This window comes from Erythrolamprus reginae, chromosome 5 (assembly GCF_031021105.1).
Source record: "Erythrolamprus reginae isolate rEryReg1 chromosome 5, rEryReg1.hap1, whole genome shotgun sequence".
Classification (NCBI taxonomy): domain Eukaryota; kingdom Metazoa; phylum Chordata; class Lepidosauria; order Squamata; family Dipsadidae; genus Erythrolamprus; species Erythrolamprus reginae.
Window position 1 is genome coordinate 58405803 of NC_091954.1, and position 72089 is coordinate 58477891.

At 37.6% G+C, this 72089-nt stretch overlaps 1 long non-coding RNA gene across 1 annotated transcript; it reads left to right on the plus strand.

Moving 5' to 3' along the window:
• Nucleotides 1-23345: 23345 nt before the first annotated feature.
• LOC139168431 (uncharacterized) lies at nt 23346-54831 on the plus strand. Its single transcript, XR_011559291.1, has 3 exons — nt 23346-23398; nt 50964-51002; nt 54619-54831. It is a non-coding gene; the product is annotated as an uncharacterized lncRNA (long non-coding RNA).
• The last annotated feature ends 17258 nt before the right edge of the window (nt 54832-72089 follow it).

Here is a 72089-nt window from a genome sequence, read left to right on the forward strand (position 1 = left end):
CTCTAATGACCATCTGGCTATTCATTAAATGTACTGAGAAAGAGAGTTCTCCTGTTGCTTTGGCTTTCAACTGACTTGTATCCTGTCCAAAGGCTAACAGCCTTGGTCAGTGTTAGTAAAGGCAGGATCAACTCACAGCAATCTGTAACGTTTATTTATTTATTTATTTTGTTCAATACACAATAAGGGTTTTAGTGGGTGTATATATATATATATATACATACACATAGTAAAATACATGATGAAGGTTATAGAGTAGATACTCATAGTAAAATATATCTAAGAAAGAATAGAAAAGAAGATATAGTAATAGAACATATCAATGAAAGAATAGAAGAAGAGATATAGGAATAGAAGAAAGGTATAGGAGATATAGGAGAGCAATAGGACAGGGGACGGAAGGCACTCTAGTGCACTTGTACTCACCCCTTACTGACCTCTTAGGAATCTGGATAGGTCAACCGTAGATAATCTAAGGGTAAAGTGTTGGGGGTTTGGGGATGACACTATGGAGTCCGGTAATGAGTTCCACGCTTCAACAATTCAGTTATTGAAGTCATATTTTTTACAGTCAAGTTTGGAGCGCTTAATATTAAGTTTAAATCTGTTGTGTGCTCTTATGTTGTTGTGGTTGAAGCTGAAGCAGTCGCCGACCGGCAGGATGTTGCAGCATATGATATTGTGAGCAATACTTAGATCTAGTTTAAGGTGTCTTAATTCTAAGTTTTCTAAGCCCAGGATTGAAAGTTTAGTCTCGTAGGGTATTCTATTTCGAGTGGAGGTGTGAAGGGCTCTTCTGGTGAAGTATCTTTGGACATTTTCAAGGGTGTTAATGTCTGAGATGTGATATGGGTTCCAAACAGATGAGCAGTATTCGTGGATGGGTCTGGCGAAAGTTTTGTAAGCTCTGGTAAGTAGTGTGAGATTGCCAGAGCAGAAGCTACATAGGATTAGGTTTACAACTCTTGAAGCCTTCTTGGCTATGTTGTTGCAGTGGACTTTGGCACTTAAATCTTTTGTTATTAGTATACCGAGGTCTTTAACTGAGTGGGGAATATCTGTGATAATTAGATTGTTCAGTGTTCTGTCTGGGTGCCCCCAGACTTCAACACCAACTGGAAAAAACAGCAGACACGCTGGTAAAAGCAAAGGCACTTTATAGTTTGAAAAATAAACACAGAGAAAAACCTGTTCTTCCCAACAGGCAGGCTATGAGGCTTCACAGCAGAGTCCTGACGGCCAGACAATACAGCAGACTTCTTGCTGGCACACACACCACTGTAGAGAATAACACCCACGCCTTTCCCCCCAAGGTTTCAGCATTCAAGGCCACAAGCCAGAATCAGAGACGCCAAAGATCACAGCCAGGTCCCAGGACTCCCAAAGATAATACTCCACAATACAGAAAGGGTGGGTCTGCCTTTTCAGCCTTTCTGGGGAGAACCACACCCAAACCCAGCTGTTGCCTATTTAGGGCTGGAAATACCTGGCTAATTGTGCCCTTCGTTGTGCTGCTCTTCTCTGCCTGAGATAGATGATCGCTTGTGCATTTTCATCTAAGGACTCCAGGCTGCTTGCTGGGGAGAGCTCCACCCCGGGGGACTCAGGCTGTTCTCCCTTTCCCTCGGCCTGATATTCCTCCTCCCCGTCTGCCTGGGCTTCCTCCTCCTCCTCCTGTTCCTCATCCTCCCCCTCTGAGCATGGAGCCGGCAGAGGGTCAGCCGTTCCCTGAGGAGCCTCAGACGGAATCACAACAATTCAGTTCGTATTTAAAGTTCAGATTCTTCTTCCCAATGTGTAGGACAGAGTATTTGCTAGCTGAGATTTGGAGTTGGCATGTGTTAGACCACTCAGAAACAGAGTTCAGGTCTTTTTGGAGAGTACTTGAGTTATCGGTGGTGTTGAAGAGTTTTACATCATCGGCGAAGAGGACATAGTTGTTGGGCAGCATAGAAGTCAGACAAACCAACCAACCAACAAACAAACAGTGAAGCAAACAAACAAACAACCAGTCTAGAATCTGTTGTGGTTAGCTCTGGCCCTGCTTCTGCCCCAAGGACTGTGGATGTGGGGGAGACATCCACATGCTGCAGGCCTGTTTTGCCCCCCGGTGGAATCTGCTGATGAAGGCTCCTTTGACCAAGAAGACATGAATGACAGGCAGGAGGAGAGTGTGGCAGACAGCTCAGAAGGAAATCAATTATCTAGCTCCTCCTTGGATTCAGAACAAGAGTGAATGATAGAGCAACGCATGGGGAGAGCGATGCATAGACAACAACTGAGAGATTATTATCAATGAAAATGAGGCCACCTGTGGTTGGGTGAGGCTGTGGTAATTAGTGAGGCTGCTATAAATAGCAGCCTGTAGGTTTGGCCATTGTGGAGGATTATCTGATCGTTGTGTTTCGTGACTGCTTTACTGACTTTGACTTTTTGTGTGCTGATTTTCCCCCGCTTTGAAACTAAACCAGAGCAAAGTGTGTTTCGCTTTGTGAAAGAAGAAGGACTGTGAATTGCCTCATAGCTGCAAGCTAAGTATCACAGAACTGATAAGGGGCTTGTACAAATTACCAGTTTGTTTGGAGATGAGTGCTCTTGGCTATACCAAAAGAGGGCTTGGTTTAAGTGAATTTTCATTATAAAGAACATTGTTTTGAATTTTCAAACGTGTGTGTGTCTGAAATTTGTACCTGTGAATTTTTGGGAGGATTCTACCAGACAGAATCAAACTCAAAAAATTAATCATTCAGACACAGGAGCTGGAGACAGTTGCTAGACAGCCAGAAAATCAGCTATCTGTTCAGACAATAATATAGAGAGCCCTTTAAATAGTATGGTTGAAATATAATATAAAAATACTAAGGCCAAAGAGTCAAGATAGGACCACAGAAACTGGCATGGCATAGATATTCCAAAAGTAAAAAAGCAAACCAAAAGTTTGTGCTTATTTTCTGTTTCTGATTTTCTACAAAGAAACAGCAAGGCTTGTGAGTATCCAGGAAAATTCAATATTTTTCCTCTAGCTCTGACAAAGGCCAAATTCTTTCCTTTTTAACAACTATCACATACATACCTTCTGTAACTTAGAATCAAGGGGATGAGGTATTTCTTGGAATAGGGCATTTCCCAGTGCTGCCTATCTTTGAGCTGTACTGAATCCTGTCTACAAGGAGGTTCCTAGGATCCATACATGGACAATTGTTGTTTCTTGCACTTGCAAGAAAGATAGGTTAGTATCTGTTGTATTTGGGCCTGGGCCAGCCGTTGCTCCCACAGATGGGAGAGACCCGGCACAAAGTGAATGTGAAAGCCTGGCTGACAGCCAGGAAGAAGTGGCAGACAGCCATGAGGATGAGGCCATTGGTTCAGAGGAGTTGGCAGACAGCACGCAGGACCCAGCAGACAGCCCAGGGGATTTGGCAGGCAGTCCCTCAGACAGTCTATCTTCCTTGGATTCCTCTGCAGACCAGTTCATAGACATGCGTAGCCGAAGAGCCATGCAAAGGAGGGCTCAATTGAAGGATTATTATCGGTGAACAGAGTAGCACCTGGGCTGGGTGTGGTTCTTATACTGAGGGTTGGGTGTGATTCCCTTAATGAGGGCTAAAGGTATAAAAGGGAACAGAGACCCAAGGCAAACTGTGGCTGTTTATCTGTGTTCTTTTGTGGTTCCTGCTCTGAAATTTCTGTTCCGTGCCGTTGGAGTTTTCAACCCAGCTTTTTCAGACAAGTGGGAGGTGAAAACTCTGGGGATTGCTGTTTGCTCCAAAGATTCAAAAGGACTCCTGAAACGTCTTTGCTCATTCCAGGTTGTCTTCATTTGTTTTTCCCTGTGTTTTTGTATGCGGCTGAAGTAAGCCTTGAACTATCATTGTTTTCGGACACTAAGAACTGTTTTCAGTAACCCTTTTTTGTTTATTTAATACAAGTTTGCTGATTAGCAGAGCACATGTGTGTTTGATTTCTTTTCCTTGGACTATTATGCATTGCCTGAGCCAGTCAGGCAGAACAGTATCTAAGCAGGAAACCTGCCTGAATCTTTCTTAATACTTAAAGAAACAATCAGGTCTTTAACACCGTAAAGGTAAAGATTACCCTCGCACATACTGTATGTGCTAGTCATTCCTGACTCTGTTTCAAAGCTGAACAGCCAGCACTGTCTGAAAGATGTTGCCATGGTCATGTGGCTGGCATGACTAAATGCCAAAAGGACATGGAATGCTGTTACCTTCCCACCAATGGTGGTCCCTATTTTTCTACTAGCATTTTTATGTGCTTTCAAACTGCTAGGTTGGCAGAAGCTGGTTGAGAGATCATCCCATTACACAGCACTAGGGATTCGAACTGCTGAACTACCAACCTTCCAGTCTACAAGTGCAGTGTCTTAGTTACTGAGCCACTACATCTCATTTTTAACATCTTACATGTTTAACACCTTACATTAATACATTTTCTAACCTGGATCAGGACTAACCTCTCAATTCTGTGGTGGAATCATATACTGTCATACAGTATACAGTAGCATTACTTAGTGTTACTACCTAGTCTCTTAATGTCAATTTGATATTAAGAGATATAAATAGTAGTAATGATAGTAATAGTAATTGCAGAGAGTAAGAGGCAGTTATTAAATAAATAAGATAAAAATATTAACAAATCAAATAATTATCTTATCTTGCACTCTATCTGAATTCTTATATTTATTTTTATGCATTCTGCTGGACACTGTTTCTAATTATATTAATTGGCAGTTGCTGTATCACCATGTAGGAATCTTTTAAAACTCTCTTTTTAGTGAATATTAAAGGCTAAAATAATTTTTCCTCGAAGTTGTTTTATTTTTATTTATTTTTCAAATTTCTGAAACATCTATCTTTCTCAAAGAGGGACTTTGTTAAGTGTACAATAACACATCAAAATAAAAATGATATATTGTAAACAGCAAAATGTAAATTGTTAGAGATAAAAAAATTAAAAAATATTTTTTTAAAAAATTAAAAAATTCTAAGGAAGTAAGAATAATTTAATCTTATTAAAAATTAGTTGACAAAGACAAAGAATGGGCTCCTATAGTACCAACCTACTTCATAATTGTGTGTCACAATTATTTAAAAATAATCCCATTGTTGTTGTTGTTAGTCGCAAAGTTGTGTTTGACCCAATGCGACCCCATGGACAAAGTTCCTCCAGGCCTTCTTGTCCTCTACCATTCATCCCAGAATCCATTTAAGCTCACACTGACTGCTTCAGTGACTCCATCCAGGAACCGCATTCTCTGTCGTCCCCTTCTTCTTTTGCCCTCAATCATTCCCAGCATTAAGCTCTTTTCCAACGAGTCCTTCCTTCTCATTCAAAGTATTTGAATAATCCCATAAGATTTATGTTAATACTCCAAATAAATGTCTACCATACAATAAGGACACCTTAATCCATTTATTTCGCCTGAATACTGTCCCTTCCTTCTCCATTCTTTCAAAAGGAATTTCCTTCTCTCTTTTCCATCATTATCTCTCTTTTCCATCCATTTTGTCAGCTAAATCATGAGTTCAGCTGACAAAATGCTTTTCTCCTTCCTACATAAGTAAAGTAACCCTTCTTTGATGATTGAAGGGAGAAGTTTCTATGTCTCTTCTTCCTGATCACTGATTATGAACATCTGGCAATAATAACAGAAAATATTTATGTTAACAGTTTTCCCCGAAAGCCATCACTAAACAAATAATTCCCTCAACTCTGTCAGACTTTTGACTAAATCTGCACTTCTATTTTACTAGTTTTTCTCATCATCCTTATCCTTTTCCTCCCACTTATGACTGTATGACTGTAACTTGTTGCTTGTACCCTTCAGAGAGGGGCGGCATACAAATCTAATAAATAATAATGTATCTACTACGTGCTCTTGTGTTGTTGTTGTTAAAGGTGAAGTAGTCACTGACAGGGAGTACATTATGATGTATGATTTTATGAACAACAGTTCATAATGTGGAACTAGACAAGCTCTTGTGTTGTTGTTGTTAAAGGTGAAGTAGTCACTGACAGGGAGTACATTATGATGTATGATTTTATGAACAACAGTTCATAATGTGGAACTAGACAAGCTGGAACAGCAGGGAGTGATCCAACCCATGGTCTGTAGCAATTGTGGGTCTCCCATAGTAACTCCAGTTAAGCCTAATGGGGACATTTGCATATGTGCAGACTACAAGTGCAACATAAGCAAGGCACAACAGCAAAACCAATGGTAAGCCACATCCTGAATCTTTACAAAGCTAGACCTCTCCCAGGCCTACCAACAGTTACTGGTAGATGATGCTACTTCAGAAGCGCAAACAATAGTCACACACAGGGATGTATTCTGAGTGCGCCACTTGCAGTTTGGGGTAAGCGTAGCACCAGGGATGTTCCAAGTATTATGGAACAAACACTGAAGAACATTCCTGGAGTCTGCCTGTACTTTCATGATGTCCTGATCATGGGTAAATCAATGGCAGTCCTGGCAGAACATCTCTGCACAGTGCTCCAATGTTTCCATGATGCAGGGCTAAAACTCAAGAAGGAAAAGTGCCAGATCAGTGTGGAACCCACAGACTTCCTGGCTTTCCCATCAACACTGTGGGAATCCACCCATCTGAAGCAAATCTAAGGGCAATCCAGAAGTACTCACAACAAAATCCAAGGGAGAGCTTCAAGCATTCCTGGGCTTGCTAAATTTTTACCATTCCTTCTTACCACATAAGGCTGCCCTAGCAGAACTGCTATACCACATACTGGACAGAAAAGCACCCTGAATCTGGTCAAATACTCAAGACAAAGAGTACAAGGCAGTAAAATCATTGCTATCCTCGAACTCCGTTTCATTTCAATGAAACCCTAACAGCAGGACTAGCCTGTGATACTTCTCCATACAGCATTGGGGCAGTACCAAGCCACAGGATGCCAGATAGTAGAGAAGCCCCCATCGCATATTATTCTAGAATGTTATCATTGTCTGAAAGGCCCAAATACATAAGGAAGCCATAGCCATAGCGGCTGGCATTAAGAAGTTCCATGACTTCTTATATGGATGAACTTTTATCATCTTTACATGTCACAAACCTCTGCTTGGTCTCTTCTCACTGACAAACAAACACTGCAGATCCTGTAACCCTGAATGCTATGAGGGTCGATTTTCATGACTGCATACTTGTACCAGCTAGTCCATAAGCAGGGCAAGGAAGTGGGCTCTCATCTAACTGCCTCTACTGCAGATTGAGTTGGATCCAGCCCAAGCTTGCTGTATTATGGTGATCCAGGACTTTCCTGAAGCACTCCTATATACAGGGGACATTGCAGATGAAACCACAATGGACAGAATGCTTAGCTGTATTCTCAACTGCATGCTAAGGGAATGGCCAGAGCCCCAGCCCGGCCCTGAGTTCCACCACTACTCTTTTACAAAAATGAACTGTTGGTCCACAAGGAGTCTGTGCTGTGGGGAAGCAGGATCATTATTTCACCCAGTCTTCACTCCAAAGTTCTGGATTCCCTACATTAGGGTCACCCGGGAATTGTTCAGGTGAAGGCTCTGGCCAGGAGATACTTGTGGTGTCCAGGACTGGACAAAGACATTGAGAATCAAGTAAGGAGTTGCCAGGCATATCAAGAAACCCGACCAGAGATGCTACAAATACCAGTTCCCTGCTGAGAGACCACATAAACCCCATGGCCTCATGTGCACATTGACTGTGCTCCCAGTACAGCAACTCCCAGTACAGCAACAGGTTGCAGTCCAATGGAGCTAAGGTGCTGCCCCTGGCTCACAACAAAGCTTTACCAACTTCACCCAGAGTAGCAGTGAAGACGGCTCAGCCACACACACCTAGGAACTTACAATTGAAATTCCTGGGTGTGTGTGATTGATTTTGGCCAGCAACTATGGGAGTGGGGCACCTTGGGTGGCAGCTAGAATAACTAAGGTAATGGGCCCTGTCCAGTGAAGGGCTACCAAAATTTTTGCTACCACACTGTGAGCATGACTTATGCAGAACACCCTGCATTTTCTTTCAACATCTTTCAGTGCAAATTGGATGTTCTGGGTTGGAGCTCTATTTTTGCTACCCCATTGCTTTCCCCACCCCCACCCGGTTTGGGCAGTAGCCCAACCCTGGCCGTGTCATACCAGCAGGAAATGATCATACAATAGATGCCACATTGATCAGTTATGGCATCAGCAGGCTGGGCCAGATCTGGATGAGGATCCTAAGGATAGAATTTACATACAAGAAAATAATGTTTATTGGCAGAAATATTAATTGCAGTTTCTATTCAGAGAGCAACATTCCTCCTCAGAGGAAAATAAGAGACTACAGTTACATTTGAGATTCCTGCATTGTTGGCATCTCTTAACCAGCTGCACTTAGATTGGATAATATTCTTTATATCACATTACAACAGAATTATCTTCATGATGGTAGCACTTTGCCACAAATGCACCAACAAGGTTTGCCTTTTATGTGAATGTATCTGAGTCCTTCTAATCTTTTTAGCATCATTCACTGAAGATTTTATTTGCAATTGATTTTTAAATTTACCTGTAATTGCAATTTCAGTATAGCAACCTTCTTACAACAGTGACAATTAAGCACTGATTAAAAATGATAGAAGTAGTTACTATTTTTCCAATTTAAAGGTTCAGGATATATAGAGAATTGATCATAATCCCAAAGCAAGGGATATCCTTTAAATATGGAACAAATAAAATGGTAAATACTATAATACTTACAATTACAGGAAAGGGGCGGCATATAAATCCAATGAATGAATGAATGAATGAGCATTTCCTAGCACTTGGAGGATATTACTTAGGATTTTGGATATATTGCTTTCTTTCTTTATTCCTTTTCAATACATAAAGTTAAAATTTTATAACAAGGAGTGCATCACCACATGCAGTGATTAAATATTGATTTTTTTCCCTGGCAATGTAGCTCTACCAAAACTGACACATCAAGAAGACACTTCCATAATGTATATGTTTGAATTGAAGCACCAGTAGCAAAAAAAGAAGAAAAAAGAAAAGAAAAGGTCTAAACTAAAATTAGCCTGTGACAGTTCATTTTATGGTTAGCTCTGGCCCTGCTCCTGCCCCAAGGACTGTGGATGTGGGGGAGACATCCACATGCTGCAGGTCTGTTTTGCCCCCGGTGGAATCTGATGATGAAGGCTCCTCTGACCAAGAAGACATGAGTGACAGGGAGGAGGAGAGTGTGGCAGACAGCTCAGAAGGAGATCAATTATCTATCTCCTCCTTGGATTCAGAACAAGAGTTAATGATACAGCCACGCATGCGGAGAGCGATGCATAGGTAACAACAACTGAGAGATTATTATCAAAGAAAATGAGGCCACCTGTGGTTGGGTGGGGCTTTGGTAATTAGTGAGGCTGCTATAAATAGCAGCCTGTGGGTTTGGCCATTGTGGAGGATTATCTGATCGTTGTGTTTCGTGACTGCTTTACTGACTTTGACTTTTTGTGTGCTGATTTTTCCCCGCTTTGAAACTAAACCAGAGCAAAGTGTGTGTCACTTTGTGAAAGAAGAAGGACTGTGAATTGCCTCACAGCTGCAAGCTAAGTATCACAGAACTGATAAGGGACTTGTACAAATTACCAGTTTATTATTTATTATTTATTATTTATTACTTAGATTTGTATGCCGCCCCTCTCCGAAGACTCGGGGCGGCTCACAACATGTAAAAAACAAATCATAAGCAATCAGACAAATTTAAAATATTTAAATATTTAAAAAACCCCATATGCTAACAGTCACACACACAGACATACCATGCATAAATTAAACGTGCCCGGGGGAGATGTTTCAGTTCCCCCATGCCTGCCGACAAAGGTGGGTTTTAAGGAGTTTACGGAAGGCAGGAAGGGTAGGGGCAGTTCTAATCTCCGGGGGGAGTTGGTTCCAGAGGGCCGGGGCCGCCACAGAGAAGGCTCTTCCCCTGGGGCCCGCCAACCGACATTGTTTAGTTGACGGGACCCGGAGAAGGCCCACTCTGTGGGACCTAATCGGTCGCTGGGATTCGTGCGGCAGGAGGCGGTCTCGGAGATATTCTGGTCCGATGCCATGAAGGGCTTTAAAGGTCATAACCAACACTTTGAATTGTGACCGGAAATTGATCAGCAACCAATGCAGACTGCGGAGTGATGGTGAAACATGGGCATACCTAGGTAGGCCCATGACTGCTCTCGCAGCTGCATTTTGCACGATCTGAAGTTTCCGAACACTTTTCAAAGGTAACACTTTTCAAAGGTAGTTTGTTTGGAGACAGTGCTCTTTGCTATACCAAAAGAGGGCTTGGGTTAAGGGAATTTTCATTATAAAGAACATTGTTTTGAATTTTCAAACGTGTGTGTGTCTGAAATTTGTACCTGTGAATTTTTGGGAGGATTCTACCAGGGAGCCCGACAGAACACTATAGGAAGGTTGTTGTGCTTGGTATCTCTGTATGTTTTCAAAAAATGAAAATGAAACTCTATTTGGAAATGGAAATGATAAAATTTCCTATTAAACACTTGTAGTGTTGTACAAACATATTCTTTTTGCAACCCTACCTAACATTCTTGTTGGCACATTTCCTTTCCATGCCCTTATCTGGCAACTATAAGGAAATAAGCCCAACCCTCTTGTCCTCCTGGAAGTCCATTAAGATCAGCTTCTTCCCCAGAGGTTAGGCATCAGATGTTGAAAAGATGGCAATACTGTACTTGTCTGTCTACAGTGTGAGTTTATTATGTAGTGCTTTGATTTTTTAAAATTTTCTTTTTCTTGTGGAGTGATTAAAGCCATCTAGGATTATGTATATGACAGCCATATACACTTCTTTTCTAAATAAATAAATTAAGAGTAGCATTGTAAAATGAAACATAATATCTTAACTTCAAATATCTTGCCATATTTTATATTTTTCTGTCATCAAACAACATGCACTGTATTTACTTTTTCTACTCTTCCCTTTTCTCCATCCCTGATCACTTCCCTTTCTAAAACATTATCTTTGGAAGGCATGAACAATAAACCTAATGCGGTATTTATTTATTTAGAGGGTGGCATATCGTACATGAGTAGCAATATAAATATTTCAACTAGATTAGTAGAACCCAATAAAAATGCATATTAAAAAGATCTATTCAGAATGCAAGACAAAATCCTTCCTTCCACTTAATTGAACTCATTTTCAAATCCCCTTTCTACAAGCTTAAGGATTTTCTCAGGGGTGGGATGCAACTGATTTAACAATTCAGTTTGTTTAGTTAAACAAATGATTCAGCCTGCACGCTTTGCACCCACACATCTAACACGCTTTCACACAGCAGTTTGAAGCTCAGTGCTTACCTTCTAAGCAGCCTCGTCAGTAGAAAAATGCAGAAATCAGCTGAGCCAGAAAGAAGGGAATACAGTGGTACCTCCACCTATGAACGCCTCTACTTACAAACTTTTCTAGATAAGTACTAGGTGTTCAAGATTTTTTTTGCCTCTTCTCAAGAACCATTCTCCACTTACAAAGCCAAGGCTCCAAACTGTAACCAGAAAAGGAAGGGAGAAACCTCCCTGGGGCCTTTCTAGGAATCTCCTGGGAGATAACAGGGCTGGAAAAGGCGGGGAGAAGCCTCTGTGGGGCCTCTCTAGGAATCTCCTGGGAGGAAACAGGGCTGGAAAAGTCAGGGAGATGCCTCCGTAGGGCCTCCTGGGAAGAAACAGGGCCAGAAAAGGCAAGGAGAAGCCCCCATGGGGCCTCTCTAGGAATCTCCTGTAGGGAGGAAACAGGGCCTCCACCCTCCCTATAGTTTCCCCAATCACACACATTATTTGCTTTTACATTGATTCCTATGGGAAAAATGGTTTCTTCTTACAAACTTTTATAGTTAAGAACCTGGTCACGGAACAAATTAAGTTCATAAGTAGAGATACCACAGTATAGGGAGGGAAGGTGAGCGAGACCAGCTGATCATCGGAATTACTGATTCACTTGAACTGGTCCGAATTGGGAGCAGACCACCACTGGATTTTTCTCTTTTCACTAACAGTATCTATTATGTCAGTTTGAATATAGAACTTAACTTATATGCTGAGAAATAAATAGATGATACCATGATATTTCATTGTCCAGTAACATTAGGAAATTGTATCTGTACCTGCTTCTGTTCTTCTCTGTTATTGTTTAATATAAATATGTTTCCAATGTAAAATGTAATATAAGCATAGACTTTGAACCATGAGCCATATTTTGCTTCCCTTTCTCTTTAGGAAAATATGATACAAATATGAAACAAATATGCTATATTTTGCTTCCCTTTCTCTTTAGGAAAATATGATACAAATATGCTTTAGGAAAATATGATACAAATACTGTATATTTGCTTATATATATATGAAGTTATGCCAGTTTCCTTTGGGTAAAAAGGAACCAGGGCCAAAACCTTCTCTTACGAGCTTTTGATGTTAATTGTAATATTTTGGTAAGCATTTCCTATTTCCTATTTCCTTTTCTTCTCTGTTATTGTTTAATATAAATACATTTCACAAGTAAAATGTAATATGAGCATAGACTTTGACCCATGATCCATATTTTTCTTCCCTTTTTCTTTAGGAAAATATGATACAAATATGATACAAGCATGCTATATTTTGCTTCCCTTTCTCTTTAGGAAAATATGATACAAATATGCTTTAGGAAAATATGATACAAATATATTTGCTTATATATATGAAGTTATGCCAGTTTCCTCTGGGTAAAAAGGAACCAGGGCCAAAAACTTCTCTTACGAGCTTTTGATGTTAATTGTAATATTTTGGTAAGCATTTCCTATTACAGTCTTATTGCCGACTTTTATTGCTCCAATGTTCAAAACTATCCTACTGCATTTGCTCATTCTTTATTGCCTACATGGAATCATCATTTCCCAAGCTATCCTTGAAACATAATGATAGTTTGTCAATGTGGCAAATGATTTTATCTGGCCTGGGCTTTTTGCCTCAGGATATTAACTAACAAATTGATCCTGCCAGAACTCTCTTTTGCGTGCATTGTTTCTTAATTACATGATTTGTAAGATACGTCAGGCTCAATTATTCAATTTGAAAAGAAGCCAGGAAGGGAGGGGGAACCCCATACAACAGAGGAGACCAAAGGGCAAAAAGGAATATATGAGAAAAGATAAAAGTGCTCCGGCTATAACAAAAACAAAGCTAAAAACCATAGGAAATTCCCTTCGCTTGATAATCAAAAAGTAATTTATATTTAACTGAAATATCTCCCCGCTCAAGGCATTGAATTTTTGTTATGCAAAGTTCATCTCACAGCTCTGCAATTTACTGTAATTTAGTGATCCACATTGGCTGTGAACATGTAGAATGAAAAACAGACACATTTTTAAAAACAAAAACAAATCTGAGTTGTTTACTCATTTAAGTTCACGGAATACCAAAGTATTACAATGAAGACACCACAGTTTAGCCAAATGAAACATTTTGTCCTGTCTTAAAATTGTTTACCTGAATCAGTCAGGTAAAGTAGCATTGTATTACCTACAGGCTGCAGAAACTGGTGACTGAGATTTATTACTCATTTCAAGTTTTGTTGTTGATCAAAATGACAACTACACTTGACTTGAGTAATAATCTATGGTATGATTGTATTGAGCTCAAAACTTACAAAATAATGAATGTTCTATTATCATAATACTGCAAATGGGTAGGTAATGTATTCAGTTTTGAGAACTCTTAAGCTATCATTGAGGCAACTTTCATCTATTACTATGAAAGTTAGCATCCTTTAATCCAATAAAAAGATATGTAAACATTGCCTTTAGTTTTTGTTCAATTTATTTTCTCTAGTGTTTGATCTAACTGTTGCCTTTTTACAGTTTTCTTCAGGCATCATTTTACCTAGCAACAGACTAAAAATAAAGGTGATGTAGGAAGTCTTTTATCAGCTTATTTCAAGGCAGACATAAAGAAAAGTATCTACACTAGATGTTCTAGTCCCTCACATACAAAAATTCTCTTCACAAAAGATTCTAAATCAACATTCGCTGATCAAACAACCAAAGTATAAAAACATTAATGCAACATTAACTGATTAATAAGAGGTTTAAAAATTATTAGTATCCTGATACGATTGAGAGTGAACTCAACTATATATCACCTCCTGGGCAATCTTAACTAAACAGGAAGGCCATGGATCTAAAGGAGAGATAGCTGTCTTAACAGTCCCAAAGATAAAGATCCTGCCTACTTTGTCTGTAGTTATGGGTCAACCACCACCCAGGACAAAACAGTAACAATTGGAGACAGGACCAACTCTGAACACAATTGAATGACTTTATCAGATAATTTCCTGGAGTATTCCTCACATCTAATTGAAAGAGTAGCATACAGGTTGGTGAAAGTATAGTTTGTTCTAGATATATTCTACCTTTTAGAAATTATGGGATTAAGTAATTATATCAAGGAATATGTTTTCTTAATTAAATATCTATTACCATTGTAATATTAATTATATTGTGGCCTCTATTTGATGGAATTCAATTGATACATTACTTTGGAAAATATTGCCTCTTTTATCTTTACTTTTCTTCCACCTGCATTTCCACTTCCAAGCCTAGAAAAACTATTATCAGTAGTAATTTGAACTATAAAGTATCAGCTTGTCATGATGGCTACAAAGCTATCTCATAAGGTTCTTGCAGTTGGATTTAGTGGTTTTGTTTGTTTAATACATGAAACAATTGATGCCATAAGTTAACTGGTGACTGAATGATTCAGTGCCAGAAGAGGTCAGCAGCTAATAACAGCTATTGCAAAAGCTTTTCCTTTGTCCTCTGTGGTTCAGAAAAAAAGCACTAGTTAACTTATTACTGCTTTTAGTAAGCATATAAGATAGTAATGCTGTTGAATATGTATGGAGACTTCTCACATAGTATAGATACACCCTGATAGTAAAAGCAATGAAATGTCTTTGTTTTGTCTGTTGTTGGTTAGAAATTATAAGAATTGAAGATTGGAAGGAATCAAATGTTTGAGGGAGAGTACAATGGGCTCTGGTACATATTGCTGCTGATGGAAACATTTCTAGAAGCAGAATTCAAACTGCTTAATTGAAAATCCATCTTTAAATACCAAGTGGCCCTAAACACTCATGAAACCCTTTTGTTTAAAAATAATCCAAGATTATAATCACAAAGTTGGTCAATAATTAAGTTAATTGTTATTTCTCAGGAAGCAAACTGTTCAATGTTTTTTTTTAACTTTCAGCATTTTAATATACAGTATGTTTTCTTTTCTTTTTTACATAATTCACCAAGCTTGGATATAATTCTGAAGTTTAACAGATAGAGAATAGTAGCTGTGATTACTCTGCTATAAGAGTTTGTTTTTGAACTATAGGATTATGTTTCCAGTCCTTTAAACTATTCCATCCTTGCCTAGAGGTAATAAAGTGGCAACTGGACTTTCTTTGTTTTTCCTTGAAGACATTTCACTTCTCTCCAAGAAGCTTCTTCAGTTCCAAACGAAAGTACTCCAGAACTGAGTAAGTTTCTTGGGTGAGAAACAAAAAGTCTTCAAGAAAAAACAAAGAAAATCCAATTGTCTCCTGAAAAAGCACCTTTGGGACAACCATGACCTGGATGACTGAGAATCTCCATACACAATCAAGTAAACTTTAGCCAGACATTCCTTATATGAAAAGTTAATTAGATCAGAATTTTTGTAACTGGCACTAGCAAACTAATCCCAAAATACCGTATTTTAAAGGGTATAAGATGCACTGGAGTATAAGACGCACCTTAGTTTTTAGGGAGGAAAATAGGGGAAAAAATAATCTGCCTACCAGGTATTAATCTGGCTAGTCTTTAGTCTGGTCAGCTTCAGCACATTAGTTTGCTGCTTTTGAGCCCAACAGCCTGCTTTTTATCCCTTGATTGGGGATGAAAAACAATTTCTAAAACACTTCTCTCTCTCTGCAGAGAAAAACAATGAGAAAAATCAGGCAAAGGGATGATTTTTTGCTAGCAAAGCACAGAAGATTACTTCACTGTTAGCACCTCATTAGGACTGAAAAAAGGCTCAGCTGATTGTCAGAAGGAGCAGAAATGAAAGAAGCAGGCAAAGGGAAGTTCGCTTAGCTAGCAAAGGATGGAATATCACTTTAGCACCACATTAGAACTAAAAAATAGCTTCGTAAAAGCTACATTCAGAGTATAAGATATACCCAAATTTTCAATCATTTCTGGGGGGGGAGGTGCATCTTATATTCCAAAAAATATGGTACCTCACCCTCTAATCTAAGTAACACTCAGATGCTTTTAAATCACTTTAATATGTCTACAAATCAGTGATGGGTTGCTCTCAGCTCAGACTGGTTCCGCCCAACCACCTGGGATGCTCTGACCATCTACCAATGATGGTCCACCCAGCTGCGTGGGCCGCTCTGCCCACCCACCAGGGACACTTCTGTGCATATTCAAAAGCATTGTGCCAGTGCATGAGCATGTGCACGAACCAGTTGCAAAATTATTTACCACACCACCACCCACTGCTACAAATATAATAACCCAGTTTTCTTTGGTCTCACTCCCAATTACTTAAGGAATAACCCAAGGAAAGGTTCTGTTATCACTCTTGCAAGCCTGTTGTTATGAATGCAAGCAGAAGGATTATCTGAAGCATCTCCTATAGATCAACACAGGACACTCGTGTCTGCAAGCTGCATGCATTGACCTCAGCCTTCATCAAAGGAAATGTGGCAAAGTGTTAGGAAATTTATACTATGATAACATTTTTATTGTTAAAAAATGTACTTTTTATGGGCCGATAAACACATATAATCTTCTCTTCCCCCACTTTTTTTCAGACTTCACATACTTTTATGATATGAAATGTCTCTTTTATGGTATGAAATGTCTCTAAGTAAGAAGAAAATAAGTAGAAACATTGCTTCCAAATATTAGATTTTTCTAGGCCTAGCACCATATTTTTGCCAAGCTATAGCTTGAGCTATATTGGGTAAATATTTCATTAATTCTTTTTGTCCTAAAGTAGCAATGGAATCATTGCTCTAAGTCACTTATTCACAGCTGTACGTCTGATCTCATCTTCATGTAAAACAAATGGAAACATTTTTTTTAAGCTGGAACAAAAAGCTTTAATAAATTTATAAAATAAAATACCTAACTATATCAATGACTTTCACTGAACGTTTGTGGGTGAAGTCTAAACATACCAGTAGTATAACCAATTCTGTAAAATTATATTGATAAATAATGTAAAGGTTGTCTTGGGAATTTAAGAGACAGCTAATTAGCTAGTGGGAAATGTCTTTATAACAATGACAAAACGAAAGAACATGGGACATAATTTTTAAAACAATTGTGCCACTGAAACAATATCATGTTTCTAAAGAAATATTCTTGTGTTTCCCTTCCAAAACAGCTTCCTTAATATGAGGTTCAGCTCTCCATTTAGGTAGTCCATAGTACATCTGAAACAGTTGGGAAACTAACATTCAATGATTTATATAGTCTGAGAAAGGCAGCAGATTTTGTTTGATCTATTATGTCTAAAATACTTTACCTTAAGGTTAATTTATCTTGATATGGCCTTAATGGTAGACTAACATCATCAGAAAAGCTGTAATATCTCAATTTCTTTTGGATTGCTTTTTCCTAAGAAGATTTAGAGTTCGCTGCCATTGTTAATTACACAAACCCAAGAGGGTTGCGCAACCATTTCAGCCAGTAAGTAAAATATTTATCGAATTATTGGTTTAAAATTTGGCACATTTTACAGACTGTAAGATCCACTGGTATATAGACGAACCAAGATTTTGACGTAGTAAGTAAGGAAAAAAGTTTTTGTCCTCCCCGGCCCTCAGGACCAATCTGCAGGCCTCCCAATCCTCTGTGCACCCTGTTTTTCACAAAAATGAGACTTTTTATGCAAAAAGCAGGGTATGCAGTGTGTTTGTGAGGCCTGCAGAATGCTTCTTCTATGGGGCTGGGGGAAGGCAAAAATGTCCCTGTTTTTCACCCTTTTTTTCCCCAAAAACGGGGGCATTTTTGCCTTCTCCCAGCCCCCAGAAGTACTCTGCAAGCCTCCCAAATCCTCTGTTCGCCTGATTTATGTCAAAAATAGGGCCATATTTTGCAAAAATTGAATATGGGGGGGGGGGCTTCAGAAGGACAAAAATGTCTGTATTCAATGTTTAAAACACACAACATTTCCACCCTCTTTGGGGTGGGGAGAGGTGCATCTTATACTCAGAAAAATAAGGTATTTACTCCTGCTTCCTGCTAATTAGAATATCACACATGGATCCAGTAGTTAACAAAATGTTCTTAATAAACATTAATTTGGACTGTCTAGGGAAGGCATGGTGTTATATGGTCCTAGCTGAGATTCATGTCTTTCATGTCCAAAAAACTTACAGTAACAGATATAAACTGAGTACTTTGAGCAAAATAAGCTGTGGAGGCTAATGCTGATCTCTGTGCATTTTGGGGATAATTCAACTAGAAGCTTGAGAAGCTAGCCTTAAATATTTGAAGATCTGCTCTGGTTTCTTTTCAGATTGTATAAATCTTTCATTCACCTGAAGGAACTATATTGGAGGATTTTACGACAGTATGTAATTACTTATTTAAGATAAAGGGGCAATAATAAATAAATAAATAAATAAATAAACAATAATTAACAAACATTTATTAGAGAAAGATAATAAGATTTACAACTTTGACTTTGTTTGATTTTTTTTACGATGCTCTTAAAGATAGATGGAGCCTAAAGCAGTTTAGAACTTCACGGCCATTGTTTGTAAGTTTTATATTATCTGGATAACATTTCAAGTTTATTGTATCATCATGGACATTCATACGGAGCTAATTCTGTGCAAGATCCAATATGGGTTAGTTACAGGGGCCAGGGGTTTAGTCTTCTGAGCTTTCAGAAGATAATGCTATGACTTATATATTTGCTCCAGGAATTCTAGTCCAAGTACATTTATTTTTAATTTTTATTTATTTATTTTGTCAAGCATGTACAAGAGTTGTTAATCTAATCCTATGTAACTTCTGCTCTGGAAATCTCACACTACTTACCAGAGCTTACAAAACTTTCACCAGACCCATCCTCGAATACAGCTCGTCTGTTTGGAACCCATATCGCATCTCAGATATTAACACCCTTGAAAATATTCAAAGATACTTCACAAGAAGAGCCCTTTATTCCTCCACTCAAAACAGAATACCCTACGAAACTAGACTTACAATCCTGGGTCTTGAAATTAGAACTACGACACCTTAAACATGATCTAAGCATTGCCCATGAGATCACATGCTGCAATGTCCTGCCTGTCAAAGACTACTTCAGCGTCAACCACAACAACACAAGAGCACACAACAGATTCAAGCTTAACATTAACCGCTCCAAACTTGACTGTAAAAAATATGACTTTAGTAATCGGGTTGTTGAAGCGTAGAACTCATTACTGGACTCCGTAGTATCATCCCCTAACACCCAACATTTTACCTTAGACTATCCACGGTTGACCTCTCCAGATTTCTAAGAGGTCAGTAAGGGACATACATAAGCACACTAGAGTGCCTGTCCTATAGTCTCTCCTATATCTCGTATTTCTTCTCTACTATATCCTCTATAACCTTCATTGTGTATTATTGAGTGTTGGAATGAATGAATGAATGAATGAATGAATGAATGAATGAATAAATAAATAAATATCATAGTAGGTATTGGTATAAACATAAACATTAGCAAAGTAGATACATGTAAATTAGGCAATAAGACAGTAGGACAGGGAAGTAGGCACAATGGTACACTTATGCACATCTCTTACAGATCTCTTAGGAATGGGGTGAAGTCAACTGTAGATAATCTAAGATTAAAGTTTTGGGGATTTGGGAAAGAAACCACAGAATCAGGTAGTGCATTCCAGGCATTGATCATTCTGTTGCTGAAGTTGTGGTACATAAAGCAATATTTGTTAATCATGTCATTTTATATTTCACAACTTAGATATCAACATAGTTTTGTGATTTATCTTTGTCTGTTACTAATTTAAGAAAAAACCCAGACTTTTCTTAAAATTAGCAACATATAAATCATAAATCAGTGAACTATAGTGTCACGAAAATGAGCAAATAAGGAATTTTGTCTTTCTAGACAAATTCACCTGTACTAGAGCTATGAAAGCTAAAGAAAAGTTTCAGTTGGACTTATCTACATTGATTATTTTTCTCATGAAGATTCTGTAAGATATTTTTTCTTATGATCAAGATAGAATTCATAACAAATGAAATTTTAACTTGCTTTTTGATCATTGATAAACCAATATGAAATATATAACCCTCATTAGCCAGCCTAAGTCTATAATCATGACATATAACAACAGAATATGTATGCTGACTGTGAATCATTTGGAAGGATTTAGAGTTCATTTGGCTTAGAATATGCTGTAGAGCAGTGTTTCCCAACCTTGGCAACTTGAAGATATCTGGACTTCAACTCCCAGAATTCTGGGAATTGAAGTCCAAATACCTTCAAGTTGCCAAGGTTGGGAAACACTGCTGTAGAGGAACTAGATCTCTTCTCCTTTCCTCTCCTCCATTTGATTCCATTCCATTCCATTCTTAGCCACATTATATATTCTATTATTTTAGATGTTCTCTTTTAGTGGCGTAGAAATGGTAGGTAAATGAATAGTTTTCCCTGGAACAGTAACAAGAAGAAAATGCAATTCCTTGGAAAATACAGTGTTATGCAAATATTTAACAGGGACAAATTTTTATATCAATTATTTGCCAGACAATGTACTTACATTTTCAAGTATTTATAAAAGTCAGAAAACATTATACAGCTGTTGATGGATTGCCACCCACATTATAGTTTATTTCAAAATTAAGGTAATTCAATTATAACGCATGAAAAGGTTAAAACCATCTCCCTATTTAACTTAATACTTAAATGAAAATAATATAATTGTACATAAAACCAGGAGAGAGACAAGCTTCAGTGTGTATAGCCTAGAGCATTTTACTATGAAGTCGTTCTTTAAAAATAGCTATTAAAATAAACATATAAATATGAAGTTAACATATTGGTTTACTTTAAATATTTATAATAATGGTTAGCCATTGTGCTTGCCGATTATTTCTTGTCTATAAAATGCTTTTAGTTTTAAGAGCCTAAACCTACCTACATGTTTGTATCCATATTCTCAATACGGCATGTCCTGGTATTTTATAGTATTTCTTAAAAAGAAGAAATGGCAGATAAGGGAAGTTTGATTTGTAAATAACTAGATAACTTGATTACTAATTTCTTGTAATTACTGTATTCCCTAAATACTTTGAACTTTAGCCAATCACAAATGGTTTGGCTTAACTTTAAATTACCAGTAGGGATATTTTATATAATAGAGAAAGAATTGCTGAAATTTGATAAACCTCTTTTCTAATGGCCAATTTATTTAAGCTTTGCTAGTTGGGTAATGAAATCCCTGCAAGAAATCACTGGTCACTCAATTGATCACTGAGAGTACAGGAAGTGAAAAACATGAGTTCCATCATGCAGATTGAAATTCCATCATCCCAAACATGACTCTTGTTAATCACAGATGGAAATAAAATTAAAAGTTGGACTCAGAGGTGTTCTAGATTTAGAAATAGGACTATTCCAAGACAATTTCACCTCTGTTAGTTGAAATGATTAAAAAATAATAGACTGTTTACATGGACAAAAGCATATATAAATATAGGTATGATATAAGCACTACTTTGCTATAATATAAAATGCTTTCACTTTATATTTATACAGAATTTAAGTTTGTGTAAATGTGAGTAACATATATAGATAGAAAGTGCATACTGCATGTATAAGAGAGTCTGTTTTAAGAAAGGAAAGTGACTGACAGTTTCCTGAAATGAAAATATGGGACGGTAAAGTAAAAAGAGCCGGGGTGGCGCAGCAGGTAGAATGCTTTACTGCAGGCCACTGAAGGTGACTGTAGATCTGAAGGTCAGCGGTTCAAATCTCATCACCGGCTCAAGGTTGACTCAGCCTTCCATCCGTCCGAGGTGGATAAAATGAGGACCCAGATTGTGGGGGCAATATGCTGGCTTTGTTAAAAAGTGCTATTGCTAACATGTTGTAAGCCGCCCTGAGTCTAAGGAGAAAGGCGGCATAAAAATCGAATTAATAAATGAATAAAGAAAGAAAGAAAGTAGCAAGGTGATAGAAGAGAACTTATAGCTGAGGAATGAACTGTTTTTTAAAAGAACATTCTATAAACTGTTTAGAAGGTCAGGAGTTCTTTGTACCTCTGAGCCTGGCTGCAGGCATCTGTTATGTAGGCATGGCTTGGTGGCATGGAGTGGCCTGGTGGGCATGGCAGGAGTAGGATACTTAAAAATCCTCATTCCTACCTCACTCTGGGTCCAGACAGAAGAGATATTTGGGGGGTTCTCGGAACTATTAAAAATTTCCGCTAACAGCTCTACCGAATCTGTCAGAACTTGCTGGAGTTCACCCCTGCTTTTGTTCCTTTTTTGCTCGCCAGTGAATTTAAATAAATGGCCATTTCATCTGTCCTGATCTCACAACCAAATAGGATTTGGGTTAGTGGTTGATAAATAGAAGTTTTGGTACCTGCACTGTAGTTACAATAACATCATTCCAATTGTGTCCACTTCAACAATTATATAAGACATGATGTTCTGCTCTTCATTGGGTGTATTTAAGCAAAGGCCAATTGTCTGGGGTGCTTTAGGAATTTGGATTCCCAGACTAGTGGACTTCATTTCTTAAACTGTCTTGCTTGTAAGATTCTAAGTTTCCTACTTGTCTTATTGAAAATCCAGCAATTGTTGGAAAAGTATATGAGTAACACTCTGACATCCTCCATCACCCACCCCACCCATTCCACAGATAATTTTTTAAAACAAAACAACATATTTTCTTTGTCTTTCAGCCCTATTCATGATGTGATTGTGTATTTCAATCTTCTCCTACCCAGTGTGTTCCAAATAGGCTGAGATAAAATCCCAGTCACCCCATTTAGCTTTTGGGACAGTTCGTTGTGATCCAACATAATTATAAGGAATCTAATTGGGAAAACATGCAGAGCTAAAATTAACCACCTACGCCTTTAAGAAACAGACCCAGCTTGACTTTCTCTATTATGGCTCATTGCAGAGTATTCTGGTAGCTGTAGTTTCTTGTCAACTCAAAACAATCGGTGCATCAGGATATTCAAACTACAATTCCTTGAATGCTAGGCGACCGAGGAGCACTGGCTCCTTGCGGGGCTGCTCTCTCTCGAAAGAAACTTTGCCACAGGTAACAGTTATGCAGCCCAATTATGTGCATCAAAAGTAAAGGCAATTCTTTCCAAAAATCGTGACTTTTAAAAAATGCAGCAGGACGTGGGACAAATAGTTAAAAATTGTGACTGTCCCTCTAAAAGCGGGACATCTGGTCACCCTTACTTAGCTAACTAGTATTAATCTTGATGCTAATATCTACTTATATGGTGTTGATTGATATCATAAGAAGGGAGGGTTGAGTTTTTATTTCCTTTTGGCTTTTTAATTGTCTTTTTTTTAATGATGCACAAGCGTTGTTTATCTCTATGTGCTTGTTGATAGCAGATTTGTCTGAGGGCCAGGCTTCCAGGAATTCTCTAGGGTTTTTAGACCTGATTTGATCTAAATTCTACCAATGTCTGCTATTAATGCCTTTTTGAACTTCACTGGACTATGAATTCAGTGCAGATATGCAAAATTCTCAGTCCAGAACTTATGTAATATCTTCTGTGGATTGAAAACAACAACAAAGAAATAATTTTAGGTAAGCTAGAGGGCCTCAGCATTTCAATGCCACAGTCAGATTATTAATGACTTTTTTACTTACCATTATCAAACCAACCCTATTAACTTCTATCTTTTTACTTCTTGTCTTGAGATCCATGTATCTGCAATTAGTACCAAGATTTCTAAAGTTTCAGTATAAATTATTTCTGAACTCTAATTCCATACTTCAGGTTTGCTATTAAATGAAAGCCTTGCTCTCTAATGAACATAGAAAGATGAGGAAAGTAATTCAATTCAAACTTAATAGATTTAGACTGCCCGTTTTCACTTGGAGTAAGACTGATGATTTTTCTACTCAATTCTTTAGGAAATGATAGACTGTTGAACTAAAGAGAGATGTAAAGATTTTCAGTGATCAAATTCTAACTCACGACACTTTGTTTCTTAATAATTCAGCTGGGTACATTTTCTATTGCCTTGAAATTATCTTTCCCAAACCAGAAATGACTTTCATGTTTATCAAAGGAAGCAAAAGGGAATAATTTCACCTAAGTCTTTTGGACAGAATTACTCTGTTCAGCCTTTATATCTGAGCAGAGAGAAAGTGCAATCAGTTTCTTCACAACAGCTTTTCATCATCTTCATTATAGGGAGTAAGTGAAAGAGAGAGAGAGAGAGAAAGAAAGAAAGAGATAGACATAGAGATGGAGATAGAAAGAGAGTTACAATATATGAGAGTCAAGAATTGGACAGATTGAGAAGGAAATTAAAATGGAAGAAAGTATTGTTGCACATCTATGGGGGTATGTGTATGTGTGTAATTCAGTAATTTATTGAAAATGTAGCTTCATTTTAAATAAAATCTAATTTTCTTTGTTCTGGGTTACCAAGAAGTCTTTTGATGAAGAAAACTGATAATTTTCTTATTATGTTAATTTTTTATGATAACTTTCTCTATATTATACTGATGAAATACATTACATATGGGCAGTAACTTTATTTATTTTATTTATTTATTTATTTTCTCCAATACACGATAATACACAATGAAGGTAATAGAGGATACAGTTGAGGAAATAAAATTAGAGAAAGAATAGAAGGGAGAATATAGGAATAAAATAAATCAATGAGAGAATAGAAGAAATATATAGGGATAGAAGAGAAGATATATGGGATATAGGAGAAACAATAGGACTTATGCACACCCCTTACTGACCTCTTAGGAGAGGTCAACCATGGACAGTCTAAGGGTAAAATGTTGGGGGTTAGTCGATGATACTACGGAGTCTGGTAATGAGTTCCATGCTTCAACAACTCTATTACTAAAGTCGTATTTTTTACAGTCAAGTTTGGAGCGGTTAATATTGAGCTTGAATCTGTTATGTGCTCTTGTGTTGTTGTGGTTGAAACTGAAGTAGTCGTTGACAGATAGGACATTGCAGCATATGATCCTGTAGGCAATACTTAGATCATGTTTAAGGTGATGTAGTTATAAGCTTTATAGGCCCAGGATTGTAAGTCTAGTTTCGTAGGGTATTCTAGTTTCGTACGTAGTTTCGGAGTTTCGTATGGTAAGTCTAGTTTCATATGGAGAAGGAATGCAGGGCTCTTCTGGTGAAGTATCTCTGGACATTTTCAAGGGTGTTAATGTCTGAGATGCAGTATGGGTTTGTTGGGATTGAACTAAAAGTAAGCTCAATTCTTTATTACAGAGTTTCAAATGTATTCAGGCGACCTGTTTTACTTGACCTACCTGTGCCATTCCACCTACAATAGCAATGCATGTTGATGCTTACCCCAACATCTCATTTGTAACTGCCATCAAACTGAGTAGAGGAACAGATAGCTTTGAAATTTTGGAGCTAAATCTACAGCCTGCCCTTTCAAGGCATGATTCTCTTCACGTCACCGATCTGGGATGGGTTTTTTTCAGTATTAAGTACCACATTTGCAACCACAAGCATTTGTGGAATATTTCTAAGATGCATCAGCAATAGTATTTCAGTTTTGCAGAGGATTTTAAATTTGTCTATAGAGGAAAGTCTTCTGTAGGAAGGAGAGGAAAGCACCTAAGGCTGGGCATCTTGAAATTTCCAAAATGGATTGCTGCCACAACTTGTTCCCAATCTTCCAGCAGTTAGCTATCCAAGAAAAGCAGAGAAAAGTTACAATGTATTTGGACACCAACCATGTTCTGTGGGCACAAACTATTAGACGTGTCAGAAGGCATACCTGTTTTGCTCAACCAGTTGGAAGCAGTGTTAGGACATTTTACAATATTACCTTAAATATTTTGTATATTAATCTAAAAGTATTGAACAATATCAGACTGGCTACCTCAAAAATAAAACGTGTGTGTGTGTGTGTTCATACATATATACACAACACAGAGAAAGGATTATATTATTGTTTTCTGAATTTCAAATGAAAATGTTTTATTTTGTAAAACTGCAAGTTTTTATAATTATTTGCTATATAACTTTTAAATTAATTATTAAAATGGAAAATTGTTAATTATTAAAATAAAAATTTATTACTTATTCACTTCTAGTCCCTACCTCATGAAAGCATTAATAAATCATTATTTATTGAGATACCTTCATGTATTATGGGGGGAAGTCAAGGCACTGCAAAAATTTGAGAACTACTGATATACCCTCTTAAATATGCAGCATTAGAATTCTGACATAATCAGACAACCATTTCAATTGAATCAGTTTCTTATTATTATGTAGAGTACTCACATTGGATTTGCACATTGTTAAATAGATTTCTTGACTAATTTATTATTCTTTGCCACATTCAATGAAAGTCATTGATATTTCCTCATCCACCTGAAAATCATCAATATTTCCCTTTCTCAATATTACTTAAATTATTTCCTTCTTTGAAAAAAATAATACCCAAGAACAGATTATATTAATTTTAACATATAACTTTAAAATGTTGTTAGCCATTGCTTGGCATGATTAGGAAGGGAATCAAAATAAGTTGGTAAATGTTGTAATGCCTCTGTACAAATCAAGGGTCACCAAACATCAAGAAGGATATAATGGAATTAGAAAAGGTGCAAAAAAGGGCAACAAGTATGATCAAGGAAATGGAGCACCTCCCTTATGAAACCAAGTTTAAGGGGTGATTTGATCGAAGTGTATAAAATCATGCATGGGATAGAAAAGGTGGATAGAGAAAAATTATTTTCTCTGTCACACAATATTAGGACAAGGGGGCACCTCCTAAAGCTCATAGGTAAGAAAGTGAGGACAAGTAAAGGGAAATATTTCTTCACCCAGAGGGTCATTGGTTTATGGAATTCACTTCCAGAAGAGGTCGTGACAGCTGTCAGCCTTGGTAGCTCCAAGGCAGGATTAGACAGATTCATGGATGCAAGGTATATCCATGAAACAGATGTCCAAGTGCCACCTCTATGTTGTTTGAGGCAGGCAGGATTCCCTTTAGTACCATTTGTTGGGGGTCAAGGGAAAGGGAGGATTTTGCCTTCTCTTTCTTCTCAAGATCCCCATGTACAATAGGTGAGCGACTGTGTGACACAGAATGCTGGACTCAATGGGCTTTGGCCTAATTCAGCATTGCTCTTCTTATGTTCTTATGTTCTTAGCCTTTTTAATACATTTACTTAGAAATTTATTTGAAGCGATAGATAGATGGATTTATCTTCAGAAAGCTTTATCTGCAGATATAACTGCTTTATAAATTATGATAAATTATTAATAGAATTAGTATTAATTCAATTTATAAGGCATAATAAAAATTATTCAAAGCACTGTACAATTTATACAATTTATAAATTTGGATTAAAAATTCCTAAATCACACAGCCAGTGGATTATCTTATTTTTTCCTTGCAGAACACACACAAACATATATATATCTAGAGTAGCTAACAAATTCTTTCCAGTCTTTATTTATGTGTGTTGTATCCTGTAATGGCTACCTTGTAACTCTGTAAATAGTTTGTTCCTCTTTCAGCGCTGTCTGAGCCCAAGCAGGAAGTCGCTCCTGATTGGCTCAGACGCGGCCGGCTCTAGCTTTGGCGGGAACCGCAAATATATAAAAGGAGCGGTTTCTCCAGGCAGAGTCAGTCGGTACTCGCTGAATTGTCACTTTACCTTGCTGAGCTGTCACTTGTTCTCTGAGCTGAATAAAAGTACCGATTGCTCAAAACCCTGTCTCTGGGTCTACTTCACTGGCGACGAACGGACGGAAGAAACTTCGCGTGCAACATGGACAAAATCCAGATCGGCCAGGCTCCGGAACTCTTCGATCCCGAGAAATCGACATGGGACGAGTACATGGCCACCTTCGAGATCTTCCTCGAGGCGGCGGGAATGCAGGACGCCGAAGCCGATCGCAGACGGGCTATTTTCCTTAACTACTGCGGCGCAGAAATCCGCAGACTAGCCCAAACTCTCACCGAACCAGAACAAGCAAGAGCCACAGCGTGGGACGTCCTACAACAAAAACTGGCGAGCCATTTCAAGCCGACCAAACCAGCCATGGTTTTTCGGCATCAATTCCACATGATGGTTCAGAGGGAAACCGAGTCGATCAGCCAGTTTACAACGCGGCTGTGAACGGTACTTGCTCAATGCAAGTTTAAAGACCCGGAAGCTCGCCTCACCGACGCCCTGGTTTTCGGCATGAAAAGCAACACGGTGAGAAATAAACTCCTCATCGAAGAAGAGCCGACTCTACAAACCGTAATTAAACTGGCGCAAACCGCAGAAGCAGCCGACGCAGCGGCGAGAGAATTGAAAGAGCACGGAAGGCGAGAACTCATTGCAAAAATCGACTCCGCATCTCCCAGCGCCGTGGAAACAGACAACAGCCAACAAATTCCCAGCGGAGACAACTGCCTCCTGGTGCAAGACCAGCCGAGACACCTGAGAGCTACTCACCCAGCCCCCTGCGCGGGCTGCCGGGGAAATCACCAGCGCCATCGATGCCCCTTCCGAGACGCTACATGCCGCCGTTGCAACCGGAGAGGCCACATCGCCATCGCATGCAGAGCAACAGCGCCAGAGGAAACATTTGCCACACCGCAATACCAGCGACCTCAAAACCAGACCCCCCAAGCGCGAGAAAGGAGACCATTCCGCAACGCGGGTCAAAGGAACTACTCAACCGCTAACCGCGACTACTATAGAGGTAACTCTCAATTTTCCGTGAATAACACGGCAACCAAAAAAGGGGCTAAAATTGTTATATCACTGTTACTCAATAACCAACCTTGCTCAATGGAGCTGGATACGGGCTCTAGATATACCATCATGCCCTGGGAAAAATTTAAACTGTATATGCCTAATGTATCTAAGGCTGACCTAAATCAAACCCCTTTGGTGATTAGAGACTTTCAGGGGGGAGTAATCTCGGTCTTGGGAACAGCAAACGTACCTATCGCATTCAAGAATGTTAAATGTACCCTTCCCATGCTTATTGTAACAGGGGCCAAGCACTCTCTTCTGGGTTTAGCATGGATGGAACCACTGGGGATCGAGATTTCGGGTGTGTGTAATGTAAACTGTTATGATATGCCTAACTTTGTGAAAGAGTTCCCTGAAGTGTTCAGCCCCACACTGGGATTGTATAAGGGCCCCCCTATATCTTTCTCTATTGACCCCAAGGTCCCACCGATCAGACTAAAACCTCGCAGGGTCCCCCTGCCGCTCCTCCCCAAACTAGACATACAGCTGGACAAACTCATTAGCCAAGGTATTTTGGTCCCTGTGGAGCAGGGGCCATGGGAAACTCCCATAGTTACCCCTCTGAAGCCAGATGGCTCTTTAAGAGTTTGCGCTGATTACAAATCGACCCTAAACAAGGCACTCCAACACCACCCCTACCCCATCCCGGTTGTGCAACAACTGCTACACTCCCTGGGGGAGGGGAAAAGGTTTGCAAAGATCGACCTGGCGCAGGCTTACCAGCAACTTCCGGTCGATGAACAAACAGCAAACGCTCAAACAATTGTAACGCACAGGGGGGCTTTCAAATGCACGAGGTTACAGTTTGGGGTAAGCATAGCCCCAGGAATATTCCAGAGCATTATGGAACGCCTATTGTCAGGGGTAAATGGGGCCATTCCATACTTTGATGACATCTTAATTGCAGGGGAAAACCAGGAACAAGTAAACAAAAGAATAAGGGAAGTACTTAAGAGGTTACAGGACAAAGGTTTAAGAATCAAGCCTGATAAATGTGTCTGGGGAACCAACAGTATAGAATTCCTAGGATATAAAATAGATAAGGAAGGTATCCACCCCACAACAGAGAAGCTGAGAGCAATTAGAGAAGCCCCAGAGCCACGAGATAAGAATGAGTTGCAGGCATTTTTGGGCCTCCTTAATTTTTATTCCGTTTTTTTAAAGCAGAAGGCAACAGTAGCAGAGCCTCTCCATCGTTTACTCCAGAAGGAAGCCCGCTGGACATGGGGGAAAACTGAACGTGAAGCTTTTTCTCAAATAAAAAATTTATTAACTTCTAAAAGTGTAGTAGTCCAATATAGTGCTTCACTACCCATTAGGCTCACGTGCGACGCTTCGCCGTACGGCATAGGAGGAGTCCTAGCTCACGTTCTACCTAATAAGACAGAGGCCCCAATAGCATTTTTTTCAAGAACCATGACCAGCACAGAAAGGAATTATAGCCAGTTAGACAAGGAGGCTCTAGCATTAGTGGCAGGGGTAAAGAAGTTTCACAATTACATTTTTGGAAGAAGCTTTGAGCTAGTCACTGACCACAAACCCCTACTAGGCCTGCTAGCCCCCAACAAGCCCACTCCACCTTTTATGTCTCCAAGACTAATCAGATGGGCTCTTTTCCTCTCAGGGTATCAGTATGAGCTCACCCACAAGGGGGGGAAGGAAATCAATCATGCAGACGGTCTCAGCAGATGCCCCATAACAGACTTAGTGGAAGACCCTGTTCCTTCCACAGATGTGTTAATGATAGAACTCGAGGAAAACCCACTAACCACAGCAAAAGAGGTAGCTGCACACACGCAGCAAGATCAAATCCTTAAACAAGTGGTGAACTGTGTTCTAAAGGGATGGCAAAATGATGTTGTGAAACCTGAATTGTGTGATTTTAAAAACAAGAGACTTGAGTTATCGTATGTAAAAGGTTGTTTGCTGTGGGGGGATAGAGTGATCATCCCCAAAAGCCTAAGGGGAAAGGTACTCAAAATGTTACATGTGGGTCATCCTGGGATCGTCAGGATGAAGAGCCTGGCAAGGGGGCATTTATGGTGGCCAGGGCTGGATGCTGATATTGAGAGTTGGGTTTCAAAGTGTGATCCGTGCCAAGAGTCACGGCCCAGTCCCCCCAAAACAACTCCGGCTGAGTGGGAACAGCCTGCTGGTCCTTGGTCTAGAATCCACATTGATTTTGCTGGCCCAGTGGGGTCTCAGTATTTTTTAATAGTGGTTGATGCTTTCTCCAAATGGTTGGAAATAATAGCAATGAACAACATAACCACAAGTGCCACTATCAAGGTATTGAGCAGACTGTTTGCATCCCATGGTTGCCCAGATCTCTTAGTGTCTGACAATGGGCCACAGCTAACAGCCAGGCAATTCGAATTGTTCCTAGATGGCCTAGGGGTCAGGCATGCCCTCATCTCGCCTTATTCGCCCTGGGCTAACGGATTGGCAGAACGTTACGTACGGGTGGCAAAGGAGGCATTGCGCAGGTCAGGCCCTGGGGATGTGCAACAGAACTTGGACCAATTCTTACTCACCCAACACATTACCCCTAACTCGCACACACATGTAAGCCCTGCAGAGTTATTGATGGGAAGGAAGTTGAGGTCACCACTAGACAGGTTAAACCCAAGGTTCTGTGTTAATAATAACCAAATGTGTACAAAACCTGAAAGAGAAATGTATTTGGGACAAAATGTATATGTAAAAAGTTTTGATGGAAATGTAAACTGGATGAAGGGAATTATTGTTAAGCAAAATGCACCTAAGACCTATGTTGTTAAACTAGAGGATGGTCGTTTGTGGAAACGACACATAGACCACATTCGGAAGCGAACAGAAAATCAATTGCCACAAACCGCTGACATGGACTCTCCCCCTTCAACAGACTTTAGTACATTGCCCGAAATAAGAGACACGCAAAGAGACTTATCGGGCCAGGGGGAACCATCCAGCGACGCCGAACCATCCTCGTCCTCCGAAGCCTTCGTTGGGCCCGCCAGGCCAAGTCCGCCACACCGGGAGAACAGCGGCGAGCCATCCTCCACAGTCGGTGGCGAAGGAGAAATTGAACTGCGCAGGTCAGCGCGAGCTCCTCAGAGGCCCCACCGATTGGACGACTTTGTCACATGGCTTTCTTGATGGATGTGTCCAACTATGAGGGGAGGGGTGTTGTATCCTGTAATGGCTACCTTGTAACTCTGTAAATAGTTTGTTCCTCTTTCAGCGCTGTCTGAGCCCAAGCAGGAAGTCGCTCCTGATTGGCTCAGACGCGGACGGCTCTAGCTTTGGCGGGAACCGCAAATATATAAAAGGAGCGGTTTCTCCAGGCAGAGTCAGTCGGTACTCGCTGAATTGTCACTTTACCTTGCTGAGCTGTCACTTGTTCTCTGAGCTGAATAAAAGTACCGATTGCTCAAAACCCTGTCTCTGGGTCTACTTCAATGTGACCATATTATTCTTTGACCAAATATATAAAGAAAGATTCTTCAGAAAGGTTTCCCACAAATAAATGTTTTAGAACTTTAACAGGGTGGGAATATAATAATAAAGCCTGCAATGAAAAACAGTCCAATGAAATTGTTTTCATCTATTCTGATTATATTTCTTTATTTTTTTATAAAATGTTTCTCCAGAATTCTCCTGAAGTGAACTACAGTATAATATTTAAAGTATGGCAGGTAAAACTATGAATGAGTGACAATCTTTCATGGCAATTTTTTTTGGGGAAAAGTTGACAGCTCATGAAGGCAATGCTTTGCTTACTGTGATTACAGCACATATTTTCCTTTTGCCTTTCTGACAGAATAAAAAGCAGCTTCCAACTTCTAAGTGAAAAAAGTAGATGTGATTAGCAAATTTAAAGAAAGCTACGGCTAGAGCAATCAGTTCTCTCTCATGTAGAGATAGTAAAATAGCTGTGTCCAGCAGTCACAATTAACATCAAGTGATTCAATGGAAGCTCTTTTCAACCACTTTACTCTTTACCTGTATGAAGTAATTATATAGAAGAGGCAATGGTTTAGAAAGAAGATGGGAAGGAAGAGGAAGTAGGAGGATATATTAACTCGATTAGGGAACAATTCTCTTTAGTTTATGGCATTCTCTTCCATCAGTTAAAAGTTCCTATACATTATTATACTGAATAGAAACTTTCGGGCAGGATATTACAAACAATAGGATTATTGTTATAGTTAAGGCTAGGGTTGCCCTAGATTCAGTAATACCATTGTTGTGAATTGTCAAAAGAGAATTACATTGCCTGAACCAATGAAAGAGCTGTTTTCAGATGAATCAGGGGAAATATATTCTTTGCATAACCTTTTTCAGTACTTCATCAAAAAGCCTTCCTAGTTCTTTTAGAAATTGTAGATCCTTTTTTTTAATACATAAAAATGATCTATTGTTTTACTGTTTTATTTTTCACAGCTAGCATAGTTTTCTGAATTGTTCCAAAAATATGAGTACTATTTAATATTTTCTTTTTTAAAAAACCATTGTATTACAATTGCTTTTATGGCATTTAAGGCACACAAATTTATTCTCATTGATTTGTATTTAAACATATGAAACGTAAGAATAAACTATATTCTTCATCATCTGAAGCTTTCAGATTGTACAATACTGTAGTTCAGTTATAAGATACTCAAGGCATGAATAATTGCCTCCTTCTCAGGAATGGTTACAATTGTTGCACTAGCTAAAGCTTGGAAAAGACTCTTTTGGCTACAGATCTTCATCTGCAGATTTATCAAGAGCTATGAACCAGGTTATCAACCATTTCCTTTTGAGAAACCCAACTCTCACTAAAGCTAAAATTGGAATCAAGAGAACATTTTATCTTATGATGGATATGTGATAAAATACAGGAAATAGTATAAGGGCAGACTAGCTGGACCATGAGGTCTTTTTCTCCGTCAGTCTTCTATGTTTCTATGTTAAGAATGTGGTAAATATCTCAATGGAGAAAGGGAAAATACTGAAAAGAGACAAATAAATAAATTTTCAAAAGATTAATTCTTTCAGCATTTCCCCTTTCTCCACTGAAGCAGTTAAGTAGTTATGAATGACTATTACCTATATCCCTAATGTTCTTGGTCAATCTTCTTTCTCATCTTTGATAGTTTGTACATGCTAGATGGGCTATATTTATACAATGTCTTGGGAGTAACTAGATCAAATTATAACTGAGCATCAGACATAGTTATAAACACTCGCTTTGCCCTTGAAAGGATTGGAAGTAAAAAGCATTCTAATTAGCAACTAGCACTTGACCTTAAGAGAATTGATAGCACAAAAGATATCTGAATGAAGGACTTAGTGCTTTTGGCCTTTTTAGGATGGTGAGTTCAGCCAAAGTGGAAGAGTACAAGCATGAAATCAGATTTCACAATTTCACAGCATTTGTGAAAAAATAGTAATTAAATAGTAAATGAGTAACAGTTAGAACTGTGTTTGCAGTTAATATGTGCACATATTAACTGCGGCTAGAATAATATATGCGCAAAATTGGAAGGGGGAAGAAATCCCCAAGGAAGAAGAAGTTATAGTTAAAATATTAGATTGCGCTGAAATGGACATGATGACAAGACGATTAAATGATCAAGAAGATACTAAATTCTATGAAACATGGAACAACGTTTATAAATGGATAGATAAGAAAAAATAAGATATACAAATTTATCTTTAGTTAATTTTTTGTATTTGTTTTTACCTAGGTGATAACAATATTAATATTAGTTTAAATGTATTGTTTGATGATTATGATACAGTAGTTTATGTACAAGTAACACATTAAGAACTTTGGTTTATATACGTATAGTAGTTGAAGTTAGTTTAAATGTTTTGTTTGATGACTATGGTATATTAGTATAGTAGTTAAAACTAGATTAAAGGTATTTTTTGATGACTATGGTATACTAGTTTACGTATAAGCAATATATTAAGAACTTTACCTTAAATTTACATAGTACTTAAGATTTGTAAAACTTTAACCCAAATTTACTAGACCTTTTAACATTTAACATATATTCAATTATGTATTCTTTTTCTGTACTTGAATGTATACTTTCAAGAGAAGTGGGGGAAATGCACCCCCACTTTATGTTTAATGTTTGTATGTGTGTCTATTTATTTTAAGAAAATTAATAAAAAAATTATTAAAAAAAAAAGAAAGAACTGTGTTTGCAAAACAAGTTTAGCACTATCAACAGAAATGCAGTTTCCAAATTACAGGAAGTAATATTTCTATTTTATTCTGCAGTTGTCAGCTTCTGTTTTCAGTATGTGTCCTGCTCTAAGCCCAAACTTTAAGACAAATCAAACAGATGCAGAAAAAAGAATGGGATAGGGCAGTGATGGCGAACTTTTTTTGGTTCACGTGCCAAAAGGGGTGTGCATGGGTGTGCTAGCATGCATGCACATGCTCACATCCCTTCCCTCCCCCCACGCATATGCATCCCCCCAGTGCTATCTTCCGTGCATTTGCACAGGCCTTTCTGAAGCTTGGTAGGTGAAAAAATGTCCCAAAGGGCAAACCGGAACTGCACACACACGCAAAACTCCGAAGATATTATTCCAAGGGTTTTGCATTCCTTATCCTGGCACACGGTTGCAATTGTTCTGTTTTACATTTCTCCAAATGCAGGGAATACACTAAATTTTCCACAGCCAATTATAGCCACAAAACTATGTAGCCTTGTCCCTCTCCCCACCATGGCTCCAAACAAAACCCGAACCAAGGATATTTTAGAGAAAAATCCTCTGGCCATCATTAGATTTTGCTGACCCACCCCAAAAATAAAATAAATAAGGAGCTTCAACTAAATTTCTATATACTCCGCCCAAATCTGCCTTTTGCTTTTTCACCCGTACCCCCTCCCAAGTTTGCTTTTGTTGTGATTCCGTCTGAGGCTCTTCAGGGAACGGCTGAACCTCTGCCGGCTCCCTGCTCAGAGGGGGAGGATGAGGAACAGGAGGAGGAGGAGGAGGCCCAGGCAGAAAGGGAGGAGGAATATCAGGCCGAGGGAGAGGGAGAACAGCCAGAATCCCCAGGGGTGGAGCTCTCCCCAGCAAGCAGCCTGGAGTCCTTAGATGAAAATGCTCAAGCCATCATCGATCACAAGCAGAGAAGAGCAGCACAACGAAGGGGACAATTAGCCAGGTACTTCCAGTCCTAAATAGGTAACAGCTGGGTTTGGGTGTGGTTCTCCCCAGAAAGGCTGAAAAGGCAGACCCACCCTTCTTGTATTGTGGAGTATTATCTTTGGGAGTCCTGGGACCTGGCTGTGATCTTTGGCGTCTCTGATTCTGGCTTGTGGCCTTGAAGGCTGAAACCTTGGGGGAAAAGATGTGGGGGCTTATTCTCTACAGTGGTGTGTGTGCCAGCAAGAAGTCTGCTGTATTGTCTGGCCGTCAGGACTTTGCTGTGAAGCCTCATAGCCTGCCTGTTGGGAAGAACAGGTTTTTCTCTGTGTTTATTTTTCAAACTATAAAGTACTTTTGCTTTTACCAGCGTGTCTGGCTGCTTTTTCCAGTTGGTGTTGAAGTCTGGGGGCACCCAGACAGAACAGCTTTCTACCAACAAATGGCAGAAACAGGCATGGATGATAATGCTTGCAATACTTTTCCCTGGCTTGCTGTTTGCTCGTTCGGAAAAGCAGGCTAGCCAAAAAGGCAAAATTACCTGAATTGCAGTTGCCCCAACAGTGCAAGATAAGGACTCTTTCTAGACAAGCAATACAGTCTACACAGCTACAAGCTACAAGTCACCGGCCTAAGGAACAGTGTGCAAGCCAGCACGCAAGAAAGCAGCCAGAGCAATGGCTCTTGAGGTAGAGGAGAATCGGCGGGAATACAGGTGGTGGAGAGGAAATCAGTGAGAGACTCGCCTCTGCTCTCATAAGCAAAGGCGAGTCCTGCTGATTCCCCTTCATCTCCTGTAATTTTGGCTTCCAAAGTCTGGGAACCCCCTGGATTTCCAAAAGGGGAGGGCGGAAGGGGAGGGTAATCAGTTGTTTTCCGATTCTGCCTGCTTCATGCTGAAATTTAGAACAAGCCACAAACTGGACAAGGAGCAAAAGGACTGGCTTCTTCTATATAAGGCTCAAGCAGGAATCTTAAAACTGACTGATATTTATCCTAAGACCCCCACCCTCAGCAGCCAAAAATGTGTGAAGATGCCATGATCCTTGCTGCACATTTGGGGCTTCTCTGGTGGCTGAGGAAGGAAGGAACCAGGCGGCAGAAGCTATCTCCATTCTCTCTTTCCTCAGCAGCCAGAGAAGCACCAAATATGTGAAGATTCCTAGGATTCTGGGCTTCTCCGGTAGTTTAGGAAGGAAGTGAATGGACAGCAGAAACTATCCCCAGGAGGAAATGGGTGGAAGAGCTATTTCCATTCCCTCCTTTCCTCAGTTGCCAGAGAAACCCTGAACATGCAGCAAGGATCCTAGGCATCTTTGCATGTTCAGCACTTCTCTGGCTGCTGAGGAAGGGAGGGAACAAGCGGCAGAAGCTATCTCCGTTCCATCCCTTCCTCAAAATCCAGAGAATGTGCAGCAAGAATCCTAGGCATCTTTGCACGTTCGGGGCTTCTGGGTTGCTGGGGGGAGGGCGAGGGAATGGAGATACTCCTATCACCTGCTGGGTGAGTTTTTGGCTTATCTGAAGCATCCAGAGGGTGAAACAGCTGTTCCTAAGGCTGAAAATCAACTGGACAGCACATAATAATAATAATAATAATAATAATAATAATAATAATAATAATAATTTATTGGATTTGTATGCCGCCCCTCTCCATAGACTTGGGGCGGCTGACAACAATAATAAACACAACATGTACAATCCAATAATAAAAACAACTACAAACCCCTGTTATAAAACCAAACATACACACAAACATACCATGCATAACTTGTAATGGCCTAGGGGGAAGAGCTATCTCAACTCCCCCATGCCTGGTGGTATAAATGAGTCTTGAGTAGTTTACGAAAGACAGGGAGGGTGGGGGCAGTTCTAATCTCCAGGGGGAGTTGGTTCCAGAGGGCCGGGGCCACCACAGAGAAGGCTCTTCCCCTGGGGTCCACCAAACGACATTGTTTAGTTGACGGGACCTGGAGAAGGCCAACTCTGTGGGATCTTAGCGGTCGCTGGGATTCGTGCGGTAGAAGGCGGTTCCGGAGGTAATCTGGTCCATTGCCATGTAGGGCTTTAAAGGTCATAACCAACACTTTGAATTGTGACCGGAAACTGATTGGCAGCCAATGCAAGCCACGGAGTGTTGAAGAAACGTGGTCGAATCTTGGAAGCCCCACGATGGCTCTCGCGGCTGCGTTCTGCACAATCTGAAGTTTCCGAACACTTTTCAGAGGTAGCCCCATGTAGAGAGCATTGCAGTAATCGAACCTCGAGGTGATGAGGGCATGAGTGACTGTGAGCAATGACTCCCTGTCCAAATAGGGTCGCAACTGGTGCACCAGGCGAATCTGGGCAAACGTCCTCCTCGCCACAGCCGAAAGATGATGTTCCAATGTCAGCTGTGGATCGAGGAGGACGCCCAAGTTCCCCCCCCCCCCAGGGTAATGGACGGACAGATGGAATGCATGGGCGCTGGAGCTGGAGCTAACATAGGGCAATGCCTCATGTGCCCTCCGATATGGCTCCATGTCCCTCCTGTGGCATGCTTGCCATGGGTTTGACATCATGGGGATAGGGTATCAGTATGCTTGAAACTTTGTCTCATATGGAAACAAATACACATGTTTAGCCTTTGAAAGAGTAGGCTGAAGAAATAAATGCTCTCAGTCTCCAAATACCTTAAAGGGTGCCATCTGTTAAGGCCTATTTTCTATTGTTCCAGATAGAAGAACATGAAATTGTGGACTTAGGTGACTGGAAGAGAGATTCTGATTAAGTACCAGCAAAAATTCCTAACAGTAAGAACAGTTTGACAGCAATACCAATTACTCAAATCAGTGGGTTCTCCTTCACTAGAGGTATTCAAGTGGAGACAAGATAGATAGCCATCTGTTAGGGATATATTAGTTTGGATTCCTCTACTGCATAAGTATTTTGACACATTGACCCAGGTTCCTTCTCTTTCATGATAGTAAATAGTCAACTCACACGCAGTTGTTTATTGACAGCTGCTTTGAAGAGCTTTGTATACTTGTATAGGTCTATCTAAAGACAATAATAATTTGGAAATAAACTATGCAAATTATATTGACAGTTGTCTTTAGGAAGAGTAGGACAGATATGCATTGGGTATAATTTTATGTGCATTTTAACATTACCTTGTATAAGGGCATAAGAGCATAGTAAGTGGCTATGCTCTTATCCCCTGTTATTCTCCTGTTTTATAATTTTGTAAATAAATTTTGTAAATTAAAAATGGCACAAAACTACATAGATCCAGTAAAAATATATAGTTTATATGTGGAAGAAAATAACTTGTTAGGACACATTGTATATAAAATATATGATTTTGGAAATGAACAAAAAAGCACAAAAGTTTCCTTTGTTTGAATTTGAAAACTAATATGGGAAAACAACTTCCAACCAGGGGACACACTCAGAAAACTCTAAATTAATACAATGCTTAGTATTAAATGGTAAAATTGTCTTTGAATTGATATTGACATATGGTAATGTTGTGGAAATTGTCCTGGAAGAAGTCAAAGGCAAATTAATTTTATATCATGGAAAGAAAACTGCATATATAGTCATTTGTCATCCCTAAGTAGCCTACAATTGTGGGCATATTGTACACACAAACACACAAAATGTAAGACATTTTTCTTGAAGCAACAATGCTAGCTAACCTAACTATGCTAATCAATACAAACTTACAATCAAAAATAAGATCCCCAGCCAGAATAATCTTCCAGAATAGTGCTGTGATTGGTCTGTTTGCCTGCCCATCTCATACAAAGTGAGCAGCATAAAATTAAATGTAGGTGCAATTTTTATCACCCAATCAGAGTACATTATGGAATATTGGCATTCAGATATATATGAGGTGGGGAAACCCCACATGACACTTTAATTTCATTCCCAGGAGGAATTCCAGATTCTGCTCTTTGCCAGCCATTGGCACATTTTATGATTGACATGTTGTCCTTTCAATATTGAAATTTGTGGTCAGTCTGTTTTTATGTTGGCACAATTATTACATCACTATGGAAACAAGCATGCGGAGATTGGAAACTGCAAGCTCTCCATGGTAGATAAATAAAAGGAGTAGGGGCATAAAAATCAGTCAAACAGAATGAACAATGGCAGAGGATCAAACTGCCAGGAGGGGAAAGTAAAGGAAGAATGATCCCTCCCCAAGAACTTGTAGTTTGAAGCAAGCAAGAGTAAAAAAGATATTCTGGCCAACTTCAAAATAGTTTAGAAGAATTAGGGAAGACAGCCAATTTCCAGACTGAGATCATTAAAAGAAGAGGTCATTAAAAAAACAGTCTAAAGTATTCAGTTTGCAATATTTATTTCAGGTATCCAAGACAAAATAATGTGGGAAAGAATGATCACTTAGATCATGGGTGTCCAACTTGTGGCATCATGTTGTCATCATGTGATGTATCACATCCGTTTCTTCTTCACTAAATCAGGTATGGGTGTGGCCAGCATGTGATGCATTCGTCCTACAGTCTGCAACTTTGACACCCCGGACTTAGAGCATTTTGGAATGTTGCATTGTTTAGTTATTTTTATTTTTCAAATGGGTGACTTCTGATTTGGCTCCAAGTCAAATATGGTTGTTCTAGAACTCAGCTGAATTGAAACAATTATTTAAGATCTCTTAAATAAATTTAACGCTTAATAACTACATGGGGCTACCTTTGAAAAGTGTTCGGAAACTTCAGATCGTGCAGAATGCAGCCGCGAGAGCAATCATTGGCTTTCCTGAAAATGCCCATGTTTCACCAACACTCCGCGGCTTGCACTGGCTGCTGATCAGTTTCCGGTCACAATTCAAAGTGTTAGTTATGACCTATAAAGCCCTACAGGGCATCGGACCAGAATATCTTCGGGACCGCGATCTGCTGCACAAATCCCAGCAACCAATTAGGTCCCACAGAGTTGGCTTTCTCCAGGTCCCATCAACTAAACAATGCCATCTGGTGGGATCCAGGGGAAGAGCTTTCTCTGTGGCGGCCCCGGCCCTCTGGAATCAGCTCCCCCCAGAGATTAGGACTTCCCCCACCCTCCTTGACTTTCAAAAGCTTCTGGCATGGGGAAACTGATATAGCTACTATGGTTTTTTATGTATGGTTTGTTAGGTTGTGTGATTGTTTTTTATAATAAGGGTTTTAAACTTGTTTTTAACTTTAGATTTGTACATTGTGTATTTTTGTTGTGAGCTGCTCCAAGTCCTTGGAGAGAGGCGGCATACAAATCTAAATAATAATAATAATAATACATTATTATTATTATTATTATTATTATTAATAATAATAATAATAATATGTCAATACAACACAGCAAATGAGATCACTATGCTGGATTTCGTATTTCATCACCAGTCGGGCGCTTCCCAAGCACCTAGGACTGCGTGATGTAGCGGCGAATTATGTTTGCCGATAGCAGTAAGGCGGCCTTTTGCAATTGACAGGTGGAGATTTTGTCAATTCCGATGGTTTTCAAATGTCCGCTGAGATCCTTTGGCACTACGCCCAGCGTGCCAAGTACCACTGGGACCACTTTCACTGGCTTATGCCAGAGTCTTTGCAGCTCTATTTTTAGATCTTTGTATTTCACTAATTTCTCTAGCTGCTTCTCCTCAATTCTGCTGTCCCCTGGGATTGCGATGTTGATGATCCATGCTTTATTATTATTATTATTATTATTATTATTATTATTATTATTATTATTATATAAACTGCATTGTTTCATAAAATATCCCTAATTGGTCTTATAGTTGCTGTGTGTGTGTGTGTTTGTGTGTCTGTGTCTGTATATGTATGGATGTTTGTATATATGTATGTATGTATACATTGACCTATTGAAAAGGTCAACTGAAATAAATACCTTTCTCTTATTATAATCTCATTTTAACAATATTATCTGGCCAAAGACATCTGGATATTTGATTATATCCTAAATCAAATCAGAGCAAGGCAAGGTTCCCTTTCTTCTTGCAATTTTTTAAAACCTCTGTTCTGCAGAGTACAAAGACAATAAATTGGTATGAAGAGATGACTCCCAAAAGAACACAGAAAGAAGAGACTTTTCACCTTCTGCAGCTTCTTCCCCAGGCTAAGAATTCATGTTGATTTCTAATAAGCTATGAAAAATCAAAGGGAGCTATCCTTTTCTCTTTTTTTATATATCCCAGCTATAAATTTTGAGCTGTTGAGGAATATAAGGAATGTTTTCTAGGAGTCAAGGACAAGATTAACATTGTGTGAGTTCAATCCTTGTCTTGAAAGTTTACTTTGGAACTTTGGAATAACAAAAGAACAAAAATGCATACTGACTTCAAAACCATGTATTAAAAAAACCAACCTGAACATCCCAGGAACCTCAATGCTCTCTGAGCTTTTACTTGTTTGTTTGTTTAATGTTTTTCCCATTTCATCAGAGAAGATGGAAGCTTACAAACATTAAAAATAGTAAATGTTAAAATGATAAATCAACAGCAATAATAAATCCCTTGTAAAGATAGAGAGAGTGAACATGAAGCACACAGAGAGATAGCCGAATGGTGAGCCCCCATTGGGACCACAGTACAATTGTCAGTTCCAAATCTTCAAGCCATGACAAAACATTAAAAAATAAAATAAAATAAAATAAAATAAAATAAAATAAAATAAAATAAAATAAAATAAAATAAAATAAAATAAAATAAAATAAAATAAAATAAAATAAAATAAAATAAAATAAAATAAAATAAAATAAAATAAAATAAAATAAAATAAAATAAAATAAAATAAAATAAAATAAAATAAAATAAAATAAAATAAAATAAAATAAAATAAAATAAAATAAAATAAAATAAAATAAAATAAAATAAAATAAAATAAAATAAAATAAAATAAAATAAAATAAAATAAAATAAAATAAAATAAAATAAAATAAAATAAAATAAAATAAAATAAAATAAAATAAAATAAAATAAAATAAAATAAAATAAAATAAAATAAAATAAAATAAAATAAAATAAAATAAAATAAAATAAAATAAAATAAAATAAAATAAAATAAAATAAAATAAAATAAAATAAAATAAAATAAAATAAAATATAAAATAAAATATAAAATAAAATATAAAATAAAATAAAATAAAATAAAAAATAAAATAAAATAAAATAAAATAAAATAAAATAAAATAAAATAAAATAAAATAAAATAAAATAAAATAAAATAAAATAAAATAAAATAAAATAAAATAAAATAAAATATAAAATAAAATATAAAATAAAATATAAAATAAAATAAAATAAAATAAAAAATAAAATAAAATAAAATAAAATAAAATAAAATAAAATAAAATAAAATAAAATATAAAATAAAATAAAATAAAATAAAATAAAATAAAATAAAATAAAATATAAAATAAAATAAAATAAAATAAAATAAAATATAAAATAAAATAAAATAAAATAAAATAAAATAAAATAAAATAAAATAAAATAAAATAAAATAAAATAAAATAAAATAAAATAAAATAAAATAAAATAAAATAAAATAAAATAAAATAAAATAAAATAAAATAAAATAAAATAAAATAAAATAATAATAATAATAATAATAATAATAATAATAATAATAATAATAATAATAATAATAATAATAATAATAATAATAATAATTGGATGCCGCCCCTCTCCGCAGACTTGGGGCGCCTCATAGCAGTGATAAAACAGTATACAATGACAAATCTAATATCAAGTCTAAAATAACAATTTTACATTAAAAAACTGAAAAAAAAACCTTATATAAAAACATACACACAAACATTCCATACCTAAAACTACATAGGCAAGGTGAGATGTCTCAGTTCCCCCATGCCTGACGGCAGAGGTGGGTTTTAAGAAGTTTGGATGTTGAATCCACCTCAGGAGGGTACAATGTTCCAAAGGAGCCATGGCAGAAAAGATTTTTCTCCCAGACCCTGTCAGCTGAAAATTCTTCATTAGGTATGACCTAGTCACAAGGCCATACCTAATCAATTAATTATGGCATCTCTGCTGGCATGGGGGTGGGGGGTGGGAGCCAATCCCATTGCGTTAAGATAAGAAAGTTCTTCAGATAACCTAGGCCCATTCCACAAAAAGCTTTAAAGATAACTAACCTAATTCGCCTGGTGCACCAGTTGTGACCCTATTTGGACCAGGAGTCACTGCTCACAGTCACTCATGCCCTCATCACCTCGAGGCTCTACTACTGTAACGTTCTCTACATGGGGCTACCTTTGAAAAGTGATCGGAAACTTCAGATCATGCAGAATGCAGCTGTGAGAGCAATCATGGTCTTTCCCAAATATGCCCATGTCACACCAACACTCCGCAGTCTGCATTGGTTGCCGATCAGTTTCTAGTCACAATTCAAAGTGTTGGTTATGACCTATAAAGCCATTCATGGCACCAGACCAGATTACCTCAGGGACCGCCTTCCGCTGCATGAATCCCAGCGACCAGTTAGGTCCCACAGAGTTGGTCTTCTCCAGGTCCCGTCAACCAAACAATGTTGTTTGGCGAGACCCAGGGGAAGAGCCTTCTCTGTGGTGGCCCCGGCCCTCTGGAACCAACTCCCCCCAGAGATTAGAATTGCCCCCACCCTCCTTGCCTTTCGTAAGCTGCTTAAAACTCACCTCTGCCGCCAGGCATGGGGGAATTGAGATACACTTTCCCCCTAGGCCTTTAAAATTTTATGCATGGTATGTCTGTATGTACGATTGGTTTTTTATATAATGGGTTTTAACTGTTTTTAGTATTGGATTATACTGTTTTGTTACTGTTGTTAGCCGCCCCGAGTCTGCGGAGAGGGGCGGCATACAAATCCAATAAATAATAATAATAATAAATAATAATAATTTGGTGTTGAAACATCTGCAGGAAAACCACCAAACCTAGAGAGTGCCAAGGACACCACAGTTCAACCCTTAGCCGCAAATATTCTCTTCTCGTGATATAGACATTAATAAGCTATTTTATAGCCTGTGACGTTGTGTCAGTTTATCTTCCTTTTGATAGCCTTCCATTAAGAATTACATGGAACAGAAATGACTCAAAATATGTATAGTGTAAAAACTATGGAGCCATTTTGGTCTAATGGTTAAAGCACCAAGCTAGAAAGCAGGAGACCATGAATTCAAGTCCTGCCTTGGCCACAGAAATCAGCTGGGTGCCCTTGGGCCCGTTACCCACTGTAGAGCGAAATAACAAATTTCATTATTATATTTGAATTCAGCATGTGAAATTCATTAAGAAATGGCACATTTCATTTCCGCCACTAAAGATAATTGAAAATTTGTAGAACTGTGTTATCTACCTTGAGTTATTCATAAAAACAGTAAAGGTGAGAAATAAATACTCTAAAAGTAATTAATAATAATATATTTTCCTTTTCTAAGGAGTTGTACAGAATTTTGCTGTAATAAAACAGCAATATATTACTCCTCAGAAATGGAAGAGATAAAATCCTGGTAAAGATATTTTACTTTCCTTGAGAAAACTATAAATTATTCAGAATCTCTACATTGTGTTTATTAGCTAATAATTTCTGAAGGAAGGCATAATTAAGGAAAGCTAAAGCTGATCTAGCTACCAGAAAATTCCAGTTTCACAGAAAGTTTTGTAACATATTATCTTCACTGGATTTGAAAATAACTGCAGCCCTACTCATGGTGCATAACAAATGAAAGCTCTTTTATAAGTAACCTTAGAGCTTCAAATGTGGGCTATTAATTGTAGCACTTAAATTATGTCTTATTTTCCTATTACTTTAATTAATTTTCAAAGAAATTTAGAACTGCAGGACCTTAAAAAGTCGATCCATTTTAATCTCATGCAGTGGCCAGGAACCACCCAACATCTTTAATCTGATTAAATTGTTCATATAATGACCTATAATTAGATTTAATTATCGTATCCTGAAAAGAAAGTTGCAATCATTATATATCAATGATATACAGTTTGAAGCCCCAGAAGCATTTTTTTTCCCTGTAAGGAAAGGAATTGTCTAAAAAAGGCAAACAAATAAATAACATTGTGAAATATTAGAGTTTTCTTGATTTTTTTTTGATATTTGAACTGCAGAGAAATAATTTCATTAAAAGTTACATCATTATCAAGAATTACATCCTTGCCAATGCCTATGTTTTGTTATGTGAAACAAAACAAAAATAATACAAGTTATTTCATATCAATCATGAATATTATAGAGAAGCAGGCAGGCAGGCAGGCAGGAAGGAAGGAAGACAGGAAGGAAGGAAAGAAGGAACGAAGGAAGGGTTGTGACATTACATGCCATCTTCCTACAAGTAAATCTAGCTATTACCATTCCTACTGATCTTTTGTCTGGTTATAATTATTCTGTTTCTCTGTTTAGATAAGTAAATATGTCAGAAACAGTATATAGATATAATGAATGAAAAGTAAAATGAATCAAAACATTAAATTATTAAATTAAAATTAATAAACACCATATTTTTCAGAGTATAAGATGCACTACAATATAAGACGCACCTTAGATTTGGGGAAGAAAATAGGGAAAAGAAACTGCTTACCAGGTGTTCTGCCGGCGTGTTTCAACCGCCCGTAATTACAGGGTAATTAGTTCAGGAAGACACACACCACACGATAAAAGGAAAACCCAAAAGTTTTTATAAACAGAAAAACAGAAACAGTTCTCTTTTTAAATGTCAAAGGGATTTTCTGGTACACACAAGGCACAGGTTAAATGCAATCCAATTGCTCACCCAATAGCTGGGAAATTGAGTCCAATTCTAAAGTCCAGAGAGTCCACACACAATCTTGAACAGCACAAAAACCACGATCTTGACGAACAATGAATCAGATAAACTGCCATGAGGCTAAAACACCAGGTTGCACTTTCATCTGTAGTACTAATTACAGCAGCCCCACCCAACCACAGGTGGCCTCATTTTCTCTTGTAATAATCCTTCAGTTGTTGTCTCCTATGCATCACTCTACACATGCGTGGATGTGTCATTAATTCTTGTTCAGAATCCAAGGATGATACAGGTGATTGATCTCCTCCTGGGCTGTCTGCCAAACTCCCCTCTTCCCTGTCACTCACACTTCCTTGGTCAGAGGAGGCTTCATCGGCAGATTCCATCAGGAGCAAAACAGGCCTGCGGCATGTGGATGTTTCCCCCACATCCATCTGCACATTCCTTGGGGCAGGAGCTGGGCCAGAGCTAACCACAACACCAGGTAATCATTTGGCTAGCATCCTTTGGTCAGCTTCAGCACATTATTTTATCCCCTGGTTAAGGGCTTAAAAAATTATTTTGAGAGAGTAACAATGAAAAAGCTTGCAAGCCAGTAAGAGTCAGGAACATCATTAGCACCTGGAAAGAAACAGTCTGACCAAGTAGAGCAATGGAAAAAACCCTGCAAAAACGTAGGGCTTGGAAAACATTCTTCTTTGCAGAGAGTAACAGTGAAAGAGCTTGCAAGCAAGTAAGAGCTGGGAACATTGTTAGCACCTGGTTTGGGCTGGAAACATTCATATCAAGTAAAACAATGAAAAAACCCCTGCAAAGACAGGGTTTGGAAAACATTATTTGCAGACAATAACAATGAAAGAGCTTGCAAATGGGTAAGAGATGGGAACATCATTAGCACCTGATTGGGGGTGGAAAGAAATATTTGGAGCAAGTTAGACCAATGGAGGAAAAACCTGCAAAGAATTAGGAATTGGAATATATTCTTCACAGAGAGTAACAATGAAAGAGCTTGGGTGCTTTAATAGCACCTATCTAGGGCTGGAAAGAAATATCTGGAAGAAGTAAAGCAATGAAAAAAAACCCTACAAAGACAGGGTTTGGAATACATTCTTGGCAGACTGTAACAATGAAAGAGCTTGCAAGCCGATAAAAGCTGGGAACATTGTTAGCACCTGGTTAGGGCTGGAAAGAAACTTACTCAGAGAAAATTAGAGTAATGGGGAAAAAAAACCTGCAAAGACTAAGAGCTTGGAAAACATACTTCACAGAGAGAAACAATGAAAGAGTCTGCAAGGTAAGAGCTGATATTATTGTTAGCAGCTAGTTAGGGCTAAAAAAAAGCTACATTCAGAATATAAGACGTACCCTAATTATCAGCCTCTTTTAGGAAGGGAAAAGGTGCATCTTATACCCCGAAAAATATGGTAAGTTATTAAGCTACATATTTGTTTTGCATCATTAAAGATGTACCTGGTTATAGTTACAGCTTTACAAGTTAAGCCACAATAATTATTTGATCCAAAGCTACACAATAATTACATGACTATAGATTTAAATCTAAATATCTCTTACTCTACTCTATCATGCTGAACACTGTGCCATACTAATTCTTGATTGATGACAATTTTCTTTTAGTTCAGAAAATCACTTTATTAATCATATATAACAATTTTGTTATATACAGTCATAACATTTTCATTTCTGAGCCTATTGGGCCTTTATTCTTATTATTTGAATGACAATTAATGTTAGGCAGTTGAAGAATTTTTAAGCCAGGAACCATTATAAAGATCCATTTCATACACAATCAAATATAATTAAACTTCTTTGTTTTAATATGGATCAATGAATGCTTATAGTCAATTATTCCAGCCATTATGTTTGATTGACAATGATTTGAAGATAGATGAGACTACCCTCAACATATTCATGAATATGCAACATCTACACACATAAGCTTTACCCCATTCTTTAAGTTTGATAAAAAAAATAATTACACTGATGTCAGATTTTAATTCATAGATGCATAACTGTCAAACAAAAGTTTACAATATCGGTTTCAAATTTGAGGGAGGTAATTGTGAAGCTATATGGTAAAACTCATGATGTAGTAATTAGCAGTCAGTTGAAATATTTTTTTCTTTAATTATCATAATGTGTAACTTGACAAGATTTTATTAATTCCTATTCTCTAAAGCTGTAGTTCTTTAGTAGATGATCCTCCCTTGGAGAAAGAAATAAAATGCTTTCATCTTTCCAAACGCTTCAGTCCTTAAGATTTATTGTTCTTGACACAAGCTACACTGAAAGGGTGGCATGACATAAAAAGAACAGGAGAAACTTCATATCCATTTGACATACTTCCAAATGGGAAAATAAATTGTGAAGTTTGAATTGAATAATGGGAAGGGCATTGGGGAAAAAGCCAATGGATAAAAAGACACACATTCTCATCTCTTCACGTATCTATTTCTTAATTTGGAGCACTTGGTAATAGAAAATAAAATTAACTTCCCATAGTTATCATACTTTTAGATCTTGTCACATTGCCACATCCAGGGTCATGAGAAAGATATAACCTGCTAATCAAAAATCTATTTTTGTACCTTCAGCTTTTGTGAGCTTAATCTTATTTATTTTTTCTCTTTCGTGTATTTTATTAAAAGAAATAAGGTTACCTCTAAGAAAGCAATGAATGCTCAGTTGGTATCAAAAGACAGGGTCAAATATCAGTGGAAATATTGAAATAAAATCATTCTAAACAGCTATCATCAGTAATTGGAAAAACTGCTTCTTCTATGATGGCAACCAACAGTTGCTTAACATTAGTTATAAATAAAGAGGACATTAGAAATATTTAAAGAGGACATTAGAAATATTTTAATGGTTTCCAGATTAAATTAAATCAGCCATGTAAAGAAAAGAGGAGAAAGAAATATTATGTTAGTATTTTGAATGAAAAAACAATCTACAGGAAAGAGATGTAGAACTTTCTTATGCACACAGATTTCATTGAGAAGTTTATCAAAAATAAAATTAAAAAACAGCTCTAGTCAAAACTGATTTTGCTACCTAAAATCCTCATTTGCATGTTCAAAACAGTTCATATGCATTACATTTTTATTTAATGCTATTATATTATCAAAAATTAAAAATACAAATGCATCCAAATTAAAGAATCAACTCAACTTCAGAACTGCATGACTTTAATACAGCTCTGTTTTAGATACTGTATGTACAGGGCTGTGCTAAGGCATAGAAGAATAAAATTATTGCTTATGGTCCCACAGTAAACTCAAGACAGCAGTAGAGTCTGAATTTATTGCTCATTCTCTTTAACACTGTGTTGTACTTTATATTAGGCATTTCCTCAAGTAACAAATTTATTAAATCAATCATCTAAAATAATTCATATCTAGTTTAGACTACATTATAATATGTGAAGGTTAGGTCATGATAAGATAAATTTTAAAAGTGATTTCTTCATTGAGAAAGCTTATATTTACATAACATAAAGCCTCAGAGAGGGGGTGAGGGAAGGAGAGAGGGAGGGAGAGAGGGAGAAAAACAAAAGCCAAATATTCCGTATAATTTCATTATATATCTGTTAATATATAATGAAACTATAAATTATGCCGTGATTATGGTGTTTTAATTATGAAATCTATTTTATTAAACATTTGTCATTATATATGTAAATGTTTTTTTAAAAAATAATTCTAGGTCAAATTAATATGTTACGGTTCTTAAGGGAACAGCAAATGTTTGTCTGAAAAATATGAGATTTTAATGATTCCCTTTAAAGTTATATAAATAAAGATATATATTTTTTTAAAAATGCATCTTTCTAAGCCTGTCAAATACTGCTTTTGTAGGTTGTTGTTGTGACTCCATCCAACCACCTTATTCTCTGTTGTCTCATTCTTTTTTTGCCCTCAATTGTTCCCAGCATTAGGCTCTTCTCCAATGAGTCCTTCCTGCTCATTGGGTAAGTATTTATTTATGTTATTTATTTATTTTGTCCAATACACAATAATACACATGAAGGTTATAGAGGATACACTCGAGTAAAACACATTAGAGAAAGAATAGAAGAGAAAATATAGGAATAAAATATATCAATGAAAGAATAGAAGAAAAGATATAGGGATAGAAGAGAAGATATAGGAGATATAGGAAAGATTATAGGACAGGGGACATAAGGCACACTGGTGCACTTATGTACTTATGTAAGTTTCATCTTCAGGATTTGACCTTTTAAAGATCAGTCAGCGTTAATATCTTCTAGGCCTGCCTGGTTTGATCACCTTGCAGTCCAAAGGACTTACAGGACTCTTCTCCGGCAGCATAGTTCTCAATTCTTTGGTGCTCAGCCTTACTTATGGTTCAACTTTCACAGCCATACATTGCAACTAGGAAAACTACAGCCTTGACTATAAGCACTTGTGGTTGGCAGGGTGATATGTGCTGTATAGATTTCCCATAGCTTTTCTCCCCAGGAGCAAGTGTCTTTTAATTTTTTGGCTGTAGTCCCTATCTACGGTGATCTTGGATCCCAGGAAAATAAAATCTGTCACTACCTCCATTTCTTCCCCATCTATTTGCCAGGAATTGAGAAGAACGGATACCATGATCTTAGCTTTCTTAATGTTGAGTTTCAAGCCAACTTTTGCAATGTCTTCCTTCACCTACATCAAGAGGCTCTTCAGTTCCTTAGAGTGGCATCATCTGAAGTTTATATTTCTTCCAGCAATCTTAATTCCAATTTGTGATTCATCTAGTCCCACCTTTCTCATGATGTGCTCTGCATATAAGTTAAATAGGCAGGGCAACAGTATACAACCTTGCCAAATTCCTTTTTCAATTTTGAGCCAATCAGTGGTTCCATGTCCATGTCTCATTGTTGCTTCTTGACCTATATATAGGTTTGTCAAGAAACAAATAAGATGGTCTGGGAGAATATGAACCAAGACAAATTCCTTGTGTGTCCAATCATATTTGGCCAATAACATTCTATTCCATTCCATTCCATTCTATTCTATATTCTATTCTATATTCTATTCTATTCTACTCTACTGTACTCTATTCTATTCTCTACATTCTTTATTCTATCCTATTCTATTCTATTCTATGGTCTGGTACTCCCATCTCTTTTTTCTAACTTGCCATAATTTGCTGTGATCTACACAATAAAAAGCTTTAGCATTGTTAATGAAGCATAATGAATATGTTTTTCTGGAACTCACTAGCTTTTTCCATGATCCAATGTATGTTGGCAGTTTGATCTCTTGTTCCTCTTCCTCTTCAAAATCCTGCTTGTACTTCTGTTCTTGGTCCACATACTGCTTGGTCCACATACCTTAGTTTGTAGGATTTTGAGCATAACTTTACTAGCATGTGAAATGAGTGCAATAGTACAGTGGTTTGAACATTTTTTGACATTGCCCTTCTTTGGAATTGGAATGTAAACTGACCTTTGCCAATCCTTTGGCCACTGTTGATTTTTCCAAATTTTCTGGCAAATTTTTGTAGATAACTTATAATTACAAATAAAGACTATTATCTATCTATCTATCATCTACCTAATTTATATGATGTCCAACTCCTCAAGGACTCTGGGAAGCTTACAACATATAAAAACAATATTTAAAAGAACAATTTAAAAAATAATTACAAAACCCTAGTAAAAGCCATACATATCTCCTAATATCTCTCATGGCCAGATCTAGATGGCATCTAATTCGGTCAATGACTCCAGGCTGCTGGAAAAGCCAGGTCTTTGCATAAGGCCAGTAGGGTGGGGAGGTATGGATGTCTGCGGACAGTTGGTTCCAGGGAGCCAGAGCTGCCACAGAGAAAACCCTTCCCCGTGGACTCACCAGTTGTCATTGTTTGGTTGATGGGAGCCAAAGAAGTCCAGCTCTGTTGGCCCTTATCGGTCGCTGGGAGGTATACAGTAGGAGACAGTCCCAAAGAAAGTCTGTCCCTAAGTCATGTAGGGCTTTATAGGTGATATCCAACACCTTGGATTGCATCTGGAGACTGATTGGGAGCCAGTGCAGTTCACAGAGAGTTGGTGTGATGTGAGTGTACACCCACAATAGCTTGCACAGCTGAATTCTGGACCAGTTGAAGTCTCCAAATGCTTTTCATTGAAGAGTGCATTGCAGTAGTCAAGCCAGGAAGTCATACAGGCATGAGTGACCATGCGAAGAGCCCCCTGATCCAGGTAGGGTAGGGTCGCAATTGGTGTACCAGGTGAACCTGTGCAAATGTCCCCCTAATTTCAGCTGAGAATCTAGCAAGACACCCAAATTGTGAACCTGTTCTGAGGGGGTAATTCCCCCCCCCCCCGAACCAAGGACAGATAGTCAGTATGGTCCTTTGGAGACAGTACCCACAGCCACTCTGTCTTGTCTTGATTAAGTTTGAGCCTGTTAACTCCCATCCAGACCCTCGCAGCCTCCAGGCACTGGCACATCACATCTGCTGTTTCACTGAACTGATGTGGGGTGAGATGTATAGTTGGGTATCATCAGAGTATTGCTGGTACCTCACCCCGTGCCAATGAAGGTTGGAAACAGGACAAAGGTTCTTAAACTCAGCTGGATCCAGGGAAGGCTTCTTGAGGAGGGGCCTCACTACTGCTATCCTTGAAGAGTGTTTGGAGACTCCAAATTGTCCAGAATGCAGCTGCGCGAGCTGTCATTGGTGTACCTTGGTACACCCATATAATACCTATGCTCTGCGAGCTGCACTGGCTTCCTATTAGTCTCCAGGCATTCAAGGTGTTGATTATTATCTATAATGCCCTACATGGCTTAGGGTCAGACTATTTATGGGACCATCTCTTGCCGCATACCTCCCAGAGACCAATAAGAGTACACAGAGTTGGCCTTCTCCAGGTCCCGACGACTAAACAATGCAGATTGGTGGGGAACAGAGAAGGGCCTTCTCTGTTGCTGCCTGGGCTCTATGGAATAAACTCTCCTCCAATGTCTATACTCCTCTCACCCTATTGGCTTTCCGTAAGGCCACAAAGACCTGGATTTGCTGCCAAGCCTGGAGGGCATGAATTAACAACTATCATAGCCAAATTGTATGAATGGTATGTATGCATGTTGACTGGATAGTGTAACTATGGGTTTTAATTGGGGTTTTATAGTTTAGATTGTACATTTGATTTATATTTTATATTGTTGTAAACCACCCTGAGTCATTTGGGATTGGATGGCATAGAAGTATAAATAAGTAAGTAAGTAAGTAAGTAAGTAAGTAAGTAAGTAAGTAAGTAAGTAAGTAAGTAAGTAAGTAAGTAAGTAAGTAAGCAAGCAAGCAAGTAAACAAATAAACAAACAAACAAATAAAATGAAATAAATAAATTATCTTGGGTATCTAAATATTCTCACTGAATAGCTTGTAGAATTCAGTACATAAAATTTGCTTCCCAAAAATTTTTATCCTTTCCTATCCTAATCTATTTTGAACAGATTAAGAATAATGATACACTATAGATGTTCATTCAAGGCTATGAATAAATAAAAAGGAAGGACAAGAAAAATGTATAACAAAGTCACTTAAAGTTGTTCTCAAACATTTAACAGGCTCAATGGTGATTCAATCCAGGCTTTCCTAACATAACATCTCTGGATATACAAGGACAGAAGAAATCTAGCAATTACAGTCACCACAAAAACTTGAAAGTACAAGGCTGGGGAAAGGGTAGTCAAATCTATCCTTTTATTCAAATGATATATTTTCCCATTTAATGCATTTCAAGAAAATTTCATTGAGTTCCAGAAGACCTTCAAAATTTTACAGTGGCTTTATAAGTACATGCTGATTCATAGTGGCAGCTTGTGAATAAACAATTTTCATTTATCTTAAATTTTCTCCCAGTACATGTTTTTCTTTTTCAACAGTAGCTGAACTAGTTTAGTTCTTAGCTAAGAACTAAAAATAAGTTCCTTTCAAAACTTGATGTTCAACTGATGGGTATATACTATCACTCTGGCGGATAATGTGTCATTGTTTTTTTCTTTATAGCACATTAGTACAATGGCTGATTATTTACCTTGTGGGTTGACTGTCAGTTTGGGTATGTGATATCTATTTCAAAACGTTACTTTAGCTTCTTAATGCATCCTTCTTTAACCTGCTACATATAATGCTGGCTAAGGATTAGAAGATTTGTAATCCTAGATTGGGAAAGACTGGACAGAAGGTGAACATGAAAAGAATTGATAGAGCTACAATGAATAATGATCATTGGCAGTAAATCAACTATGCAGACTCCGAAGTTTCAATTTTGCATCCTGCTTCTATGATGAACTTTTAACTTGACTTTAACTTCATTCTTTGAACTTTATTTTGCCTTCTGAAATATGGAGTATAATAATTTGAATCAATTGAACATTTATGTCATTTTTTAATCCTTCCTTTCCCCTCTCCCTTTGCATACAATTTACAGATTTTTTAATGAATATTGTCTATCACTTTTAAAAATTCAGTTTGAAAAGGCCATTTTCTTCCAACAATGAAGTTAATGAAAAATTCAGTCTTGGTAGTTTTACTGCTGCCATTTGCAATGGCAAAAAACTTAGAAAAAGAGAAACAATGCTACTTCCACCATACGAACTCCAAATGTGGGGAACTAACAGGATGAAGTAATTCTTTGCTTGCAGAAAGGATGCTTAACTTCAAATGTTCATTTCCTTACAGCTCTGCTCTCTCTATATGTAGAGAGAGTGAGTCCTCTGGGGGTTGGGCAGCATACAAAAATGACAAACAAGCAAACAAACAAACACATATGCATTTCAGCTGTAATCCAGCAGGAGTTTATTATTGCTATATTTATATTCAGACTTCATTTTGTACAAGTCAAGGTTTCCACCTCCTATTTCTCTCATAACCACAACACTGATTGGCTCAAGAATATTATGGTAACGACCAATATCCTGTTAAAGACCAGAATGTCTTTTCCTGTCAACAGTGGAGTCCCTCAAGGCAGTGTCTTAGGACCAACTCTCTTCATACTCTACATAAATGATCTTTGTGACAACATTACAAGCAACTGTGTTCACTTTGCTGATGATGTTAAACTATTTAATACTACCAACAGTGCTTCTACCCTTCAAAAGGACCTTGATCATTTAGCTGAATGGTCTAACAACTGGCAACTTCAAATATCAATCAACAATGTTTTACACATTAAAAAGAATCAGAATGCTAAATACATACTTGGAAGTAACGAACTCATAGCTAACCCTCACTCTGTCAAAGACCCTGAAGTACTCGTATCCAATGATCTAAGTGCCAGAGCTCACTGTAACAACATTGCAAAAAAAGGACTAAGAGTTACAAACCTAATCTTACGTAGCTTCTTCTCCAGAAACACTGCTCTACTAACCAGAGCTTACAAAACATTTTTCAGACCAATACTCAAATACAGCTCGCCTGTATAAAACCCACATTGCATAACTGACATTGACACAATTGAGAGAGTCCAGAAATACTTCACAAGAAGAGTCCTTCACTCCTCCTCTAAAAACAAACTACCGTACCCCTCCAGACTTCAAATACTATGGCTACACAATCTACAACTACGTCGCCTCCGAACTGTTTTAACTGTTGTTCATAAGATCATACACCATAACGTCCTTCCTCTTAGTGACTACTTCACCTTCAACAACAACAACAACAACAACAACAACAACAACACAAGAACATGTAATAGATGCAAAGTAAATGTAAATCACTCTAAACATCACTGCAGAAAATATGACTTCAGCAACCGAGTCATCAATGCTTGGAGCTCACTACCTGACTCTGTTGTTTCTTCCTCTAACTTAAATTATCTACTGTTCTTCAAACTTAAATTATCTACTGTTGACCTTCTCTAAGAGGTCTGTAAGGGGCGTGCATAAGTGTACTATTGTGCCTACCGTCCCTGTCCTTCTGTCCTATTTTATCACCTCTTTATAATTTGTTCTGTTAATACAAACTTTAATTCTATACGTGTATGACAAATATATATATAAATAAATAAAATAGAATTCATGGTCTTCCAGTTTCTAATCTAGCATTTTAACTACTGCACCAGATTGGCACAACTTCTAATGTTAATAGCTTTTACAGTATTCAAAGGTTTTATTAATAAAATCTTTCAAAATTGAAATGCATGTACTCCTAACTTGTTTTATGTTCTAGGATCAAAGTATCAGAAGAAAGTGTACATTTGATGAATGATGCCAAACATCTGTATATACAATAATGGCATTCTAGACTTAGTACAATACAAATTGGACACAATTTATACAAATTGGAAACAAGAGGGGGATACAGATAAATGAAAAGTACAGTTTAAAATCAATACACATGTGGCACCAGACCAAGATGGTAGGACACCTCATTTGGAATTTAAATGAAAGCCTGCTTTGCATCCTCATCTCTGATAAGAAGTTAGGAAACAAGGCTTACATTCTGCCAGCTGTATAATGTGAAGTCTCATTTAAATTTCAATGAAAATATGATGGATTAAAAAGACAACTCAGCAGACAACTAATTTTACTTTGTAGCACATGCCTAATATTAAATTTTGTAAATCATACCATAAGATGGTTTGGGTCTACTCTGACAAACAGAAACATTGATTCTTTAAAACCGTGCTATATTGCATAGGAAAACAAAATGTTCTGATCCATAATGGCCCTGTTCAATGTTCCAGTCAGCTATTACTCTTTCCTCCCATTTTCCTCTCATTTCTTAGATTCTGAGAATTTTGCAGCTTCCAGTAATGCCTTGCTTGCTGATCTGTTCAAACAAGGGTATCCCCTTTCAGGTTTTTGTCACCTTCATTTTAGAGAGTTCTATATTATTCCCATTTTTTAATATGATATTTTATTCCAACTATACCAATAAACAACTTTTACCTTAAGATTTGTACACAGAGAAAGAATAACAGAAAAAATAATTATAGAAAAAACTTAATCTGAATTCTCAGGGATGGCTGTTTGAAATATATTGGCTTCTTATACGGGCTAATCCTGATTTAATTTATAGAATTGTTTTTAGTATTTTATAACTACGAAGTTCCAGTGTTGGAATCATATCTGAAATAGGTACCATATTTTTCAGAATATAAGAGGCTTGGGGAAGGAAAATAGGGGAGAAAATTCTGCCTACCAGGTATTCATCTGGCTAGCATCTTTAATATGATCAGCTTCAGCACATTAGTTTGCTAGTTTTTAGTTTCCTGGTTTTGACTGGACCTTAACTATGTAGCTGAATGGTCTAACAACTGGCAACTTCAAATCTCAACCAACAAATGCTCTGTCTTACACATTGATGAAAGGAATCAGAATACTAAAGATAAACCTGGTAGAAATGAACTTGTAGATGACCCTCACCCTGTCAAAGATCTTGGAGTGCTCATATCCAATGACCTAAGTACTAGAGCCCATTGTAACGACATTGTCAAAAAAGCATTAAGAGTTGTTAATCTTATCTTACATACCTTCTTCTCTAGAAACATTGAACTTCTAACCAGAGCATATAAAGCATTTGTAAGACCAATTCTAGAATACAGCTCACCTGTATGGAATTTGCATTGCATATCAAACATTAATACAATTGAGAGAGTCCAGAAATAGTTCACAGGAAGAGTTCTTCACTCCTCGCAACAAAATATCTTATTCCACCAGACTTGAAATACTGCAATTAGACAATTTACAACTATATCGCCTCCAATCTGATTTAACTGTAGTTCATAAAATCATATACCAAAATGTCCTTCCTGTTAGTGACTACTTTACCTTCAACCGCAACAACACGTGAGCATATAATAGATACAAACTAAATGTAAACAGCTCCAAACTAGAGTGCAGAAAATATGACTTCAACAATAGAGTGATTAAAGCCTGGAATGCACTACCTGACTCTGTGGTTTCTTCTCCAAACTCCAAAATCTTTAATCTTAGATTGTCTACAGTTGATCTCCCCCCTTTTCTAAGAGCTTTGTAAGGGGTGTGCATAAGCACACCATTGAGCCTGCCATCCCTGTCCTACTGTCCTATTGTCTGTTTTTTAATCATTATTTTCTACTTAAGTTATGCTTATACAAACTACTATCCTATACTTATACGACAAATAAAATAAATAAATAAATACTCTTGCCTTAGGCAGGAAAGCTGGCTGGAATTTAAAAAAAAGATTGTTTCAATCACTAGTGCCTCATTAGGGCTGAAAAACAGCTTCTAAAGTACAGGTGATGGTCGGAAGGAGCAGGTAACACCAGAAGATTGCTTCACTTGCTAGCATCTTATTAGGGCTGAAAAAAGCTTAGAAAATGCTGATTTATCCTCCCATCCTTCTGAAATTTGTAAAATGCAGATATGTAAACTGCTTAGAGAGGGATATAAAATACTACTAAGCTATATATAATTCTATTACTACATACACAGAGACAGACAGAGACAGAGACGGACAGATATACATACATACACACACACACACATCAGTAAATTACAAAATACCTATCCAAAACCTGTGTCTTGATCAACTGAGAAACAGAGAGAGAAAGAAACAGAAAGACAGAGATTGAATGACAAAGAAAGACAGAGACAGAGAAATAGATACACAGACACTGGGGAGAAATAGAGATAGAGACAGAGAGGGAGAGGGAGAATATTTTAAGAATCATTACATCAGGGCAATTTTAATCAAAGATTGGCTGTAGATTAGGGGAAAAAATTACATTCAAATTCCAAAATGGATCTCACCACTGGAAGCTGTGACTCACCTTAACTTACTAAATTCCAAAAATAAAATAACATATAAAATATTATTCAATGAACCAAATGAACTTAAATCTAGGGAGGAATTGGCAATAGAAGGTATAAATATTGACTGGTGGCCATACTTTCAGTTACAAAATAAATATAGAGTTGACTTGACACAATTTGTATTTCAACATAATATTCAAGACATAGATAAAATACTAATAGGCCTGGAAGGGAAAACAATTTTGAGATTTTATAACTGCATCTTAAGCTATAAAATGGTAGAAGAAAGGGTGAAAGAAGTTAGGATCACTTGGGTCCAAAATATAGGACATGTGATTGATTTGGAGGAATGGGAAAAGTTGTGGAGCTGTAACCTCCACAATCTCCGCGGCATATAAACAGAATCTATACAAAATGTTCTATCGGTGGCACCTCTCCCCAGTAATACTAGCAAAAATATATCCTGGAATTTCCCCTAAATGTTGGAAGTGCAAGGTAGAATTAGAGACATATTTTCACATGTGCTAGACATGACGAGAGGCCCGGACCTATTGGAAGAAAATTCAAAAGTGGCTGAAAAATATTATACAAATTGATTTAGAACTAAGACCAGAAGCATTCCTACAAGGTATGATGGATCACAAAATCCACAAAGACAACAAATATCTGACCATCCATTTAACAACAGCAGCAAGAATATGCTATGCTCAATCTTGGAAGAAATAAACTATTCCCACCAACCTACAGATTTTAAATAAAACTCTGGAACTGGATGAAATGAACACACTAACGATGGAAAGGAAAGAAAGACACAGAATATTTTAAAGTATGGGATAAATTGTACAACTGTCTAAACAAAAATAGGACAAAATAAATTAAACACATTTGCATAGGGGTGTTATATGGAAAATATGTAGCGATAGGAAGATATAATAGAGATATAATAGAGATTAAAGAGAGGGCAAATATAAAAGATTAAAACTATGGATGAGCTAATTTATAAAAGTGAACTATATCAACTGTAATATAAAATTACTTAAAATTAAGAATCTTTCAATATTTCAAATTTCAATATGTCAATTGATAAGATCGTAAACCTTTATACGATACGATATGGACTACTGCACAAAATATAGTAAGATACCAGGAAGAATAAGATAGTGAATAGAGAACAAGGATGTCTCTCTTGTTTTTAACAGTTTATAAGTTTCTCTTCTTTCTGTTTCTTTTGAAACGATTCTATATGTATATCTGTAACGATACTGTATACTTTTGTATTTCTTTTCTAAATAAAAAAAATATTTAAAAAAGAAAGAGAGACAGAGACAGAGCGACAGAGAAAGAGATAACAGAGACTGGGGAAAAACATAGAGAGAGACAGAGATGGGGAGGAGAGGACAGAGAGGGAGAGAGGGAGAAGGGGAGAAAGAGAATACATGGCAAATAAAAAAGAGAAGATAATTTCATGTCTATCTATGGACTATAAAGTGGCAAATTTTTCTCAAGGTTACATGTCACTCAACAACAATGAAACTATCCCATGCTTTCCACTAAAATAACACACCTCTTTTTACTAACTTAGTCACCAATTTTGTTACTAGGCTTTTAATCCATGATCAATACAATGATGAAGCTCAGCTGCTTTTAAATAAAATGGATTAAGTCTCTTTTGATCTATAGAATTTTTTACTTACTAAGCTGAAGGCTTCAAAACATGTCCATATCCAGTCTATCAAAAGAAACCAAAAGTTTAATAACCTTGGTTTTGGGGACAAGGAAATACGATTGTTCATACAATAAATAGAAAACACACGCTGCAAAACATTACTATTGCAAACTTATCTGAAATACTATTTTTTTCTGCAAAACTACCATGTTAAAAAAGATAAGGATAATATAAATTTCTGCAGCATTTAATTTGTAGTCCTTGAATTACTAAAGTTAAAAAAATGATTATTTTTGATTTCCCACAATTGTTGAATGCATGCCCTAGCATTTCTGACAATCCTTTCTAAAACAGATTTTGCCCTCATCCATGTCTGGAGTCCAGCCACGATATGTTGAAGGCAGCCTTTGAATCAGCAATTTGTGTACCCTTGATATACGGAATTGGGCTAACTGTCATGAATTTAGCAGTGACATCTTACAGTTTTATATAACAAAACAAGGCAGGACACTGTGGAAGTATTTAAATTAAAATAACTTTCCTTCATACTGAGGCAGTTTATACATTAGCAATATTATTATTGTTTTCATAGGACTGCTTCTTTTGGCCTTCTACGTGTTACTGCAACATGCAGAAATGAATGGCCATGGTTTTCACAACATCAGAAATAAAATAACCTAACATAGAATGTTGTATCAGAACAGTCCATGGAGATTCTCTGAACCAGGCAAGTCCTGAAGCAACTGAAGTGTTTTATAACCCAACAGGAGTGAAACAAAATGCTGTAACTATTGGGAAAAAATGAAAACGTAGAACCAAAAAATGAAACAGAACTTATTTTTTATCCTAAGGCCACAATAATACTTCACTCAGTCTGCCAAAAAAACTTGCAGATAATATTTTTTTTTGTTTAATATCTTTTTTCTTACAGAAAACTTTAGTCAAAGTAAAATGCTAATCATGAAAAAATGCAGTTATCGTCATTCAATGGATTTTGCATGTTCATGCAAAGTCCATTGAACACTGTATTTTCATTCTATTCTAGGTATGTTTTTCCTATCACAGTAAATGAGGTTGAATATATATAATTTTAGAAGAGCTGTGCATGCATGTGTGTGTGTACATACACATACAATTTATATAATAGATAATGTATATTTTTGTGTGTCTGTGTGTAATATGTATGTACACATATGGCATATATACATAGAATTAAATAGTATATTTTGGATGTTCAATAGTAGTAAATAGATAGTGAAATTGTATCACTTTGAGGCGAAGAAAGGCCATGCACCCTAACTCTAACCCAAACTCTGGATGTGAGTGCCATCAAGTTGGACACCTTTAAGCCAGTCACATGATCTTTATGCCACCCCTGGTCACATGATCATCAAGCCACTCCCACCTGGTCATATGGCTGGCAAGCTACACCCACAAAATAATCCATACCCACAGCATGGTAGTAAAAAAAATTTCCAGCCCTTCACTGCTTCAGAAGTATGATTAACATGATAGGATAGATAACAGAAATATTCAGGTATGCGGATAAACAAAATAATAATTTCCCTCCTAAAAATCTTCCAGGTAATCCTTGAGACATGACTATAAAGAAGCGTCCAATTAAGGTTACAGGTAATGATTTCCATTAATCAAGATGGCCTCTTTGGAGTACTGTGTTCAGTTCTGGAGACCTCACCTACAAAAAGATATTGACAAAATTGAACGGGTCCAAAGACGGGCTACAAAAATGGTGGAAGGTCTTAAGCATAAAACGTATCAAGAAAGACTTAATGAACTCAATCTCTATAGTCTGGAGGACAGAAGGAAAAGGGGGGAAATAACCCTATGTCAAAGGGTTAAATAAGGTTCAGGAGGGAAGTGTTTTTAATAGGAAAGTGAACACAAGAACAAGGGGACACAATCTGAAGTTAGTTGGGGGAAAGATCAAAGGCAACATGAGAAAATATTATTTTACTGAAAGAGTAGTAGATCCTTGGAACAAACTTCCAGCAGACGTGGTTGGTAAATCCACAGTAACTGAATTTAAACATGCCTGGGATAAACATATATCCATCCTAAGATAAAATACAGGAAATAGTATAAGGGCAGACTAGATGGACCAGGAGGTCTTTTTCTGTCGTCAGTCTGCTATGTTTCTATGTTTCTATGTTTCTTTAATGATCTCCCACCCTTGCTCTCCCTGGCGTATCTATTAAACAAATTTGTAAGGTTTTAAGTGGAGAATATGGTGCCCTTATGGCATAGCATAGGTCTTTCTACTATGAACCTCCCAAGATATCCCCTACATACACACCCCAAATATAACTCATATTCCACTTCCCTCTCCCACAAACCCTGCAGGTCTTTTCATCCTATACTGCATCCCTACAGGTCTTAGGCCTAATCCCTACTCTAGCAGGCCCCACACCTTCTTACTCAATTGCTTTTTGAAGACCTCCAAACCTCATGTTGGGGAAGTAGCACAGGCACACATCCCTGGGTTTCAGCCATCATTTTCAGTATGCCTGCAGTTTCCTGTGGTGTGGATTTGGGAGAGCGTGTGTCATAATTTCAAATTGCTATTAATTGACCAGTCATATCTTAAAGACTACCTGTATTCATTATAGAGTTTTTAAGTGCCTTAGAACACTGTCCACTCTAACTAGAGAGAAATTACTCTTGTTTCTGTCCCATTTATACCATATTGTCTTCTGAAGTGAAAAATTTCAGTGGAAGGGCAAAAAAGATTTGGTGTGTATCTGATGAGATAAAATGACATTGCTCCAAAGTGTGTTGAATAATTCATTGAATGTATTCTAGTTCTTTATAAGTTGTAGGACAACTATAAATTTGAGTGCTCTGTTTATTTCATGGTAGCAGATATATTAATCATTATAGAGATGAGCAGGACAAAGTCATTAAGTTTACTGCATGCTGAAGTATCACTACTTCAATGTTCTCTTATTATGCAAAATATGTTTAATAAAAGTTATGTTTTTCTCCACTACAACATCTCTAGCAATATTTGTTTTTAAACATGCCAAAAGCAAAGATAAAGTTTGCCTTTCAACTTTTCAATTGTTGTTCTTCAAGAGTGCTTTAAACTGCAAAGTATGCTAAGAAATTCTTGCAAAAAATTGCAAATTTTAATGTCTTCTTAGCACTTAGACAATAAGAATACATTCACATGGTGGGAATTGATTACAGATAAGCAACAAAATATGGTTCTGTGTTCATGAGTACTCAGGTTGTTTGGGGCAATATTCTGTAAAATGCTTAAAGGTCTGTAAAGCACTATGAAGCGGTATATAAATCTAACTGCTATCGCTAGTTTTATTGCTATTCACTTCAGCAGCACATATACTAAAATTAGTATTATACACTATGGTTCTGGTGGCTAAATGATATCTCACGAGATTCCTAAGATTCATGCAGTAAGTATATGCTTAACAATATTGCATATTAAAACTCGTCAAAGCTAATTTTACAGTTTTGAAATTTCCCAGTGATATTTTTCAGGCAGGGTTGGTCCTCCTCTCAGAAGGAACAAAGCAATAATTTCAGGAACAAATTGTTAGTAGCAGAAGTGGTAACTTTCTGCTATAATTTCTGAAATCCCTAAATGTTTTCTGTGTCACTATATAAAGATGGCTATTATAAGTGATCTTGCTACCTGACATTTGGAGCAAGTTTTCCCCCTTTCTTTATGCATAAAAATAATTGTGGTAATTTCAATAGAATTTATTTTATTTTATTTTATTTATTCTTTGTCCAATATAGAATACATATGGAAGAGAATAGACATTAAGTAATATATATGACGATAGAAAGTAAAAAGAAGAGAAGTAGATGGGAGGGAGAGAGTATATATGATATAAGAGATAAGGAGAGAATATATATGATATATATATATAATAGATAGATAGATAGATAGATAGATAGATAGATAGATAGATAGATAGATAGATAGATAGATAGATAGTGTTCTGTCTGGGTTTTCCCAGACCTCCACACCCACTGAAAAAACAGCCAGACACTCTGGTAAAATCCCAAAAGTATTTTATAGCAGGAAAAAATAAGCACAAAGGAAAACCTGTCTTCACAGCAGACAGGTTACAATACGTTACAACAGGGTCCTGATGTCCAGTCAATTTCACAAGCTTCTTGCTGGCACACCCCCCCAAGGTTTCAATAGTCCAAGGCACAAACCAGGATTGTAGCCACCAAAGTTCACAGACAGGTCTCACGAATCTCCAAGATAAAACTCCACAAGCCAGGAAGGGTGGGGCCGCCTTTTATCCTTTCCCAAGCACCACACCCAAACCCAGCTGTGACCTCTAATGCTGGAAATACCTGGCCAATTGAGTTCGTCTCTGATTAGCTCTCCTTTGTCGCATATCTATGATGTCATGAGCATCTTCCCCCAGGGAATCCAGGCTGCTTGCTGGGGAGAGCTCCCCCTGGTGGAACTCTGGCTGTCCTTCTTCTTCAGCCTGGGATTCCGCTTCCTCGTCAGTCTGCACCTCCTGGTCCTCAGCCTCTCCCTCTGAGCTGGAAGCCGACAGCAAATCAGCCATTCCCGGAGGGGTCCCAGGCTGAACCACAACAGATAGATAGATAGATAGATAGATAGATAGATAGATAGATAGATAGATAGATAGATAGATAGATAGATAGATAAGGAGAGAATTTATTATGCTTACCATCAATTTAAAAAAAAATACCCCTAGTTTCAGTGGGAATACTACCCTGTTTAAATTTGTTTGTATGAAAACAGTAAATTTTTATACTGTGATGCCAGTGCTGTCATACATACATACACAAATGAAATGTATATCTAAAATAAAAGCTAGTAATACAGTACTTCAGGGGAAATACCACAGCTATTCTAGTATTGAATTACTGCATCAAACCAATGATAATATTGGTTTGATCAATGAACAAACCAATATAACTTGGGAATTATGTAGACACATTACTATTAATACATATTTCTCAGGTACCTAGTCAAATATCTTAGAGTAGCCTGTGACTAAGCAAAACAGTTCTAGCTACCTGCAACTATTCAAATATCAGTTTGCAGTTTCTGTATAACCATTATAATTAAAGTTTATCCTCCATTAATGTATTTAATTCCTTAAGAATAGGTTCTCTGCAGTGCTACAATCCATATATTGCCCTTTAAATGCAAATTTTAACTTTTTATCAAGTCAAGGTATAAATTATTCATTTCTAAACATTGACCTTAACTCCATCAACTATAAAAGTATAGTAAAATAATTATACAAATGCGTACCTTTAGAAACAATTTTTAAAGAAAAATCTACTTTGAATTCACTGTGTAATAAAGAATATTTAAAAATATTCTTGATTTTTTTAAAATTACAGTTCTTGTAGAAACATATTTACATACATATATATATAATACAATTGACATTATAATGAAAATAATTACTGAAAGTAGATATTAATCTTTGTGGTCTATACATGCATTTCCTTTAATTATGTGTTTCCTTTATTCTGAAATGAAATGGAATTCTATGTAAGAAGTGACCCTATTTAATGGCAAGAACTCAAGGCAAGAAAAATCAAACCGGCATTCAGCTCAAATAGTTCCATAGAGGCAGGCTGTTACTATATTGTTATAATTATTATAATTTGGTTACTATAATTTTCTGAAGAATACTTAGCAAATGCTGCTGGTTTAGGATCAATTTCAGCTTTATCTAAAAGCCCAGGAATTGCTCAAATGTCATTGAAATGTGTTTCATAATTCTCCTTTTTTGTAAGCTGTCTGGAGGCTGTCAGGGTCTGGATGGATGCCAACAGGCTCAGACTCAATCCAGACAAGACGGAGTGGCTGTGGGTACTGTCTCCCAAGGACACATCCATCTGTCCATCCATCATCCTGGGGAGTAACTATTGACCCCCTCAGAGAGGGTTCGCAACTTGGGTATCCTCCTCAATCCACAGCTAACTTTAGAACACCATCTTTCGGCTGTGCCCGGGTTCACCTGGTGCACCAGTTGCGGCCCTACTTGGACAGGGAGTCTTTGCTCATGGTCACTCATGCCCTTATCACCTCGAGGTTCAACTACTGCAATGCTCTCTACATGGGGCTACCTTTGAAGAGTATTCAGAAACTTCAACTCGTCCAAAATGCAGCTGTGCGAGCAGTCTTGGGCCTTCCAAGAAATGCCCACATCTCACCATCACTCTGCAGACTGCATTGGCTACCAATCTGTTTCCAGACACAATTCAAAGTGTTGGCTATGACCTATAAAGTCCTACATGGCATAAGACCAGACTATCTCCAAAACCACCTTCCGCCGCACGAATCCCAGCAACCGGTGAGGTCCCACAGAGTTGGTCTCCTTAGGGTCCCGTCGACCAAACAATGTCAGCTGGTGGGACCTAGGGGAAGAGCCTTCTCTGTGGAAGCCCCGCCCCTCTGGAATCAGTTCCCACTAGACATTCGCACTGGCCCCGCCTTTCTTGTCTTCCAAAAGAGTTTAAAAACTCATCTTTGCCACCAGGCTTGGGGCTTTTAGATCTTCCCCCTGACCAATGAATGTTTTTAGTATGATTGTTGAATGATTGAATTTAATGGTTGTTTTAATATATTATTAATTGGATTCATATTATTGTTCTGTTTTTGTACTTGCTGTGAGCCATCCTGAATCCTCGGAGAGGGGTGGCATACAAATCCAATTAAATAAATAAATAAATTAACACTGTAAAATTTACTAATTCTTTTTTTTTGCTGCTCTAACAATTCTGCTGTTATAGCTTCTAATCTGCAATGTCTATTCTATTGATATTCTATACTTAATTATTCTATAATTATACTAATATTCTAGTGTACCAAGTACTATTATAAACATTTTTGCCAGCTTTTTCCATTATCACTATATTTTAATTTTTCAAGCCAATGTTTCATGAGCTTTTCCAGGTCCTTTTGAGCTATAGGACTGTAATTTTATATTTCCACTTCTATAAATAAATTTATTTTATTTTATTTATATATTAAATTTATATACCACCCATTTCAAAGTTACCCTGGATGGTTTAAATAAAACTGTGGTTGCTTTGTTTTATTTACATATAATATTATAGCTCTGAATCATTTCAGTTGCTCATCAAGTGAGACTTCTTCTAGTCCCACTTCCAAATTCTTTGACTTAGCTACTTCTAATATTTATCTTCAGACTTGAAGTTTTTAATTGAATCACTGAGCTATTTTGAAATCTGCCTTCAGAAATGTAAATAAGACGCTGCACTTTCCTCTTTCTGTTATTCCCAGTTTTCCTTAGCAATTAAATATTTTGGGGCTTCCCCATTAAATCTCTTTTGTATGTAACTGTGATGGTATCTTAATAAAGTTAATTTTATTTACAGATACATAAGCAAAGGATAAGCAGCTTACAGATTGCTGTGGGCAAGATTTTCCTCAGAGAGCTACTTAGGCACTTCTCCAAGGCTTCAGTCCTACCATACCTAGTTTAGAAATTCTTCCTTCCTTCTTGAATTCTTCTGACTGTAAAATACTATTTTTCAGACCCTATTGTTGATTATGCTACTACTATAAGGTGACCAGACATCCCGAATTTCTACCTATTTGTCCCGCATCCCACTGTGTTTTTAAGTCCCGCTTTTTAAAAATGTCACATACAGAGGGGAGGGGGAGGGGGCTCGGCTCCATCAGCCCCCACTCCAGTCTGCACTTCTATTTCTACTAGTTTTTTCTCATCATTCCTATCACCCATTTCTTTCCACTTAGGACTGTATGACTGTAACTTGTTGCTTGTATCCTAAGATTTTTATTAATATTGATTGTTTCTTAATTGCTTATTTGACCCTATGACAATTATTAAGTGTTGTACCACATGATTCTTGACAAATGTATCTTTTTCTTTTATGTATACTGAGACCATATGCACCAAAACAATTTCCTTGTGTTTCCAATCACACTTGGCCAATAAAGAATTCCATTAACTAATCCAGTCAGCGAAGCAGTGGAAGTGATGTGCCGGTGCCTGGAGGCTGTTGGGGACTGGATGGGTGTCAACAAACTCAAACTCAATCCAGACAAGACGGAGTGGCTGTGGGTGTTGCCTCCCAAGGACAATTCCATCTGTCCATCCATTACCCTGGGGGGGAACTACTGACCCCCTCAGAGAGGGTGCGCAACTTGGGCGTCCTCCTCGACCCACAGCTGACATTGGAACATCATCTTTCGGCTGTGGCAAGGAGGGCATTTGCCCAGGTTCGCCTGGTGCACCAGTTGCGGCCCTATTTTGACAGGGAGTCATTACTCACAGTCACTCACGCCCTTATCACCTTGAGGTTCGATTACTGCAACGCTCTCTACATGGGGCTACCTTTGAAAAGTGTTCGGAAACTTCAGATCGTGCAGAACGCAGCCGCGAGAGCCATCATGGGGCTTCCCAGATTCGCCCATGTTTCTACAACACTCCGTGGCCTGCATTGGCTGCCGATCAGTTTCCGGTCACAATTCAAAGTGTTGGTCATGACCTTTAAAGCCCTACATGGCATTGGACCAGAATACCTCTGGAACCGCCTACTACCGCACAAATCCCAGTGGCCAATAAGGTCCCACAGAGTCGGCCTTCTCCGGGTCCCGTCGACTAAACAATGTCGTCTGGCGGACCCCAGGGGAAGAGCCTTCTCTGTGGTGGCCCCAGCCCTCTGGAATCAACTCCCCCCGGAGATTAGAACTGCTCCCACCCTCCTTGTCTTCCGTAAACTACTTAAGACCCATCTATACCGCCAGGCATGGGGGATTTGAGACACCTTTCCCCCAGGCTTATTATAATTTATGTTTGGTATGTATGTGTTGTTTGGGTTTTTGTTTTTTGTTTTTTTTAAATTGATAGGGTTTTTAGTTTTTCTTAATATTAGATTTGTGCCTGTACAATATTGTTTTATCGCTTGTTGTGAGCCGCCCCGAGTCTTCGGAGAGGGGCGGCATACAAATCTAATAAATTATTATTATTATTATATTATATTATATTATATTATTATTATATTATGTTATGTTATGTTATGTTATATTATATTATATTATATTATATTATATTATATTATATTATATTATATTACTATTTAATATTACATCATTTCGTTTAGAATACTTTTTCCTTGTTTTCTTCCTCTAAAATCTTATACACTGAAAAGTACGGTGCTCCAAATTTTTAATCAAGATGCCCCCTCTCCCCCGAGCCCCTCCCCCACCCTCAATGTTGTCCCTCTTTAGCAATGTTAAAATCTGGTCACCATATACTACTACTACTGTCATGCTGCTAAACTGTCCATTCAAGAAACATCTCAGTAATTAAGACACATTAGCATTATTTTTCAAAGACAATTAACTTCCAGTCAAACATAGATTTTTTTTCTTTTTTAAAAAAAGCAGATGATAAAAGGACCGTTTTAGCCAAATAATAATGGACATATAAAAGTACACAAATATTCCATGAACAATAATGATGTAATTCAAAATCTATGAGCCTTACAGGCTGTTTAGCTGTCACTTAAATAATTAAACAATAGCAAGAAATGTACAAAAGATTATATTAAATTAAATACAATATATGCATGTTATATTATATTAAATCTGAGTTCATGTCTAAGAAATGCCAATAAGGAACAAGGAATTAAGGATTTGGCAAGACTTCCACTGAGCATAAATAAGAGCAGTAACAACTAATCCTCATACTTATGAATGTTATAGCTGTCCTATGGTCATGTGATCAAAATTTGGGCACTTGGAAACAAATATGCATTTGCAACAGTTGTCGGATCCCGGAATGATATGATCAATATTTACAATCTTCCCAGCAAGCTTCTGACAAGCAAAGTCAATGGAGAAAGTTGGATTCACTTAACAAATGCAATGATCTATGTCACGGGTATCAAACTCAATTGTGTCATGTGAAATATCATGATATAAATACAGCGGTACCTCGTGATACGAACCCCTCGTCATACGAACTTTTTGAGATACGAACCCAGGGTTCAGAAATTTTTTGCCTCTTCTTACGAACTTTTTTCACCTTACGAACCTGCCACCGCCACTGGGATGCCCCGCCTCCAGACTTTCATTGCAAGCCAAGCCCCAGTTTTTGCGATCCTGGGATCCCCTGAGGGTCCCCTCTGTGGGAAACCCCACCTCATGACTTCCGCATTTTTGCAATGCTGTAGGGAAATCCCAGGAGGGGAATCCCAGGATCGCAAAAACGGGCAGAGTAGGAGGGGACAAAAACAGGAAGAAAAGACTCATGGAGCTCAGGGGAGGAGAAAGGTGTGGGGGAGATGAGCAGAGTGGGGTGGGAAAAATGAGAAGAAAAGACTCATGGAGCTCAAGAGAGGAGAAAGGTGTGGGGGAGATGAGCAGAGTGGGGTGGGAAAAAACAGGAGGCAGGGACTCATGGAGCTCAAGAGAGGCTCTTTTCACCTTGCTTCGTTGGGACTCCCTTCCCCCACTCCGTTCCCCTCAGCTTTGCCTGGCCACCGCTTTTTTTTTAAGCCTTAATATTTTGGATTCTCCTAGTGGGCTTGCACGCATTATTGGCTTTTCCATTGATTCCTATGGGAAACATTGTTT